At 32.1% G+C, this 72,089-nt stretch overlaps 1 protein-coding gene across 1 annotated transcript; it reads left to right on the top strand.

Annotated features, from left to right (window-relative positions):
- Positions 1 to 24,776: 24,776 nt before the first annotated feature.
- On the top strand, positions 24,777 to 25,529 carry LOC132723865 (uncharacterized; the record flags this gene model as incomplete). The annotated part of the gene is made up of 3 exons (XM_060708670.1): positions 24,777 to 24,881; positions 24,995 to 25,097; positions 25,373 to 25,529. Coding segments are annotated over exons 1-3 (333 nt in total), but the record flags the coding sequence as incomplete, so codon positions are not given.
- Positions 25,530 to 72,089: the final 46,560 nt, after the last annotated feature.

Below are 72,089 nucleotides of genomic sequence, written 5' to 3'. Positions count from 1 at the left end.
CAGAATTTGTTTCCATTCTTTTTAAATCAATTGTAATTTTTGTCCTTAAAGGTGAACGCAACTACAAGATGTGCCACTAGGAAACACTTGCACAGGACGTTAGCTGACATAATGAGGAAAAATTGTGGTTTTGATAATCAGTTTGAAAGAAAGTTTTGGTTTGTGACAGACAACATAATAGTTGAAATCAAGGTGATCAAAGAAAGCAGCAGTACCTACAAAAGTCATGTACAGATACTTGCACAATAAAAAAGCTGTTTGTGACACTTGAAGTTAATGTAGGATGTATTCTGTATGTAGACAAATAGGATAATTATCTTTTATTTGTGAAGAAAAACAAACTGTGATAATTTTCATATCTTAACTTGGATTATTGAAATACAATTAGATGTGATTATGTGATTTAAAGAGAATAATCATACAAATATACATGTATGTTTACTCATAAGCTTATAGAGAAGTTTACTACATGAATATTGAATTAATTATTACATATAAACTATAATTTTAGATGCATATCTTTAATTAAGATAGTCTAAATACAATTGTTTAGTCGGTTATTTAATTATCAATGGTCCAAAGTACATGACAAAATGGTCATCATTAATTAAATTAAATATAATAAAAAAACAACTGTTTATTGAATTTTGCTCTGATTATTCCATGCCAAAATTCCGTGCCAAAATTCCGTGCTAAGATTCCGTGCCCAGATTCCGTGCCAGTTTTCCGCACGGACATTTTTCCTGCTCATTTACATATTTCGTGCCAAATTCCGTGCCATTTCCACCCAGAATCCGTGCCAAGAGTTCCGTGCCTAAAATTCCGTTCAAAATTCCGCACAGAATTTTTTCCTGCTCATTTACATATTTCGTGCCAAATTCCGTGCCATTTCCGCCCAGAATCCGCCCGTAAAATGAACCCTTATCATATACTAAAAATTTTAAAGAAATTTTAACTTTCTGGGCGTAATCCGTGCCGAAATTCCGCCCCAATTCCGGGCGTAACATTTCGTACAGGCAAAGGTTATTTTATGAGCAATTTACATACAAACACATAGAAAATAATAATTTCACATATTGATTAGAATATTCCTCTAGCAGAATACCTATAGTATATGTGATAACTGAACAAACTAGAAAAATCTGGTCTAAGGTATATAAAGCCAGTAAAAAAAATATATATCAATATTCACTCATCATGGCCTCTATGCTTTTGATTAATACCTTACAACTGGTAAATTTTATTAAACAAAAATAGTAAGTAATACCTAACTTCAACCTAAGATAGACAGAAAAGAACAGATAATTTAGTAAACATGAGTTACTTCCCCTTAAAATAGAAAATTCCTGAAACCCAAAAGAACACCCCAAACATCAAAATTAAGAAATGTTGCAGGCTCAGCTTTATTAAGCCATGCAAATTCATGATAAAGTATTCATAAAAAAATAGATGGCCATGTTACAGCAGTTTTTGCAGAAAATCGGATAGCTTTCAACATCCGGATACTGGTACACCTTGTAAAAACAACCATTCTGTGCAACAGATAAACGTAATTTATAAAATTAATAGGATAATCGTTTATAACAGTCCATTTCCTATCCTTATACTAAATGGCAGATGAACTTTCTTCTTGTAGGAAAATTTTGAAAATATATAAATGAATGAACGAATAAATACGGCATCAATGTAGACCACAACGATATTCGAAATCCGGGTTTTAGTATTCAAACTTCTCAAGTGTGTCGAAAGGATTTGCGAAATTGTGTAAATATATCACGCTGATATTTCGCGTGTTGATAAAAATACTGTAATGTATATGATTTGAAAGGAAAATGTTTCTATGTAACTTTTCACGGAAATGGGCTGTACAATGATTACGTAAAAAGCCAATAAAATGTCGGCTGCAGAAATCGAAAGGAATTTTGTCACGTGACTTTTGCCTATGCTACCGAAAACTACCCATCACAATATCACGGCGTTGAGACGCCGTGAAATAAATACGTTGATAGTATTTATTATCAGACATTAAACAAATTACGAAATAATTACTTATTGATTGTTGTTGGCAATTGTTAAATACATGTTCATGATCCGATATTACATTTATTTATATAACAGATAATAAAATGTTCTAGAACAAACTATTATTATTTTTCAAATAAATGTTCATACTAAATCACTTAGAAATCTATATAATAACTTTTTTCTTTCAAAGAATATTTCATATAAATATCCAAATAATACATTTCTATTGTTTTTTATAAATATTTTTAAATGTTGGCGGAAAATGCGCCATTTAAAGACCATTCCACTTTATTTTTTCAATCCAAAATATTAGGACATACAAATGACATCGTGAAAAGTGTAGCTTTATGACTTAACAGAATTATCTTCTTTTTTACAAATAAGTGATTTCTTTGAGCATTTCCCCATGTTTTAAACTTAATCTAAAACCTCCATTGGGACATGTTCTGGAATCTGTTTATAGAGTTATATGTTTTACTCGATTTAAGACATATACCAAATAAAGCTTCACATTATCTATATGGTGATGATAATAAATTATCCACGTGTCTAGAACAGAAAAGAAAGGATTAAAGAATATGTATGTAAGATGATAGTAACCCTTTAACGATCTATATTAATTAAGCTGTCATCATGATGAATGAAAGCTGAATCAAATTCATTATTTACAAATTATTTCTCGAGAGAAATGTATAGAACAAATGTTATTTATCTTATTTTGCAGCTAGCCTAGGCATAAAAATTGGCTATGCCCTTGGGACCACATTTTTACATAGATTTATACAGGAAAACATATTTAAATCATTTGTGTGAATAGCATAGTCCTAATCGTATACAAACGGAATGTAGTATTTCCTAGAGGACGAGTACACATGGCTCTTGATTCAAAAATTGTCCCGCCCCTATGTGACCCAATGACTTGAGACTTATGACCTATTCAAGCAATGGATCTCAGGTGAGTGATCTAAAATCATGGCGACCATCTGATAATCTTGAAAATGGGTACGTGGCAACTTTTTGCTTTAAACAATATTTATTTCTTTTTCAATATTTACAGACAAAATTACAATATCGTATATAAATTGCTTTCAGGATTGAGTAACAAGCATATGACACTCTCTCCTGCAACAACACCTACTGTTTTGAAGCACAACAATCTGTAAAATGAGTGATCCCTCGGAAGCACTAAAAACAACAAAATTATTGGAAAATTGTGGACTTGGTTTGATTTAGCCTGTTCATGAGTACAGCTCGGATTCGCAATTCCTTTCTTTATCTGTTTACATCAATATTGACAAATAGGGGTGTCGATAATTCTTAATAGTATATAAAAGCTTACTATTTAATGCCTAAATAAACAATTACTCACTTTTTAAACAGCGTAGTCGTTGAGTGTTGGCTTGTCAGTGTAGAGACCGTGTATCGGTTCTTTAAAAAGGCATTTTTTTCTTTTCTTTTATTTTTTGATTTAAGATATTTTTCAAAGAACTAGATTTTAGTTCCTCGTGAATTTATTTCACACAATTCTATTTGAGAACATTTAGTTTAACACACATTCGCTATAACAAGTAAAGTTAGATGCAACACAGTCGTGATTATAGTGATAAATGTGGAATGGAAGAAATCAAAATATAACAATATACGAATGAGCCGAAATTGTAAAAAAAAATACAAAAAAGTAGCAAACTGAATTCAGAATTTTAAATAAAATTAAATAGACAATACTTTTCAATCTGTTTGATGACTGTTAAAATCAAATACATTTAATTTTTCTAAATCGTTATAAGTTTAACTTTAAATTGTACAAAATATTAAATTAATCAGAGAATATGAAAACATTTTCTGACAGTAAAAACCATTCAGATATAAAAAAAAATATTGAACAACTCAAGAAGTAAGCATTTTCTTTACATGAACTCTTCATACATGTAATAATCTGAACTCTCTAACCACTACGCTACTCGGATTTACGTATCTATATTCAATTTGATTCTTCTTTATTGCAGCAAAAATGCAGAACCCATTAGACCGATTAATGTAAACGTTATCGTGTTCGACTTATACATGGAGTTTTCCATGTAAATAATAAGAGTTATACTGTGTAGAAATACTGTTGGACACGCGCTATACGTTTGAAGTTTTACCCGCTTGCACATGATGGCTAATGACAAACATACAATACAAATATCCATTTAAATAATCATTTTTCGGCAAAACGACCACCCGGAGATCGCACGGATGTTTTACTCATCAGTGAGGTCTCCGCGTGGCATAGTCGTTTGTTATGACCTGCTGTATATAAAGCGCATAAATTTACGTAAAAACAGAATATTCGAAGGCCAACTGCTACAACACCTTTCGTTTATACTCTTTAGAAGGGGCACAACTTTGAACGGTCACTTTTACAGAAATGTAAAGCTAAAAACAATAGCTCTAGAAGAACATCCTTGCGATGTCCGCGTGGCATGGTCGTTTTTAATGACAAGGGATTTGTTCTGTAAATAAAATGTATACATTTACGTGAAAAACAAAATATATGTAGGCCAACTGCTTCACCTACATTCATCGGATTTCTTGCGGATTCGATTTTGTACAACGTTCAAGGGTCACCTTTAAAAAAGGCTCAAATACCCAGCCCAAGTAAGACAACTGTGTGCTCCGCGTGGCATGGTCTTTTCTTATGACCGGTGATTTGGTCTTTCTGTATATACAGTATATAAATTTACGTAAAAATATATTCGTAAGCCAGCTGCTTCAACACAATTTGCTTGATTTCGTTGCTGATTTGATTTTGTACAATGTCGAAGGGTCACCTCTACTCAAGATTCATATCTTATGTTTAGCTCACGATATTCTGGAGCTACTCTAATGTCTAAACGCGCTTCCGATGATCCGGAGTTACTACTTTGAGACTAAACTGCAGTTGAAATGGTTTTCGATACTCGAATTTTACATGATTACACTGCGATCGTATTTCAGTATTATAATGTTTTGAATTAATGTCAGTCATCGCCATATCTTGCCAAAATATCATTAAACATAAATAAGTGAAGCATCTTTGGCTATTTACAAACACACAAAAATGGCAAAGACTACCGTATGCTTAAATGAAATAGACAAATAATAAATAAAGTACAATTATATCAGATCAGAAGAAGGTAAATCAGAAGGTAAATTTTCATATTTAGGTGTAAAAGCATCTAATACAAGTTAGCATATGATAGCTAATGACCTACATACAATACCAATATCCATTTAAATAATCATTTTCCGTGTAATTCTCTTTTGTAAATCAAATAAGTGTAACAGTTTGGGATTCCCATAGCATTTATGTACATTGGCACTCAGATGTCAACTCAATTACTATCTCAATAGGTGACAGATATTAAATCTCACCAGAAAAAAGTCGTAGTTTTGAAGAATCCTATAGTAGGATTTGACGGACTTGCTGATTTGACACATACAAGTAAAAAGCGTAAATTTACTGTGTTTAAAGCTGCATACATTCAACAGAACGAATACATTAAAATAGCGTTATAATTTATGTTGAACGCCTTTAGATATATGCTAGAAAATAAACCTAAGAAAAATATACCTTTGTAATGGTTGTCATGTGGTGTTTAGCACACTCAGTGCGAAAAACGGATTAATTTACTTAATACAATTAAATCTTTTTACTCTTCTTCAAACGGGAACCAACTACTAACGCTCAACCACTTGCACTCCTCTTCCTATCTTCCTAAAAACTTGTGTTTTTACATTTCGTCATGCTGTATACATTGTTTATGAACGTTTGTTTAATCTCTAATTCCGCGTTGTTTATGCCGATAATTAATGAGAAATTTGCAGGAGATGGCAATGACTAAGGGAACAGAACAATTATTGAAATGCAATGGAAGAAACAAACGTAAGAAAAAAACATGAAAGTAAAATTCTTTATTAAACGCCTTGCATCAGGCAATAAACTGAATCATCAATTTTCTTTGCCACTGCCATTTCCGGGCTGTTCTTTGTAAAATAATTTTACAACAAATAAATTTAAAGCAAAAAGACAACCTTTGATGTGCGATTTATCATTATTTTTATGTGAGAAACAGTTTTGCATGTATATGTGCGTTGCAGAAAAAGTGTCATGACATAAATTACAAAAATGTACGGTGTCCAGTTAAGGCGATCGCGAGACATACATAACAACCAAATATATATAATCAAAGCACAGAAAACGCTGACATTTTTGGGTCTGAGAATATTAGAAAGATGAAGGTTGTGAGATTATGAACCAATTTGTTTTTGTATAGTGCCACCAATGCTGTTTCCAGTGTTATAACTGTAGTAAATTGGCTATAAGGCTAAATGCAACACTGATATTCAATTCAATGTTTATTTGACAGAAATAATTTAAAAACAAAAACAAAACAAAAACACCAGTTGCCGTAAGTGGGATTTGAACTCCTGACAGAAGTTTTAAGATAACTGTCTGAAGAAAACCTTATTGTTCTAAATTAGGGTTTGTAAACCTTATTAATTTCTAGATATTTTGTTCACGGTAAATATGTCGTTAAACACTCATGTTAATAATCATAAAGCTTAATATAAGCATGTATATTTGTAAAAAATTACTCAATATTAGGAATCTTTTACCAATCGGGAACTATTTTTACTTCCCCGAGAAGGCTTGAAAATTAATGCGCCTGTCATTTGAAAATCTTTACACATTGACCTCCCCTTAATTTTTCGGTGTAAGTGTACTTATAAAGGGAAGTAACCCCTTTCGAGGAGTTCAGACTACTTTCGGGTTTTGCAAATAAGCATATCAGTGTCTGAAATTTCGCTACCATTATTTGTATGGTCTGACGACCCAAACAAATAAAAACGAAGTAATTAAGGCGGAAAGCTACGGTGGCACAAAGGTGACATGTGTGTGTGTTTTTATTTATCTCGTGGCTACGACTTAGTATCTCGTGGACACGACATAGTATCTCGTGGCCACGACTTAGCTATCTCGTGGCCACGACTTATAAACTCGTGGCCACGACTTAGTAACTCGTGGCCACGACAAAGTATCTAGTGGCCACAACTAAGCTATCTCGTGGCCACGTCTTAGTAACTCGTGGCCACGACTAAGTAACTCCTGGCCACGTAATAGTATCTCGTGGCCACGACTTAGTAACTCGTGGCCACGACATACTATCTCGTGGCTACGATATGGTATCTTGTGGCCACAAATTAGCTATCTCGTGGCCACGACTTAGAAACTCGTGGCCACGAGTTACTAAGTCGTGGTCATGACATAGTATCTCGTGGCCACGACTTAGCTATCTCGTGGCAACGACTTAGTAACTCGTGGCCACGACGTAGTAACTCGTGGCCACGACGTAGTAACTCGTGGCCACGACAAAGTATCTCGTGGCCACGACTTAGCTATCTCGTGGCCACGACTTAGTAATTCGTGGCCACGACATAGTTTCTCGTGGCCACGACTTAGCTATCTCGTGGCCACGACTTAGCTATCTCGTGGCCACGACTTAGTAACTCGTGGCCACGACTTAGTAAGTCGTGGCCACGACAAAGTATCTCGTGGCCACGACTTAGCTATCTCGTGGCCACGACTTAGTAATTCGTGGCCACGACATAGTATCTCGTGGCCACGACTTAGCTATCTCGTTGCCACGACTTAGTAACTCGTGGCCACGACATAGTATCTTCTGGCCACGACTAAGCTATCTCGTGGCCACGACTTAGTAACTCGTGGCCACGACATAGTATCTCGTGGCGACGAGATAAATAAAAACACAGACATTTCACATTTGTGCCACCGTAGAAAGCTGATATAAAGTAACTACGAAGATGAAAAATAGAAGGAACAGTAATGAAAAGTCAAAAGTAAGATGGTGAAAAGTCGAAATAACGAAACCACGATGGTGAAAAATGGAGAAAAAAACGATGATGAAAAGTCGAAAGTACGATAGAGAGAAGTCGAGATAACCAAATCACGATGGCGAAAACTCGTTATAATTTCGTGTTTTCACGATTGTATTTCCGACATTTCACCACATTTGTGGTTTCTAACGAGTTTTCACCATCGTACTATCCTGGTTTCGTCTTTTCATCATCATATTTTCGAATTCTCACTGTAAATCTGCATAGGTCCTATATTCGTGTATTTTGTTTCATAATAAGGTGTTAATTCTGATTCCATATTAAAAACACATAAAGATATAAAAACCCTATAACAAAACAAACCTGTTTTTGCCGAATCGGATGAGATCTTATATATAGATTGTCTTTCAGTGCGCATGCTAAACAGAAAGGCGAAACTAAGATGGTGAAAAGTCGAATGTACGCTAGTGAAAATTCGAAATAATGAAACAACAAAACCATGATGGTAAAAGGTCAGAAGTACGATATTATATCAAGTTTTTACTTTCGTAATTTCGTTATTTTGACTTAACGCCGTCGTACTTTCGACTTTTCATCGTCGTACCGTCGACTTTTTACCCTCGTGAAATAATTTCGGGTCAAACATCTGTACAGTTTTCAAGAACTACACGGCATGGTGTAACCCTAACTTTTACCTCAAGACTCAAAAATCACTAGTGGTCGTAGCCATCTATGTCCATCGTACCATGCCATTTTATTCAATTATTTATGGAAACATTTTGTTTGTTCGATAAGTAATGTGCACACTTTTGTCATTCGAAATGGCAGATATCAGCCACCATACAAACGCCACAATCTTTGAATGGAAAAGATATACTTTTGTTTACTACTCTTTTTCTTGGAAATGACTGAAAACCGGATGTATGTATTAACACGCTCCGCAATTTTTCCGGTTAGTTTGGTATGTGTTGCTGGCATATTTTGTAAAACAAAAGTTATAGCGAACTTGCAACTCAAAGTTATGAAGTTGTGTAGATACGTCGCTGTTTTAATTATGGTATCAAAATATTTTTTCAATAAACACTGACTCTTAAAATACTTATTAGATCTGAAAGATAAGTCAATATTCTGTGGATTAACACCGAAAAATTACGAAATTGGGTATGAATTAAAATGTTCTAACTGGATTTAAACGCTACCGAGAATACGTTGTCAAGTGTATGACCAAAACAGATTCTCAATTGTGTTAAAATGTTTAAAGCCACTAAGGAGGGGTTTCGGTCTGACCCCCAGTGTCTTTGATAAAATTAATGTTATTACACAATGAGTTATTTTGCTTCAATTTAATATAAATTTGCAACATTATTTTTAGTCTTTACATTCTATAACTGATTTTTTTAAGTAACAATTTTCAATTTACAAGTGAGATATAAATATGACACCCTATAAACTTGCGACGGCCTTTAAAAGTGGATTGGTCAGAAGGCCTCATTACTTTGATAGTATTTAGTATAGACATAAAAACAAACCACATAAGAATTATACATGAATGTTGTTGGCAAGTGTATGATAAATGATCCGATATTGCATAATTATACATAATTATGTATTTATTAAGTAGCTAAATTGTTCTGAAACAAAATATCATTATTCATGATAAAATGCCCGTACTAAATCACTTAAAACTTTATCAACATTTTTCTTTCAGCGCATATCTACTTGATACTGTTTGGTTTTATTAACCTGTCAATTACATACTAATTACACGGTCGATACACATAGTATATTAATCTTCGGTAGATTTTCGGTAAGTTCCGTGAGATGTACGTTGTACGATGGCATTTGATTTAATTTGTATCTCTCAACTAAGTGTACTTAGCGTTATAGCGCAATAGGGTTAAGCACGAGTTTAAAACCTAAGTGTCACACGTGTTTTAAGTTCGAGACTGCGCTGGTCCATGTTTTTTTTAATACTTTTAACATTATTGAAGCTACTATATATGATTATTTTATGTTGTTCGTTTGGTTTTATTATGTTTTACTTAATTTTGTTATGTCTATACTCTTTTCAAATAACATGTTTTAAGAATTCATGTTTAAAATTAAAACGGATTAAAATCAATAAATGTCTTTTCAATGCCGTAAAACACACTACAAATCTGTTCCATTAAAATATACTGCAAAAATAAAGACATAGTACTAAAACAATGGCAACATTAAGGATCGAACCACAGACCTCTCAATTATCAGGCATTCTCTTGAACGATTGTACTATTGTGAATTAACGAAAACCTTCACATTAAGCTAGCGTGACTTTCAATCCATGACTAATATACTCCACATTAATTTTCTTAAACTACACGGATCAAACCGTACAGTAACAATGCCACAACCTATATAAATGAAAATAAAAGTACAGGCAGAATTTCGACTACTGGTAAGACACTTGTTTTTACCTCAGAACAGTCAATTGCTCAGAAAAAAGTTTGACCGCTTTTTCATATACATACATGAAAATGAGATCAAATATTTTATTACACTGCGATCAAATAAAGAAAAAGAAAATAGAATACAAATAAAAAATAAATATAATTATACTATAAAATATATATTATAAGGAGAAAACAAAAAGGAAAACGAAATATAAATAAATAATAATGATAAAAAACAGAGCAAGAAGAAAAAACTGTTGTTATAAAATGGCACTAGGTGGGGTTCGAACCTATGAGTACAAAACACTAAAAGTTACATTAATTTCGATCTACTGGCAGAGCTATAACGGTCATACACCAACGATACTGTAAGAATAATGATATTTAGTATATGTAAGTGTTTACTTTTACGATATCGGATAATAATTCAGATAAACCCGTTTTTGGACTTTCCCATGTACCGTTAAGACCAAATTATCATCCTAGGGCTATAAATTTAAACCTGATAAACAAGTACACACATGTAATCCAGATTGCATCCGCTTACTTTTCTCGGTATGCACGAAAAGTAAAGAACTAAATTGTTACTGTACTTACACGCGACATGGCGGCTGTTTGTATTCTCATCGTTTTTGTCGGAGTATTTTCCATAGTTAATGGTATGTCATTTTAATTACATTTAAGTTCGACTATTCTTTCTAACATGTAAAGCTATTGTACTCAACCAGGCGTCGGCGTCACACTTTCTTTAAGTCTTAACTTTCTCAAAAGCTACTACATTTTTTGTATTTGGAATATGTTGATTTTAGAATTGGATTTACACACTCATTTGAGTGTCACAATCCAAGGCCCATAACACTATTGACATGAATTCTGACAGAATTATGACCATTTTTGAACTAAGAAAAAATGTACATGATCTAGACTTCTGATTGAGAATACTCGAGCGCACTGTCCTTCCGACAGCTCTTGTATAATTTATGGTTAAAACCAAAATTATAAGTCATTAATTGCAAGTTTATATACGAGTAATTCAATGTGTATTATTTATTGCCACCAGAAGTAGCTGTCTCTTCCGAACACTGTATGGTTATTGCAAGCTTATTTCTTCTAATTTGTATCCTCTCTTTCTTACGAGCACAGGAAGTAGGCGCGTTACCCACTGTGAAAAGGTGTAAATCGTGTCTAGGATGTAAATTAGCTAACACCAGATTCGTTTATATAATTTGTATCCCCTTTTTTCAATCCGGAAATTAATGTTTGTAAATTGTGCAAGTTTTACTTATTTTTTTTTAATTATAAAAAAATGACTGTTAAGTTACCAAACATTTTGATGACTAAAATTTTGACTTTTTCTAGACAATCCTTAGATTACTTTCCGTTGATATGTCGAAATCCTTACTTTACCCGGCATAAAACTAACAACATGTTATGCTTTTATTTCTCTATTTCCAGAAAACCCCTAATTTTTTAGCGTACTATTACAGTTTCCAAAATGTTACATATTGACCAATAACCTGAAATTTTTTTTTCTTCTGTTGCGTTTGTAGCTACTGCATTATCACGGTAGGGAATCACGTGACTTTTACGGTTACGCGTACAGACAATATGGCGGCCTAAAAACCTCGCTTCACATGTGTTTTTCAGGAAATTCTTTATTATATCCATTTTTCTTACATACGAGACCTGTTGCAGCCTACGCGGAATAAAGAATTGTTGCCGCCTATACCTTAGTTTCCACCCCTGTGCTCATAGCTTTTACAAACACTCAAAAATTCAACAGAAATTTTCAATGTGAACAATTATATTTCGGGTAACATTCACGCAAAATTTGTATTTTTTATGAATTTGATTAAACTACGTCGAGTTAGCAAAGAGAAAATGTTCATAGAATTTCTTTATTTGAAAATGTAAATATTAGGCATGTTAAATGTTGACAGGTCATTTTCTATTCCATTACACGAGAGAAAAATGATTTGGGTAACTCCCACGCATACTTTTATTGTTGATAACTCCCACGCAATATTTTATGTGCAGGCAATATCTATGCAGGTTATAGCCTAGATATTGATTGGAAAAAAATCATGATTGATGCATTTAGCATCAAACTTTCAAAGAATTTTGAATAATATTAAAACTACCGCCAATAGATGATAGAAGTAGCCCAGCAGGCACATCAACGGTGAACAACGTTGAAGTATGGTCAGATTTCAACGTTGAAATAACGTTGGATTTATGTTCGAATTTGAAAGTTTAAAAAACGTTGAAGTTCAACGTTGGCACAACGTTGAAGTTTCATTGTCATTTCAACATACTTTAATTCTAATATAAAGCAAAGTACTGTAACAGAGTTTAACAAAAAAATCAAGACACTATTAAATACTTCAGCTATTTTATTTCAAAACTACAGTTCAAGTGTAGCTTAAATTCAAACGATTTAAGAAGTCCTTTTAGTTTAACAATTAAGCTACAATCTGTTCCAATCTACCACTAGTACTTCTTCTAGAGCTCTCTGGGTATGTATTAAGTGTTTCATGATGGTGTTTGAATACTTCTACTGCTTCTGCAAATAAAATAAGAAGTTACTAGTTGACTTGGTCAATCTCAAATTATATATAATTAATCAACTTAGTGATTTGTTTTATCTTACAATGCTTATCTTCTAAGATTTACATAACAAAAAAGCATAGAAATTAAGATACAGCTGAAGTTTCATATTGACAGTAAATTATGTACAAAAAACAACAAAAACTTTTTTAAAAGAAGCTATTTAAGTCTGACCTATGATTGGTAAGAAAAACTGCTCCCATCAGTTACGTCAGCATTTTCCAAAGAACAGTCCTTTCCATGTTAAATTTATGAGGAGAAGCTACAGCTGTAATACTCTAAATTTCAGCCAGGACCAGGATCTAGAATATAAAATAGACTTATTATTCCCTATAAATTCACGGCAATTAAACTTAAAATTTAACACTCATCTTAAACAGTTTAATCAATATTTGTTTTGATAATGCAATGGATTTAATGTATTTTTCAAACTAATTCACATTTAATTTTACTATCACTAAGATATAAAATTAATACAGCTAAATTGACGAATCGTCTTGGGACGTAAATTAAATGGGGCGAACAACACTTCATCTGCTTATAGGTTACAATAATATGATAAATAAATTTCAAAACGGCATGGCTTGTAAAATCATAAATTGCCAAGGACATCAATAACTTCGCGTAAGGCCTACCAAACCCAAATCATTCAATTAGGTCGCGTTTTGATACAAAAGTCTAAAATATTAGGAGGTTTTGTATTTCTGTTTTTATTAGTAAAATTACAGTTGTCATTTTTCATATTTTGCAGATATGGAAGGTTCCATCTCGGATATTGTTTGTGATAAATGTGGGAAACATTTCTCAAATATTGACAACATGAACAGTCTACACGGCACAGGACCTTATAAATGTTAAATACAGACACTAATTTAAAAAAAAGTTGGTTACATAAAAGACTAAGTGATAAAATGACTTGAATGTCTTTAAAATCTTAATATAACGAATATTCAAACACGACCCGCATTTTTCCCTATTGAACATAGAAGAACCGAAAGTGTGTATTATTATGCTATAAAATCACTGTTTGACGTTCTATATTTAGATATGTGACGTAATCGTTATACACGTGACGTAACGACTAAAAATGTGACGCGCTGAAAATAAGTACGGAAACAAATCAGGCGCAGTTTATCTAATTATCATGTACGGCAGCATTTATTTGTTGATGTCGTGTTAGAATCGAAATAATATATCCAAATCGTTGATTTTATTGCTTGATAACATCACTGTTTGTCGTTCGGATGCGCATCATTATATCATGAGGGCTACGCCCTCGTGATATAATTCCCCGCATCCGAACTCCAAACAGAGATGTTATTGAGCAATAAAATCACAGTTTGGGATATATTATTTCTTAAACATAAAATGCCATACCTGTCACGTTTCGACTTGCCACAACATTTACAAGGTCCTGTGCCGAGTAGCCAGTTTATGTGGTCATTAAGACAAATGTTGTCCAACATTATCCACAAACAATATCCGAGCTGGAACCGTCATATCTGCAAACTATGAAAAATGACAACTGTAATTGTGCTTAAACTGAAATCGACCTCCTTCTTAAATTTGAGACTTGTATTTTAATTTCTGCGATTAATTCATCTATATCGAAACTTCATTTAATATATTCACTTGAGTATGTATTCTGCTATCCATAGGGGCTTTATTCTATCCAGGACCTTTGGCGGTATTTTTAATATTATTCAAAATTCTTTGAACGTTTAAGGCTAAATGCATCAATCATGATTTTGTCCAATCAATATCTAGGCTATAACCTGCATAGATATTGCTTGCCCATAAAATATTGCGTGGGAGTTATCAACAATAAAAGTATGCGTGGGAGTTACCCAAATCATTTTTCTCTCATGTATTGGAATAGAAAATGACCTGTCAACATTTAACATGCCTAATATTTACATTTTCAAATAAAGAAATTCTATGAACATTTTCTCTTTGCTAACTCGACGTAGTTTAATCAAATTCATAAAAAAATACAAATTTTGCGTGAATGTTACCCGAAATATAATTGTTCACATTGAAAGTTTATGTTGAATTTTTGAGTGTTTGTAAAAGCTATGAGCACAGGGGTGGAAACTAAGGTATAGGCGGCAACAATTCTTTATTCCGCGTAGGCTGCAACAGGTCTCGTATGTAAGTAAAAGGGATATAATAAAGAATTACCTGAAAAACACATGTGAAGCGAGGTTTTTAGGCCGCCATATTGTCTGTTCGCGTAACCGTAAAAGTCACGTGATTCCCTACCGTGATTATAGTTATTTAGTATTGTGTATGGAAGTCAAAATACTACAAGTACTTTGTTGTACATTTTGCTACTTTTATCACAATTTCAAATTAAGCGCTTCTTTATTCAGATATCAATCCCGTAACATCTCCTGAACAATTACATAAACGTTATAGAATTAATATTTCCTTTTTCTGAAGAAGGTACAATTCATTCTTTCCTGAGGCATATTGTGTTTTTGTTATAACAAATACCACTATGGATAAATAAAATCACTGTACCATGTCTTTCAAGCAAGCTTTTAATATTTTTAAAATGACATTTCTACAGATTCATACTGTAAACGTACAGATACACACAACTATTTAGATTTTAGATATTGTTATCCTAAGGATACTAAAGTTAAAATACCATTCAATTTAGCGTAAATAATCATTACTATCGTGAAAAATAAAAACTTACGTTAAAAGAACAGCATTATCCAGATGTACTGATACATAATGGTATAGAGCAAGCTATAACTAAAGGACCCATTAAGACCACTGATCGTCAAGACACTCGTACTTCCGGTCATAATGTTATCCCCTTTGTTTCCACACTCACAGAAATACAAATGTTTCCCAAGTTTAACATTCACGTAAAACAAGTTACAAAATTGTAATAGAATTAAGTATGTATAGCGAAATAAAAGAATGATATAAACAGTAAAATTCTAAGAGACAGCGGAAAAACAGATTTTGTCTTCATCAAGTTTTGATATGAAAGTTGACACTCTGTCGGTAACAAAATGTAATAGAAGCAGATGTAAGACATACCCATCAATTATAGAAGGAAATACAATTCAGTTCACGAATGGTTAAAAAATCACAGTTAAACAAAGTATGAACTGTGTAACTAAAAAGGATATAATTATAAAGTATTATTTGTCCAAATTGTCGGCTATTTTTATCACACAAACAAGAAATAAGTTAAAGTTTAGAATGAATTTGCTTAGACCTCCCTTTATGAGAGTGCACTTTTATAACGTAACGTCATTGTTATATTTGTCGCACGTTTGTAACGTCGTTTTTCATTGGATAATCTTGACGTTTATATTATTAGTTATAAAGATTGTTGACAGGTTATCAAACTCCTCACATTGATTACCTCCCTTGGCAGAATTGTAATCACTGCCTTCAAAGACGTCACATGATGATGAAAGTCACATGACGTAACGTCGAAATTCAAATGTAAATATCGACCGTTACAAAGAAAATCTAACGTTATTTTTCTCTTTCTGTTTTATTTTTAACTTTTAGTGCCTACTAGTTCGGAGCAGCTAGAATGCGACTGTGATTATCACCCAGGCGGCTGTTCCATCAGCCGACCAGCTCCTTCAGGTATGGCTTGTCATTGTGAATACAAAGGAGCCTGGACATGTGGAGGAAGCGTGTCTCATTGTCTGAACCCAAGCTCCTATTACTGCTCTGATCCCGATTATTCTGTACATTCATGTCTTTTAGGGGGCGGTGATTGTGAAGGGTATAAATCAGCCACGTGTGATTGTGATTACCACCCAGGAGGTTGTTCAATAAGTCGAGCTCCGCCTCCAACCACGGCATGCCGTTGTTCTTACAAGGGATTTTGGACATGTGGCGGAAGCATAACAAGGTGTAGAGATTTTAACAGTTATTACTGCTCTAACCCAGACAGGTCCATTTACACGTGCCGCCTTGGAGGTGGAGACTGTGATGGATACTGATTTAGAACGTACATTTTCCAACTTATATAAAGCCTTGTTTTGTTTTGAAGTTATTAGTAATAAAATGTTTTGTCATTGATATCTTCTGGAAATATAACAAAACATCTTATTGTGGATTAAATATTTCTTTGCTTTACTATCTCAATTTTTTAAGAAAAAACAGAGCTATCGTCATGGCCCTTTCTATGGTGTTGTATTTTCTCCGTCATGGCTCATATCCTCAGAAATTATCGAAGCTGTCCTTTTCACACTTGGTGTACTTTTGTATACTTTTTCGCTATTTCAATAAACAGCCGTTAAGAAATGTAAGATAATGCAAAGTTATGCCCCTACATGACTTAGATTTTTTGTTGTCCTAAGCTATATGATAACGTTCATTTCTTCAAAATTATTAAAATGATTCATTTAAATTTTGAGTACTTTTTTCCCTCTCATAATTATTATTTTCAAAAGAACGGATTAACATTTTTGCCGTTATGTCCCTTATTTTAAAAATGTTTGTATGAAATAAAAATGGCAATTAATTGCATTCAAGCGAGTGACGCATGCACAAAGTCATTGCTGAACGAATAAAACCCTACTTAAAATAGCAAAATAATATTTTGTTTCGGAACATTTTATTCTGTAAACGTACATTATTCATGTGTATTTAATAACAGAGACATTCTACGTTACAACTTTTTCGGAACCAACCATATAATAATTGAACCAATATAATTTTACTGTTGATACATTTTATGTAAGATATAGATTAATACCATTTAAACTGACTTAATTATTTAACGAAGAAAATAAGACCGTGTCAAATAGTATTTATCGGCGTATTTATCTCTACATTTATAAAGATAGTCCTTAAAAAAGCACACATTAACGAAAAAACATCATAAAATATCTTATTTGAATTGCAGCTAGTTCACCTTGTTCAGATGTGGATTTATTTTATATTTATAATTAAAACACTCATAGATAATGATATAGTATGTTTCATGTATGTTGACCTTATGATTATTATCATTAAAGTTTACCAATAGGATAGGAGGTCTGAAACTAACAAAGATGATGTTCTGGTCTCTAATGCATTGTATTGATAAATGGGAAATGTGCAGGATAATTAACAGAATAATTATTGAAATGCAATGGACGAACCTTGCATACGTAAAACAACAACATAAAAGTGAAAATGTAAATGCTATGCACCAGGCAATAAACTGCACCACCAATTTTCTCGACAACTTCCAATGCGTATGTTTTTGTTGTTGTTGTTTGTGTGTTTGTTTGTTTGTTTTTTTGTTTTGTTTTGTTTTATTTTTTTTTGTTGTTTTTTTTTGTCAAAAAAGTACAACATCAAAAAATACAACAGATAAATTTAAAGCAGAAACAAAAAAAATTGATGCTACATTTGATGTTTATCAATATTTCCGATTTCGTTTTGTAATTATTTTATTATGAAAAACAATTTATCTTGGAACGCATATACTGTATGTAACATGGCATGTATAAATTCCTTGATTTATAACTGGAAAAGGAGTATAGATAAAGATTACCAACTGTACAAAATACCCGTATAATTACTTTTTCTGCGGGAACTTTTTTTCTGCTATTTCTGCGGTTCATAAAGGCACCGCAGATTTAAAATCCGCAGAAAATTAAGCCTTTTCCCATGTTAATGTCCGAGTATTTCAGCTACCAGTATTGGTTTGTTTGACGGCTGTATTGTATTGGCTGTTGTTGAAGGAAACGTTATTAATAAATGCAATTAAACACTAAAATTGTGTCCGGTTTATACTGCTATTTTTGTTTTAATCATATTTAACTATATCATTATCAAAGACTTGATATAAACAACCCTTGTTTGTTATTGTTATTAGAAGCTGCAATAAACATACTCTTTAATTTGTATTTGTACAATATCCTGTCTATGTGCGATTTTGTCATTGTTTTTTTTTAACACTTCATATTTATTAACATAAAGTAGGAAAATTATTGTCATTGCATTTTTTTTTCTTGTTTATTAACGTGTATATACCAGACATGATGATTATGGCGAAACACATTATCAGTCGTCTGCATCTTTAATGGGAAGTAATGTAGTATCAACAAATCTTGAAATGATGTCTGTTCTTATTGGTTAATTTTGTACAAATATCTTAATTAAAATGTAGAAATAAAACGCATCAATGCAATATTTAATGATGACACCGCAGAAATAAGATATTCAGAAATTTAAACACCCTTATTTGAACAATTTCCTAGAAAGAAAAAAATCTTTGCGGTTGATTTTTCTCTCTAGCAATTTGAATAAGTTCTAATGTTATCTATTATGAAATGTTTTCTTAAGAAGAAAAAATGTCTTCAAATGTCGTCGTTTTCACACTGCCTAAATAGTTTCCAACCTTCAATTTTAAATGTTTTTTCCCGCTATATGGTAATTAAATGACTTATGTGTTATTATTGAAATAACTATCAAATAGGTTTGAATGTTTAACGAACATGGGTAAATTCGTCATCCACAATAATACTAAAAACAACAGGTAAAATATACGTGTCGAATATATTTCAAAATCAAAATCAAAAATCCTTTCCAATAGAAATAAATGAACAATCTGATGTAAGAGGGTTGCTTATATAATAGGACTGAATTGATAAAAGAACTAACTGCTTATTGAATACATTGAATTTTCTTAACATCTTATCAAGACTATTACTGAAAATCTTAAATTAAAGCAGCATGCCTCCTGATGATCGAAAATATTTTAATAAATCAAACTTGTGAAAAATGAACTAAGATTTTAGGCAAAGTAGAAATATTCAAGATTCAAGTAATAACTTACATGTTATGAGCGATTATTGGTGATTTTTACCTTATGTATAATATATTTCTACTGCGTTACTAACGCAGTAAGAGCATTCTTTTGCATATTTTGACCTCTTTTTGTAATAAACGTGGGTTGTAAGTGCCATTGATAATGTGTAAAATGTTTCTTTTTGGTTACTGTACAATATCCATTTAATTTTATTTTCAAAATTTTCATGAAAATGAGCAATAATCTGGAGGTGTGCTGCTTTAAAAACTGCAAAGCGAGCACATATACATGTAAAAGGTACAGGAAACAACTCACAGAGCACTTTCTTGTCTCTTGACGTCTCGTCATTTTTTCTCCAAATTAAAGCCAAGAGCAGCCTTGGAAAATGACATTTACTTTCAAAACGTTTAAATTGCTTGTTTTGGTGTGTGGTAAGTGTTATTGTAGTTGATGTTGTTTTTGGATTGGGGTTTTATTGTCGCTGTTGTATTGAAAATGATGTCTTAAATTTTAAACTTTAAACTTTTTAATTTCATTATAGATCCAAAACTTTTACATCAAGATTACATCATGAGCGTCTAGAAACACCTTAAAAGTGTTATCTCACAAACCATTTGAATAGGATGTTCTTTTTTTGCCACGAGCAAATTCACAGTTATTTATGAAATACATCTCCGCTCCGAAATAAATTGATTTCTTTAAAAAAAATATTACAAACCAAACGCACATTTGTCCAACAATAAGTCTTAAATATTTAAAGAAACTTTTAATGAAGATGATTAAAATACAGATTCATATAAAAACTTTTACAAAAGTTTTTAGATCATTATTAATTGTACATACAAGTTCAAATGCTCACTGAAAAATTACAAGGAATTTCAGTTAGTACATTAGTACATTAATGAGAGTTAAAGACAACAAATTTCTACAAAATGGGATTTGTCTTACCATGTGGAAATGATACCAGAACCATTAGACAAGACTTAAAATTATCTTTGTTTTTCCTCCCGCGACCAATGCCAGTTTGGATAGGGTAGGTAGGTCGATAAAATATCATTTTTTTAAAATATTGATTCTATCAAAATTATACAGAGTTCAAAATAAATTGAGAAAGTTAAGCATCTGTTTAAATTTTAGAAACATATTTTCAGTTTTAATCAACATCTATCCCAGTTTGTATATTTTCAATTAATAAACATGAGATGGATAATGACTTAAAATGTACATGTTTGAACTTAAATATAGCCTTGTTTTGTTTCGTAGTAATTAGTATAAAATTGTTTTTTCATTGATAACTACTGGAAATATAACAAAACATCTAATTGTGGCTTAAATATTTCTTTGCTTTAAGAAAAATCAGAGCTATCGTCATGTCTGTTTTTCCGTCATGGTTCATATCTTCAGAAACTATCGAAGCTGTTCTTTTAACACTTGGTGTACTTTTGTATACTTTTTCGCTATTACAATAAAAAGCCGTAATGAATATGTAATGCATAATGATAATGATAATGCAAAATTATGCCCCTACATGACTTAGATTTTTAGTTGTCCTAAGCTATATGATAACGTTCATTTCTTCAAAATTATTTTAAACTTTGAGTACTTTTTTCTCTCCCATAATCATTATTTTCAAAAGAATGGATTAAAAATTTTGCCGTTATGTCCCTTATTTTAGCTAACCAATGCACGAACAACTACTTGAGTGATGATGTGTTTTTGGCGTCCCTAGCGTTCGACAATTTCTTTTAATAACATCACCTTCTGAACCAATTAGGGATTTTGAACAAACTTCACAGAAATGATCTCTAAATGATCTACAAAAGTTGAGTAAATGTTGCCAGTCTGATGTACATGTATAAGTATATGAAATTAAATCTTTAAACTCATCTGAGAAACTACTTTGTCTTTGGCATGTATCACCAACCACATTTTGGTCCTTCACGAAAGTTGTATGCATTATGACCCTAAGGTCAAAGTTAATCCCGCATTGGTATCATTTTGTTTGCACAGTCTTATCACAAAGGAAATTAAATTTGAATGTTTTCTGGGATTAAATGTTCTAGAGTTTAGTTATTTTTGGCATTTAACAGATAAGCGGAGTAGTTTAGGCTGATTGATTGGACATCAAACACCGATGTGGATAAGAATCCCGTTAGGGACGAATCCCGTTAGGAATTTAGGATTCTTTCTCGTAATGAAGCTATCTAACCAACTAACAGAACGTTGGTGGTTCTACTCGGGTACCCCTTCGTTCCTAAAAAATTATGGGGGGTGTCTGGTATCCTTGACAATGTAAATCATTTTAAACTAAGTGACGCATTCTCTCCCCAAGGTTTTTTTTAGAGTAAAACATTGTTTTGTAAATGATCGAATGTAATGCTAAATGTCAAATATCTAAACTCTGTCTGTGGAGAACCTTCATAAATATTTCATTTTCAAGTCTATTTTAACTCAAATAGCATCAAACTAGAACCATTGATAAATACAGTAAAAACCCTCAATTAAGACCACCATCGGGACTGGTCCAAAGTGGTCTTAATTGCGGGGTGGTCTTAATTGTGAATATTCTTACATACTTTATGACCATGATCTATTTTAGACATGTTCTATGGACAAACAATATGTATATTAACAATATAAAGTATTTTATAATAATAATATATAATCTGATCGAAATATATTTCTGAAGAAATTTAACATTAAATTCTATTTGGTCTGATTTGAATATCAATTATCAAATGATAAATATAATTCACCTGTCAAATCAGAAATTAATTTTTCACAAAATAAATGTGCTGAAAGCAACATTAAACCACTCTAAATTTTACTTTCTCACCTTTTTTCATACAAAAACCCAAATAACAACAGTTTTTTGACACCTTGTGAAATCAAGTGTCAAGCTTAAGAGCATTCAAGCAGATAATAACAACAAATTTAAGATAAGATAGGTGTTGACTTTGATATCAGTGGTCTCAATAGTGGGGTCAAATAAAGAATAAAACAATGAAATGGGACTGAATCTGGTGGTCTTAAAAGTGGATAAGCGGGGTGGTCTTAATTCTGGATCATGTAAACATTGATATAAAGAACAGAAAATTCCGTTCTTTTACAAAATGGTCTTAATAGCGGGTGGTCTTAATTCCGGGGTGGTCTTAGGTAGGGATTCTACTGTATGACTTTTGTAATCGGCCACCTTATGAACTTTCTGGGTAGCTTTGTAAAATCAACCTTGTCATCATGTGGAAATTGTTGTTTAACGTGATTGCGGATGCACTGTCCACATAAACACTGCCATCTCTGAGCAATCTGTGCTAAGGTGAGCTAAAAACAAAAGGTGCATGTAAGAAAAGGTTACTGCAGACACTGCTGACTCTGCGTTCATTGAACGCCGCCTTTTCTTGTCGATCTTGTTTATCATATTTTATATATTTGTGATATCCGTCCATATTTAATTTATATAGCAGGTCTCGAGTCGAAAACAACTTCATGAAAAAACTGACAAAAAAATGTTACAATTTTATAAAAAAAAAAGCAGATATGAATTACAAAAGAATAACTTTAAGTTTCATAAACCTCCCATTTCTTATTCATTATTTTCCTCGTTTTATCTCCTCCTTTGTTAGAAACAGGATGTTATCAATGTATGTGAGCTAGCATTGCATACCTGTTTTACATTTATAAAATCGTGAACTGCGTTTTAAAGGTAGGAACATAAAAGAAACTACATGTTGAACCGCATACATTTTTATTTATTTTATTTTATTTGCTCAAAAGTTTTTTTTATTTTTTTATTTTGTTTTATTTTTATGTGCGTGTCCCATGATACAGGCACTAATTGGTTGCCACTATGTTTTGTATTATACGGCTTTCTTGCTGCGATCACGGGTGACCAAACGCAGCTTTGCATGTCCCTTGTCGAATACTCTCGGATAAAGAAATACCGTAACGGTATTTACCATTTCTTTTCTTTGTTTAACATGCAAATATCTACTACCAAATAAGACATTAATTCTTATAATGACGTTATATTGTTCTGAAAGATGTCTCCAAATACAGATGTATATATCAATTTATGAATGCATAATGATAGTGCTATGACAATAATAAAATGGCACAACTGTCTGTGTAGGCAGATTATTTTAATCCCTAAATAATCATTTTACGCAGTAAGTGTTATAGTGATGAACGAGTTTAATACGTTGAAGATTTTCTGTGTAACTAGAAGAATTAAGGAAATGCAAACAATAATTTGAATTTGCTTACTTTAGTGTGGAAAGCACGACTTACAAAAAACGTACTGGTTGACATGAACTTCTCTGTAGTAATTGATACACGTATCAACAATTTCCTAATAAGAAAAAAATCTTTCCGGTTGATTTTTCTCTCTAGCGATTTGAATAAGTGCTTATGTTATCTATTATGGAAGAAAAAACTGTGTTCAAATGTCGTCGTATTCACAATGCCTTAATAGTTTCCAACCTTCAATGCTATATAGTAATTAAATGACTTATGTGTTATTGTTGAAATAACCATCAAATAGTTTTGTATGTTTAACAAACATGGGTACATACGTCATCCATAATACATGTTATAATACTATAAACAACAGGTAAAATATACGTGCATTAGAACAACAGGCGAATATATTTCAAAATCAGTTTCAGAACTCCTTCTAAATGGAAATAACTGAACAATATGATGTAACAGGGTTGTTAAATAGGGCTGCATTCATAAAGAACGAACTGTTTATTGTATACATTGAAATTTTAAATAGATTACAAGTGTATCTTATGAAGACTATTACTAAAAACTGCAAAACGAACACATATACGAGTACATTTTAAAAAGCGCAGATAAAAAGTCACAGAGCACTAGCAACGTAGTCTCTTGGCGTCACGTCATTTTTTTTCCTCCAAACTATTATGACGAGAGCAGTTGTCACATTGTAAAGTGACCCCTACAGAACAATGATCCTCGGCTAGTATTTTATATAAAATAGTGACCCCTTCTTTAAAATAGTGACCCCCTTATGTATAAAATAATAACTGGGACACATGGACCAAATTCAGTATAAAGCATGCTCCATCATTGTTTACAGAATTACGGATTTGGCGAGAAAGGACTTTATCTTCATGCAGATAATTGCGGAGGTAAATCTTGTTTTTACATTAACTTATGAATAAAAATATTCAGCATATTCATTGATTAATAATACTAAAACAAGTAATATAAAGTTATTTCCGTTCCATTTTCTTGTTAACAGGTCAAAATAAGAATAGATACACACTGGCGTATCTTTGTTGGAGAGTAAACAGAGGGTTACATGAACACATTCAATTGAATATGGCTATTCCCGGGCATACAAAGTAAGTACCTTGATATATTTATACATAGCATCGTTGCGGCATATTCGTAAGCGTTGGTTATGTTACTAAAGTAATAAAAATCCTTATGTTTCGTCACAAAATTTAATAAAATCCTCATATCTTATTCAGATATAAGTGAACACATAATTAAGTAACAGCCTACTCAAAAATATGTGACGAAGTGGATTTTACTACTACATTGTTTTAATGGTTATGTGATAACTAATTTGTTTGTACTGTCATTCTTTAAGTCTTGTATTTTATTTTTATCTAAGGTGTCTTGTCGATGGTGGCTTCGGGCGAATTAAAAAGCTATTCAAGAGGTCTGATTGCGAGAGTCTGAGTCAATTTGCAGACATTGTGGATAAATCGGCAAGGAACAATTTCCCTGTTTTATATCGAAATGAAAACAATGATCAAAACAGGGAAATGGTAATTAATTTCTACAGAGTTTAAACAGATTTTCGATAACTAGTTAATAATATAATGTAAGCTTAAACATTATAACAAGCATGTATAATAATGATGATCACTATCACAGCCACGCCGATCGCTAGCAATACACATACATAGTAGCAACAAACAAAAACGTTTTTATTTTAAATGCAACAGAAGAAAAGAAAGGCAATACCTAAAATCTTTTTTCACAAAGATGGTATATTTTTCAATAAGAATATACGTTATATACATTATTACCTGCATTTAATAAAATAACATTATTTTAACACAGGTATGACTGGAAGTCGTATTTGACGCGATATTTCCTACAAGTGAAAGGCATACAGAAATACACTGCTTCAGATTTTCTGCTGCTAACAAGTCGGCTGTGTTTGTAAAGGAAAGAACAGATAGCGAGGAGATAAGAGTTCCGCTGATAAGACGTAATACTGAAGTTCTAACAACAACCTTTCACGAGGTCATACAGCCCGCAGGATTAGTCGTACACGGCGCAAATATTTATACCGTAACGTAAGAAAATATGTGCGTCCTGCATACCAAGATGGCACGTGCCCGGCATACACTGAAGAGTGATTCACGCTGCATGCGTACAGACTGACTGATGAATTTTGTTATTGTTTTCAAGTTCAGTTGTTACCATTTTTATAATTAAAGTTTTGCTTTTAAGTTTCTTAGGTTATGACAGCAGGGGCCAAGTCTTATAATTATAAAATGTAATTGTTTTACATGTATTATTCAAGAATACGATAATTTTGAAAATAGTGTTATAAAATAGTTTTTAAATTATATTTTAATATCTTACTTTTATAAATTTTAGTATTATTCTAGTAAGTGCAAAATTAAAACTTTTGAAACACTTGACTCATTTGTTATCTGCTAAACTACATTTGACGTCGTCATAATTATTATGACGTTACGTAAATCTGTCGTTGACGTTGCATTAATGTCCTCTTTTAAACCTCTATATCTCAAAAAGTATTTGCAATATCACTGTGAAATAAAGTGCATCGTGCACAATAATGCATGTCCTAAAATATTAGCCATAAAACTAAAAATCGATAAAAAAAAATGCCCGAGTGCCCTTTTCTCGTGGCGGCGGTCATATTTTAAGTCAACGTCATATTACAATTGCGTATACATGTACTTGTTGTTGCTGTTGTTGTGACTGTTGCAGTTGTTGTACTGCCGCAAAAACAACTGACAAAACAAAAGTAAAATTTAGAGGTCCCGCTAAGAATAAGGGAACATCTAATAAAAATGAAATTTCAAGTTTTAAATGCTAAATGCAAATTCTCCTATCTGAAAGAGTGTTCATTTTCAGTTAAAACACAGAGCTTCGGTAAAGAATGAGTTCAAAGCTCAGAGCAAAGCAATCTTTTTCTCTCTTTAAAGCATATCAGCTATATATAGGCCATCATCCTTTAATAGGTAAATAGGTATTTTGACTGAAAGAAATCAGTTCTTTATCACTTATTTATCAAACGTCGCCGGCGCCCTCGCTAATTAACGTATTTTCGCTCTTCGCCCCCGCCAATTTACATCTTGTTGATTCTCGATTTGTTGCTTTTTTGGCGGGATGGCGGGACAAAAACATGCTTATAAGCGGCAGTGCGGGGAGATGTTTCATAGAAAACGCGTTATATAGCGGATGTGCACGGCGAAGTTTTATTTATTAAACTTCTCCCCGCGCTACCGCTAATTAGCATGTTTTCGCCCACGACCCCGGCGTTTAATTTATTAAATTTCGTTCTGCGATCCCGCGAGTCGAAGTTTTTTAACCTACGTTCGAGTCCCGCTAATAAGCGTGCCCCCGCTATTAATTCTCAACTTTTACGCTTGGCGGGGTCGCGGGACGAAAACACGAGTGGCACAAAACAGCACATCTGATTATGTCGTTTGTAGTTTTCCATCGATAAAATCGTCTATGGTTCTTCTCTTGCGAGGTTTTAAAACCATTAAACGTCCAACATAAATAATGACATTTCGCCTTACTTGACAGTCATGTTTTTGCCGGCTCGCCACGGCGAGCCGGTATTACGTTAGGATTTTACTGAGAAACAACCTAAAACTCCGAATCCATCCAAAATTTTAATCGAAGCTTGGCTTCCAGCTTTCTACAAAATTTATCTATCAGGGCTAGGATCCAAAATACTCTAGCCAATCAAATTTGATCTTACATAGCGTCAAAAAACCTTCAATTTTCACGCCATTTTTAAAAAACAGCAAGTATTGTTTTGAGCGCAAAGATATAATGATGATTAAAATGTTTGTTTTCATGGATTCTTTTCAATAAATCATATTTACACTGACTTTTGATTTAGCGATTTCACCAGTCCTGTTTTCTCTGTAGTAAGTTTTAGTTTGGTTAATTAAAATAAACGACATCTGGTTCTGTGCATTTTTTTTCTTTTTCCTTTTTTCCGGTCATTTCATCCTTTCCGGTATTTAGTGTATGTATTTACTGGCCGGGATCCGGGATCGTATAAGATATAGAGGAAAAAACTAATAAACTATATTTGTGTTGATTATTGTCGTGATGAAAGGCCATTAAACGTTAAGTTTTTTTTTTATTGTATGTAATGAACGTTAAATTAATTTAACTTAGGATATAGATATATTTAGAGCTATTTATTAACAAAATCACAATACTTATACATTTTTGTAATTATATGCCTAATTAATTGGAAAAATCAAAGACTATATTCTTGAATTGGTCAAATCCCAGGATCTCTATATGTTTTAATAAGATCCCAGCTTTTCTGAAAACAATATTTTTGAACTGGCCAATTCCTGGGATCTCTTTATATTTTAATACGACCCCGGCTTTTCTGAAAACTATATTCTTGAACTGGTCAATTTCCGGGATCCTATTTTTTTAATAGGATCCCGGCTTTTCTGGCTGAATTGATTGACAACTTGTGTTTACTTTAGGACTTGTGTCTGTCACTCATTCCAATACTAAATAACATATTACAACTTAACTTCGTATAAAGAGACATCTTTATGAATTCTACTTATCTATTATTTTTTCTGGTCAAGGTCAACAGGCCATATAGTAAATGTGCTTGTATCATAGTTTGGGGACTTTTCTGTTGAAAATGTGTCAGAGTTAAATCGTATACATATACATGTACAGTGCGTTAACTGGAGTGCGGGTATTAGTTACCCGCACTCCAGAGCGTGCCCATTGATTGGTTCATTTTTGCTGGGGTTTACATATTGTGACGGAAGAGAAAGGGAAAGCGATAGAAATATCATATTTAGATGCTCGTTCATTGGTTCATTTTTGCCGGGGTTTCATATTGTGACAGCAGGGAACGTGTTTTTATGTTTGACTATGATACAAAAGAGAAAGAACACCAAAACACTCGGCAATCTGATTTATACTCGGGAGCTACGCCCCCTCGTACAAATCAGATAGCCTCGTGTTTTGGTGCTCTTTCTATTACATAGACATAGGGACTTCATTCTATCTGTTTACATGCATCTTCATATATACTCATATTCCTCTTTGATAAACTGAGAGAACTGGCTTCCATAACTTTATATGTCACTTTTTTTTGATGTTCGCTGAAGTCTCTTCAGCTAACAGAACTGTCATTTTTACATTTAAACACACCCCTGGAAAAAATTACGAAGCGAGTCGCTACTAGCTTTTTTAAAAGCTAACCTTGTTTAATATCTACGTTAAGCGCTCTCGAATGTTGTTTTCACAATTAATGCCCCAAGAAGGTAAACCCTTTTACTTATATACTTCAATGTGTCATTCATTATTGCGAATAAAAGAAAAATAAAATATTTGAGTCGCACAAAATGAAGGAAAGTTCTATATTTTTGCACAACATAACATGCATATGACATTGTCAATAAATGTTAAACAGAAATTTCTATGCTTTAATGGAAAATATTGCAATTTGAAATTTTAAAAAACAAAAATAATAAGAGCAAACAAATTTGAAGTTTGTAGGTTAAAATTGAAAAAATATGCTAGCGTTAGAAACATTGTCATGCATGATGTGAGTAATGACAAAGAACAATTAATTATCTTAAGTTCAAAAATGAAACGCAGATAATTCTGGGAATACAGGAGCTTGATTTTTATAACTCTTATCCATATGTAAAAAGTAACATTTGTTGATATAAATTCCAAGTTCAGGGGGGAATTATTCTGGAAATAGTCATGCTAGCGTTATGAACCTTGTCACACAACATGTTGGTAATGATCAGAAATATATTTCTGCCTAGGACAAATTCACATTTATTTATGAAAAGCATCTCCGAAATAAATTAATTTCATTTAAAAACATTACAAACCACTCTCTTTCTAATGGAAAAAAGCACGTTTGTCAAACAATATGTCTTAAATATTTAAAGAAAATTGTCATGAAGATGATTAAAGTACTCATTCATAAGAAAAACCTTTGCAAAAGTTTTTAGATCATCATTAATTATACATACAAGTTTAAATTCTCACTGAAAAATTACAAGGAACTTCCATTACTACATTAACAACATAGTACATTATGAAGAGCGAACGACGAACAAATTTCTCCAAAATGAAATTTGTCTTACAGAGATACCAGTACCATTAAACAAGCTTAAAATCATCTTTGTTTTCTCCCTCCGACTCATACTAGTTTGATCGATAAAAAGAATATTTTTAATCCAACATATTGTTTTCTATCAAAATTATAAGGAGATCAAAACAAATTGTGAAAGTTTAGCACCTGTTTTAAGTTTAGAACCATATTTTCAAGTTTTATTCAACATCTACCCCAGTTTGTATATTAACAATTAAAAAACATGAGACAGATATAAATATTATCTCTGCTTCAATGTTTAACCAATTTTTTCTGGGTAATAAAATGTTTAGGGTAGCTGTGATTTTGTGTGTAGGTAGCGGGAGGGGAAACTAACAATATTTTATTCCAGGCCTTACACAGCTTCAATAATATGTTATCGCAAATCTTAACACATAATCGCGAAAGTTGACTTTTAATCATGTTATAATTGCATGCGCATGCGTGCGCGTATCTGTATTTTTAATTTTCAATATTTATATCTCATTTTTACATGAAACTTACTTTGTATCTTGGGTGGTTTCAAATTTTCTGTTAAAATTTAAAGGCTGTGAGTACCATAGCTTTGTAACTGTATGTAATGTCCCCGTCACACCAACGTGGCGTTCTTACGGTGGCCCAAACCAGTATTCTATGGAAAACGCCGAATTCGTTTTAGGAATCTTAATTATACGGGATATGTGCCGGTATATATATTCCAAACTTCAGCCAACCATCACACTTACGGTCTGCTTTGTGCGCTTACATGGCGTTCATAATGCGTTCCTATGGCGTTCTTACGGCGTTAATGAATATGCGACCTACTGGATCTTCAGTGTCTTGCGTTTTTTGGGGTGAGTACTATGACTGTACGGCGACAATGGCGTTCATGCCTCGTTCTCACGACAACAGCAAGATTGCCTGGAAACGTCATGGTCTTATTAAAGACTACAACGTCGCACTGCAGGCCAATTATATGCCCAACAATGTCGCAACTCGATCTTAAGGCGTTCATTGCGTTTCATTGTTAACAATCATGTTACTAATATTTCCAGTCTTAAAGTCCGAATCGATGAAAAAGAACTAAAACTTCCTATTATGTATTGGATTCCTAAATTACATAAAAAAACCTTACAAAGCCAGATTCATTGCTAATTCTACATCTAGCACAACAACTAAACTTTCTATTTTATTGACGTCTTGTTTGACTGCCATTAAAACACATGTAATTAGATACTGTGATAAAGTATACGAAAATACAGGCAAACATCTATTTTGGTCCATTAAGAATTCCGGTGAAATTCTGGATAAATTAAAAATTAAGAACTATCGGGCTTCAACTGTCAGTACATACGATTTTTCTACCCTTTATACTACACTGCCACATAATTTAATTAATGATAAACTAATTTCCCTTATTCAGAAAACCTTTGCACGAGAAAAAGTTACATTTCTTGCATGTAACTCTCAAAAAGCCTTCTTTACAAACTGTATTTGTTAAACAATATTACTATGTGGACCTGTGACGAAGTTTGTAGAGCACTCTCTTTTCTTTTAGACAATATTTATGTCAGGTTTGGTAATACCCTATTCAAACAAATTATAGGAATTCCTATGGGTACTAATTGTGCACCCCTGGTCGCCGATTTGTTTTTGTATTGCTATGAAAGAGATTTTATGTTAAGTCTCTCTGAAAATACACAACAAGATGTTATATCAGCATTTAATAACACTTCCAGATATCTTGATGACATTTTTAATTTAGATAATTCGTTTTTTGATCAAATGGTGTCTAATATTTATCCTACGGAGCTACAACTTAATAAAACGAATTCTTGAAATTTAACTACATCATTTTTGGATCTTCATATCACTATCAAAAACAATTCGATTCACACGAAAATTTATGATAAAAGAGATGACTTTGATTTTAGTATAGTAAATTATCCTCATTTGGATGGAGACGTACCGCACGCAACATCTTACGGAGTTTATATATCTCAGTTAATTAGATTTGCTAGAGCTTGTAGCAACGTAAAGGATTTTAACGAGCGAAATATTTTCATTACCGGTAAGCTATTAAAACAGGGCTACCGCTATTATAAATTATGTAAATATTTTACAAAATTTTACAATCGTAACTTTAATTTAATTTCAAAATTCAATAGTGATCTAAAAACACTTCTGCGACAAGGGATTAGCCAGCCTGATTTTTACGGTGATGTTGTTTACAAACTTCGTAAGATCTTGGGTCATTGTAATTTTTCTGTTGTGTTTACTAAAATTATAAAACGTTTTATTAAAAGGGGTTATGACCCTACTATCTTAAGACATACCGCATGCTTAGTGTTCAACCCATTTACAGTTGGACACTACGCTTTCCTCTTTTGATTACATCTGACGGGCCAAGTGGGAGACTATATGATGGACAGTTCTTAAAGCCCTTTGGGACTGAATTGCCTTAATGTTTGTCTTCTGTCTTGCTTCGTCGGGCCCTTGTAGGTGATATTCTTGTTGCTCTGTCTTCCTTTAAGACATCGAGTACTTTTGTTATGGTCATTGGGTTTACTTTTATATGTTTCTACATGATCATTTTGGTGTTTTACTTATTTAACCTTTTGTAACCATAACAACTGTTAGAATTTCACTTGGCGGGGATTCATTTTATTTACACTGTCTCGTTTTATAGGAACATGGTGGGGCTAAGAGCGAGGTTTGGTGCACCATTAACCGGTTTAAACTCCCCAGTAGTCATTATTATGCTGCTGACCGTTCCAAGGCGGCGCCCCTCTGTGTTCCTCAGATGTATGTCTATGTTGTTTTATACTGATTTGGTGACACTTTTGCTCGTGTCTCTTGTTGTTTCTCGTCTACGGTAAGTATCTTCCCTTGTCCCTAGTTTTTATTTATTTTATTTCCCCCCCCCCTTCCCCGTGTCTCATGTCCCCTTCCCCTGTGCCTTTTGACATAATGGGCCTTATATTAAATCATTTATTTGTTTTGTTTTAGTTCCTTATAAGTTACTAATTATGTATTCTGATGTAGTGGTTTGCCTGCCCGTACTCTGCCTTGTGCCCTGTCCTGTTTTTCTTTGGAGTCCTCCTGGGCTCCTTGCCGCTGACGCTTGTTGCTGGGTCGGATGGGGGCTGCGTTCATAGAATGCCGCCTTTCCTTGTCGGTCTTGTTTATCATATTTCAGTGCGTCCTAGGTCGCCCTTACACAGTAAAAACGCAAGCTCGAAGTGACGGGGATATAAGATAGAAAGTTTCTATATCTATTTTAAATCTAGTTGTAGTTGTTTTTTCCTTCTAATTTTCAAAACGTCACTTATTCATGGATACATACATGTATTTTATATCATTATGGAATGTGCATGTTCCAGTGTAAATGTATTTTCATTTCTTTCTTCCTAAGTAAAGATATTTTTACGATCAGACACCTTATACAAACTAAGGGAGACAACGCTTACAGAGATTCATATTTTTTGTAAATTGAGTTATTCATCTTAGACACGTGCTTTATTGTGACAAAGTGACATAAATGATCAATTACAGTTTGTCTTGAAATATAGTTAAAATATATCTGGAATGATTACCCTACTGTAGCGACCTTAAATGGTTTAAAAATAGAACATTAGAAAGGAATGCAGACTTGAGCAGTAACTATAACAAGATAGAAGATTGTTAAATGCCTTCTGATCAAGTTTAATCACTACTGACGTATATATCTCCAGCAGTAGGTTTCCTAATAAAGCCAGAACATTACTTTGATTGATATTATGTAAGAACTTTGTCTTAATTTAACCCAGTTAACAGTTAACCTAGATCTATATAATACTGTTCACCTATTTAAGTACATTTCCACTCAAGTTAAGTACAATTGTTACACTTACAGACATACTTTATTTTAGAGACAGTGTATTTTAAATTAAGTCCAAGTAATGCGTTTGAGAAATGCTTGCAAAGTAATTTAGAGTTAGCATCAATGGTTTTCTTACTTTTCCAAACCAAAGACTATACACATGTAAAGTTGACCGCGTCGCTCTTCCAATTAGAGCATTTCACTACATGTATTTAGTTACTACAGTCGAATACAATATGCATGTTCAAAGTCAAATAGTTCAGTTTATACATGTACGAATTTGTTTAATTTCGAATTTGTTGGAAGCTATAAGCTTATTTACAATATTCTCATATCTGTTCCTGCAATCAAACAGTACTAAGCTATGAGTGTGATTTTTTGCTCTCGGAAACAACTATATCTGACGGGGCTTGAACCTACGCGGCTGGCAATCCTTAGATTACTTGTTCGACGCGTTAATCACTCGGTCATTAACTATCGTTAACATAACAATCAGCATAGCTTTGTTTAAATTGATGTGCAGGACAAATTCTCGAGGATCTAGCGCCATGATCCCAAAACATTTTAATTTTGTAGGATTGTAGGAGATGCGTTCTGACGTATAAATAGTGAAAACAGAATCCCTAAAGAAAGCCCAACACGGCAAAATTGTAAATGTTGCAGGCTCGGTTTGATTGAGCCTGTTCATGGACGGTAATGGAGATTGCAAATTACCGTCCACGCCCCCTAGCACCGGCTTAAGCAGAATTCAACATTTAAACACTAAAATGGTGAAATTTTGAATTTAGAAACATCCGCAGATGTGTTCATACGGCGGTCATCATGGAACCTTCAATGTGACACTGTAGTGTCATTCCATGAAAAGCGTCGTATGGTCCCAAAGAAAAAGAAAGCGTGTGCCCTAAACGAGAAAACAATGGGCGGAACTAAATAAAATGGAATTTTGAAAGGGGATCTGAGGTTACGAAGCCTGCATTTCACAGATAAGACGTCAAAAGACAAATTTTAAAAGCAGGCAACATATCGTAAGGGTGATTATACAGTATTCAAGTAGGAATACTGGAACCACCCAAATTGAAAAGGCCAAATACAACAAACTAAAAATACCATATAAAATGTATACACAACAATAATGTCGTGCTGAACGATCTTCAAGGATCGAAAATATAACATCATTGATTAAATGTACGGGGAGACTTTTTACAGCCGCCACACGGCACAAATAACACGGATGTGACAATGAAATAGTGAAAACAGAATCCCTAATGAAAGCCCATCACGGCAAAATTGTAAAATGATGCAGGTTCATGGACGGTAATGGAGATTGCAAGTAACTTACAAACCACAGACAGTTTTACTAACAATGACTACCTAAGCAGGTTACATATCGGTAATGTTGTTTGCAAAAAAGGTACGAAATAATATTTTGTGATCTATACACATACGATATCAATGTTTGTAAAAGTTTCATAAATATATTATCTTGTAAAAGAAATGAGTCATAAATTGCCCCATCTGACACCATGTCCAGTTTAAAAGATGTGTTGTCAGTCCTGAAAAGAAAACATAATAAAGAGAAAAATTACATTTTTTTACAATTGACTTTCAGTGCAGCATATATTTTGTTTAAAATGCGAGGTCCGATAAAAATAAAACACCTCCGTTATTTTTGATAACCTAGTTATTTTGAAAGCTTCAAGAAAATGAAAGGAAATCATATTTTCTATAGAAAAATGAAGTTTTTCATGTTCATTTCTCTATTTATAGTGAAATTTTGTGGTACTAAATCATCACTTTTTGTATTGTAACTGCATGTTGCTAATAAGCTTTTTTTCGATGCACATACCGCATTAATGGAAAAAAATCAAAAAATCTACAAAACAGCAATTTTTCTTCAAAATTATATGTGAGGCCATGTTTTAACATGGAAAAACGCGTTTTTGGGTAATTTCAGGTATTTTCATCATTTTCTGTTAACCCATTACCAGATATATACGCCTTTCTACGCCTTTTTCACCCCCCTCCTTTTTTTCTTTCTCAAATGGTGAAAAAATCCCTTATTTAGGCCCCCAAACACTTGTTTTTGTTTGATAAATGTTGTTTTAAAAAAATTGACCACTTTTTCGGCGCGCCCCCCCCCCCCCCCATGCAAAAGAAACATCAGGGGGTTGCCAGAAGGGGGATGTGCCCCCTTCTATTTGAGGGGTTTGAAGGGGGCTGAGTCCCCCTCATCGCCAAGAAAACTTTGGACTTGTGGGAGGCTAAAAATGGCCCCAGGTCGATTATAAGGTAACGTGTAACCAATGCTGAAAAGCCTTTGACTCTATCTCAATCCATTGAGAAGTGGCAGCACTTTGAAATCAATTTTGATGGAAAAAATCAACGCAAAATAGTGATTTTTGGCAATTTTGAGATGTCCCCTAGTTGCTATGGTAACAGGAAATTTCAGACTGAACATGTTGTTACAAAGGCAATGGTCCAGTCAACATTTGTGCCAAGTTTGATTAGTATTGAAGCAGTTTTTATAGTTTTATAGCAACTTGAACTTGTAACGGGAGACCTTTCAATGAAAACAGCCATTTTTCACAAGATGCTCATGGGGTAATGGGTTAATAACTTTTCTATCTTGAGAAAATATTAGAAATGATAGTTTAACGTCTCAATTCTGACTAAAAGGACGCTAAGAAAAGAGGAATTGATAAAAGATTGAACTTGATTTTCTGTCAGAATGTTAGCCACTTTCATGGTATTTCTGCCATCGACGGCAGCATTTATAATATGTATCTGCCTACAACGGCAGCATTTTTTCTTCGACCGGACAAGATTGAGCGTCTGTAAAACTTTCAAGAAAAGACTCACGGGGTAGATATTTGGCTTGCGTGACCCCAATGGATGAACGTCTATATTGATAACAGGAAATCCTGCCATTTACTTAAAACTTGAGATATTTTGAACAGAAAACAGACATTTTCACGGATTTTTCCAAGGCTTTCACTTTTAACCTGCTCAAAATAGTCTTAAAACAGGAAAAAACGAGTCCAAAATTACCTTACAGTATCTCCATTCAATGGACAATAGTTTTATAGCAATGAAATGGGCCGTATTTGTTTAATATAATTAAACCAACCAAATTTATAACCTACCTGTATCGATCGGTAATTTTCAGATATCTGCCATCACTGCAGTGATCTGCCATCACTGCCGCCGGTAATACGGTGTGACAACGTGATGCTCCAATAGAAATCATTTTTGGATCCAGTCTTATTTGATCAATTTAGCCTCGTTTTCATTCCAGAGTCCAAAAGGTTCATAATGAATCCATATGGTTTATTTGCTACCTTTCTTCATAGGGATTGACAAACCAGTTCTTTTTTACAATTTTGAATTTCCTTATTACAGTTTTATAAAAGTCTTAAATTACATCGTCTTGATTTTGTTCATATTCAAAGATTTGGCACAGTTAATATGAGATTTAAAAATATACTTTGCTCAAATTTGATGTTTGAAAATATTATAACTACTACACATCCTCTTTGTAGATACAAAGTAAACATGATTCGGCTTCATTCAACATAGATATGTTATGTTATAAACTCTATATGCTATTGGTGGTCACAATATGAATATATAGTGTCATTAAAAAACTGACAGTTTTTTATTAAAGAAAAGACCAACTTCACCTGACCTTTAATAGGGAATGCAGCTTTCATACAAAATTAGAACCCTTTTTTAACTAAAATTTTAAATATTCAGTAAGGATTTCGTGGATTTCAGTTTTCTGTGATAAGGATATTGTACTCAAATATGAGAATAGTATATCTTTAACTATGTTAAACAAAAGATAAATGAGAAATATATAATTTCTATCATATTACTAATAAACAAAACCAAATTGATAGGTTGACACTATGCATTGCTTCTTTGTTTGTTCATTACTACAGACGACACATCTTTCAGCATATTTCTATGTGTCCCTCACATGTAGAGCTGTAGCTTTTAAGATATATCGACACTGTAAAAGTTAAATGGCGACTTTCCCACCCTGATGATCTAAACGTTCGTTTAAGGTACTACTATTTCTAACAGGAAAAAGGGTGAAAAATGTGTATATAAAAACATAGAAAAAGGGAAATCAGTGAGAATGGAAAAAATTGTTTTATTTTGTACTATATTTACCACTGTGACAATCTGTTTCATCGCTGCCGTCGAGACAATGAACTTCGCCGTCACAAGCGTGATGTATTGGTATACACTCTCCACTTGTACATGTAAATTGCAGCAAAATGGATTTGCATACGTGGAATTCTACAAAGAAAAGTAATTTATACCCAACAATTTGATGAAGACTATTTGTATACTTTGGTAAGTTTTTGAGAATTTTAAAATTTAAAGGTGGTGACACCTGATGTAAAAAATATTTTCCTTCATCGGGTCATAAATAAACACTTAATTACCAGACAGTAATAATAAGAACATCGAGACACGATGCTATTTAAAGTCTTCGAGTCCTACAGATTGCCAAGTAATTTTATGTTCCCCTCTTTTGTATCGTAGGCAAACTAAAAGTATTTTTCCAGTCGTCACAATAGGAAACCCTAGACAAATGTCAGCAATGTACGAGCCTCTAAATATAACTTTTCTATCTTCATCCCTTTCCCTGTAATCAGAATAAAGAAACCTCTGAAAAAACTGTAGCAAATCAACGAGTATGCTTTAATTTTATAGTTACCCTAAAGACAGTGCGGTAACTGGAGTGCGGGTAATTTGACCTGCACTCAAGTTAAAACTCTGTGCATGTATGGGTATGCGGACACGTTTTCAATAGAAATGTATCAAAACTTGTGATACCACATTATATAGAGCTATTGAACATTTGAGAAATGCAGACGACACAAATAAATAAGAACACTATAAATAGAAAAAAATACCACAATATTCATCCTCAGTATTGTAACAGTCATTCTTGAAATCGCAGACCCTACTTTTGTGGATGCATCGACCGTCATTACATTCGAACTCGTTTTACAGACAGCTATAGCGTTCTAAATACCAAATGAAAAGTAATTACTGTTTACATCTTTTTAATCATTAAATGTTCCCACTCACTATTAATTTGCTTTATGTATTATATGTACATACATGTAAATGACTTCATACAATCATTTTGATTAAGCTCCTAGAGTTGTTGCGCTTTTATTTGCCACTAACAAGCACGCTTTTCATTGCTTTTCAGATTTTTATTTTGCAATGCAAAAATATATCCATTTGTCTTACCTAATCTTATTTGTGAATAAATATACAGAACATGTATAATGTACTAAATAATCTTAAATTCTAACGCATACACAAGTTATTTTCGATTACCCTTAAAAAGCCTAGGTAACCAGTACGCGTCCAGTACAGTCCAAACAAACCACGTCTTCAACATTGTCTATTATACCATTATGGTCGAAATAAAAGGGTCAGACAGACATATAACAAATGTTGTCTCCTAACAGAATCTGTAGTATCATTTAGGGTTTATTTGTTGCTCTTTAAAATTCTAATGTTAATCTCTGTCATTTCATTCAACTGGCTAACATATAAACATAAATAAATGCGTCGCGTTATTAATCTTGTAGCTTCGTTTAATAAAAGTTGTTGCTTATATTAGCTTATATTAATACAACCTGATTTCTGTGAAACAAACAATACAGATTTTTCTGAATCTCAAGCTTTTTTTTGAGCAGGTACAGCTATTGAGCTTGAACTTCACATATTATACATTACCAATTATCTTCTGAAAAAAATATTCTGAAATGAAAATTCAAGTACGAGTGAAACATCAGGATTAAGAAGTGGGTATGACTTACCTGTGTATGGTTTATCTAACGGATCCTTTTATTATATACATACCCCGCGCTTGTCTGTATATTATGCAGCTTCGTCTGCGTCATTATTACATTAACTTTGCATTCAAGCATGGAATTTTTTGAAAATTCTTTACATGGTCAAGAAGTAATCGTTTTGTCGTCTACATGGCCATTTGTGACGGAGGATTTAATATAGTTCACAACATGGACCATATTCACTATGTCGTCACGAAGGAGCATATGCGACCGAAAGAGCTTTGCGACTTGTATGGGTTTTTGCTGGTACAGTTGCAATTAACGCATTTATGATTATGGTTTTCAAGAAACAACTAATATTTGGCAAATATGATTGGAAACTTCTGACATGGACTTTTGGAATACCGTTTGTTTGTGCCTCGGTCGCAGGTGCTTTCAAACAGTGTGGACCTGCCGGGTCATAGTAAGTCAATAAATAACTTTTAAGATACTGCAAATATGATTGTTATATTTACTTTTATGGTAGATACTTTAACATTCGATCGTAACTTTCTAATAATCACATAGAAAAGCTACCGTATGTAGCAAAAATAACATACTGATATCTGTGAAGCACTTATTATATATTGACTATAAATGTTCAAATTTATTAATTACTACTTTTTCAGTTGTCTTTTTGATGGAGTAAATGGTGGTACAGCTAACATCGTCTTAACGTTCATTGAACGCCGCCTTTCCTTGTTGATCTTGTTTATCATATTTTAACAATGGTTCCTCTTCTTATTTTCCTCACCTTAAACAGTGGCCTGTATATTATCACATGGAGGAAGATCAGAAAAGACACAAGCGGTCTTCATCAAGATATACAAACAGAGATTACTGCTAACAAGTCTAAAAAAAGCTGCAAATAACAGGTCAATGTTTGTTATAGCTTTCATAATTCAATGGTGGCCGTTAAGTCCGACAGGTATCTGGGCACTTATAGATGTCAACGTACCACAGGCATTGATTCATTCTGCGACAATTTATCCAACATTGGCGGCTGTTTGAACCTTTGCATTTATCTCATCATAAGATTGCGGCGATAGAGACCACTAGTGTAGCAAGATAAGAATAGCATCGTGAGTATTTTGGCCATACGTTATTTGTTACATTAAATGAAGAGCGAGTAAACGGATATAATTTGAGTATAAATGTACTTGTACTGAGGTATGTGTTGTGGTAGAAATCAGTGATATGGCGTTAACACGTATCTGAAGAGAATGAAAATTTATGTCCTTAAATTCGATACTTACTTATTTTGTCCATATCAATATGTTATTGTTCTGACTTAAGTTAAAAGAAAATGCGTTTGTTCACAAACTTTGACCTTTTTGTGATGTCAAAATTAATGAATTTAAACAAGCAGACATTTTGAGGAATTTTAACACGTTATCATCTTTAAGATAATTTTGTTATTCATTGGCAGCCACAGGTCACGTAAGGTATGTTTTTGTGTATGTTTTTTTTCTATCTATTATTTGTGTATTTATTTCACTCGACGTATACATTATAATATTGCACCATTTATGAAATAAATGTGAATTAAATGTGTAAATAATTTTCAATGCTTTCATTTCTCGTCTTCCTATTGTCATCCTATTTTATAAACAAGAATGTATTTGAGTTAAAATATACATAACAACAAAATGGACTATGGCATCCAGATCTAATACTTGAACTAATAGAAAAAATAAGTCACTGTTTTTAATTAAATTGAATCGATAAATATCTTTTCCCTGCAGCTACAAAATCTAAATAGTTTAATATTCTAAATTTTCCCAGTTTTGTTACAAAAGCACAAGTTATTCATCAGATAAAAAAAAAAATCTATTGGGGATTATCCGTTGTGCCAATTAACGATCCAACGAAAAGGACTGTCGATTATATTAATTGAATTACGAATATATAAATTTTTATATCACCATGCTTTAAAGCAGTCAAATAATGAAATCATTAAATTTTGATTTCGTCTTTAAACGCTTCAAAATATTCGATGGACTTTGATTTAAGGGTAAAACAATTAAAACGATATTTTCTCCTCGCGTGAACTGTTTGAATTTCAAATAACACAAGTATCCAAGATAAGAAATACTCACCAATGCCATATACCGTGATGTGATACCAATGAAAATTAGTATCCCTAAAATCTTTGCAAAGTTCAAAAAATCTGGTAAAATGTGATCCCTCGTAAGCATTAATCACAACAAAATTACATGTAAATTGCAAACTCGTTTTGATTTAATCTGTACATGAGGAATAATGAAAAAGTTCATCATCTGCCCCTAGCACCGCTTGAGCGGCACTCAATTTTCAACTCTTAAATGCGCTGAAATTAATGATCCCGAAGGATAAGAAAAGTATAACTACAGAGAAGTGACGTCTTATTCCTGAACATTATATTTTTTGGAGCAAAGATCCATAAAGTTTGAATAAGATATTTGTAAATAAAAGATTTTTGGCAAAAAGCAAGAACTTTCAAATGGTTCTTTCATCTTTACTGAGAACTCACAAAATAACTCGTGTCATTTCGCAATAAATCACGCGTCTTATTCCAAATCGTACAATACTTGGCTGCTTAAAATTTCTGATTCCACATAATATCTGAAAAAGGGCGCGAGACAAATACCAATTAGACTCAATGTCGGAGATGAACTTTCACGGAAATACCTTGTTCAAGAATCGAACCGATGATCTCCGTATTTGGCTAAACTGGCGGAGGATCGATGCATCGACCCCTCAATTGCAAAACCGAGGATGTCCGTATTGAGCTAAGTGGGAGGAGGATCGATTCAGCAACCCCTCAATTACATTTACGATGCATTCCGTTTAGAACTAAACGGGCTGAATCGATTCACCGACCCGTCAATTACAAATACGATGCAGCCCGTATAGAACTAAACGGGACGAATCGATTCACCGACCCGTCAATAACAAATCAGATGCTCTCCCTCTTACGCTCAGCGGGTGGACACATAACAATAGTTTCATTAAATTTGACGTATATTCATATAATTGGAAATGGGTAAGAGTAGTCACTTTGATCTCTTGAAAGTTATCATAAAACATGACATATAAAAGCTCCTTGATAATTGTATATGACTGGACACATAAATCATAATAAAAGATATATATCATTTATTTCATAAACAACAAAATTAACCTACACAAGAAATACAGTCCATTTTGAGAAAAAAAATCTTTCACGAGGTTGCCTTTTTTTTAGTCACTGATGAAGGATTGTTACTGCACACAGATGGAGGTCGCTTTTGTTTTCAATATTTTTTCATTCTTTTTTAATAAAAAGGCTGTGTTCATGTTTACTCTCCTTTTAGCATTTTTTTCGGAGAAGAAGGACAGCAATAATGTTCATAGTATATCAGATGTTCACATTACGAAATCTCGTGACATCAAAAATTTCTGATTTAAAAAGCAATTAAGATAGATGATATAGGATTTTTCATAATAACTTTGCTTCCGTCTATTAGTGATATTTATTGTAGGTAAATAAGTAGTGACTACTGATTACTTAGAAGTACACTCAGAGGCACTTATAACCCGACACTTACATTTTTCGGTATAACTTAGTTATTTGTGAACGGACTTTGTTCAGTTTTTGAACATACAAAATTCAACATATCATTCTTATTTCCTAGAATTCTATTTCCAATTCATTGACAAGAAAATACAGAAAATAACAAAACAAATATGTTACTGCAAAATGAAAAATCACAAAATGACTGTTAATGTCGTAACACAATGAAAAGTCTCTAAATCCAACTGATTCTGTATAATAACCAGTTCTAATACTTTCTGTGTCAGTGTCATCCCATGGCTATAACACCTGCCTCATGGTTATAACGTAGTGAAGACTTGGGGAATATTTCTCCATTCCTGAATATGGGCTTCCTCGAATTCCAGCAACTCCTGCATTCCAAGTCACCAGATCTAAACATCACACTTGTCGGCTGAATAGAACAGGCGTGTGAGAAAGCGGCCAAAAGCTTTTCGCAATTGCTGGAACACGAGCAAGCCCATATTTAGGAATAGAGAACTGTGAGTTGTTATAGCCAATTGGGAGGACATACAAAGTGCGGAACTGGTAAACATACAGATTTAATGGGATTCAGAGACTGTTCATTGTGTTACGATTTTTTCAGTCATTCTGTGATTTTTCATTTTACAGTAGCCTATTTGTTGAATGCTATTTTTTCTATTTCTTATCGATGAATTGTATTAAAATATAATTCCAAGCAGTAAGAAGGATATATTGAATTTTGTACAGTCCAAATTTGAACAAAATCCGTTCACAAATAACATATTTATACAGAAAATTATCAGTGTCGGGTTATAAGTACTTCTGAGTTTAGAGTTAATAACAACTTTAAATGAAAATGTTCATAAAATGGATCAAATTCAAATTAAAAATAAAACTAATAATGATTCAACACTTTAATTGCTGTTTGTTGAGTAATGAAACGTTTTAAGATGCCTCAACCATATGAGTTATTTCTTACATGTCCGTATGGTAACTTGGAAACAATAAATGCACTAGACAAAGCATGAATAATGAATATTTTTTTTACTTTGTTGTTCAAGCGAAGAATATTGATAAAATTTTATGAAATCAGGAAAAGCGTAATTTGAGAGGCAACGCTGAAAACCCAGTGCAGTGCACCTTTATAGAGACAAAGTGTTTAAAGCAATATTTTTATGCTATAACATCGGTAACGGCAGGGTCAACGTCAACGACAATATGACTGTAGCAATATCTGAGAGAGCTCAAGAGCTAAACTAAATCAGGTTTCTTTACTGTTTTAAACAAAAACATAACGATACTTATCTTACGTAAAACAAGAAGGGGAACTCTCCTTTGTACATAGACGGCAGCACTTCAATATTTAAATTAATTAACTATTCATCCCCTTTGTAAAAGACCGATATTTCAGACCAAAAGTTAACGGAACTCCATTGAGGTCAAAAGCCTAAAACCATAAATGTAATATTCTTACATAAATCAAGTGAAGCACTTTAAATGATAAAATATGCAAAAATCTGCAAAAATCTGCAAAAAAATCTGCAAAAATATGCAAAATATGCAAAAATTTGCAAAGGATGATAAAGATAATAAAGAGATGATAAAGAAACGTGTAATTGAATTTAAAATTGATTTGTTTGCATTTCTCAGCACGGTTTGAGTGAAAAGCGTTGCAACTCTTTTTTATTTGTTGGGTTATATTGCATAATAAAAATGATAATTCTGAAAAAACGGGGAGAGTAAACGTTCTGAAAACTTGCATAAAAGCTACAGGTCTAGACCTGTATCAAATTTTACATAAACATTTGACAGATATCTCCAACCCAGTCAAGTAAAAATAGAAAAGAAAAAAACAACACATTATTGGAGTCCTTATATGAACAAATGGATTTAGCATTTTTATCAAGAATGTTCAATTACAAGTTGTTGAAAAATGTGAACGCTAGCTCTGACAAAGGATTTATAATGTAAAATGATGATACTGTTTGGAGGAATTGTTTGAAAATATCATAACAGCGGGCTTGTAATGGTTCAAAGATATTCCCCCAGTTTATTTTTTAATATTTGTACATTTCTTTATATGTGAAAACAGTTTCATCAGCAAAAAGTTTTGAAAATACATGTAAGTTTTGTATACGTTTACCATTACTGCTTTAATAAAGATTTGGCTTTCATGAATTGTAAAATGCTATGTGCGATTGATCATTTCATATGTTTCAATTCTATTTGATTATGGAAGACGTGCAAAATATTTTGAGAATATTAATATTGCTAATTTTCTATTTCAAAAAAAACATAAAACCAATTGAAAGTTCACCCAATAAATTATAGTTAAAACATAAAGCAAAGTATCTTATCGTATTTGTTTGAAATGTAAATGTAAAATTTGATAAACCATTGATAAAATATTGGAATATGTTTTTATTGTTATATAATATATCTGTACGAATGGCAAAGTAATTTATTGTTGGAAACTATTTGAAAATGGTTAAGGTTGCTTCAAGTGTACATAATTATAATTCTTATAACATATCACTACAAAAATTCCCTTCATCTTTCTCACATGAAATATGGAAACTTTAATAAATCTGTAATATTATTCTTGTCATTTACATCCAGTAAAATACTTCAGGAATTAAATGATATATATATCTATATAAATAAATATTATTTAACATTTTATTGTCATACATATTTGATTTCCCCCTTACAGAGAACACATATACATCATTTCAGTAAAATGAAATTTCCTTTGGAGAAAATTTTAAAGCATATATTATTTATAAAAACGTGATTTAATGCATGCCTTTGATGTCAAATGAAAATAGATAAATAAATATATGTATTCTTTAATGTAATGTTTACAAATTGACTTTATATTATAAACTGTAAGGCAATATTTTAGTTTTATTGCATAAGATTCAAAAGGCAATTTTGCATGTTTATAATCATCATAAAGAATTCAATTTATACTTCTGAATTATGAATTGTATGATATTCATTAACTACTATAGAATTGAGTTATAGCAATTATAATCGGCATAAAATACATTACTGAAAGTATTGTTTATGTTATCTTATTTCCGTCTCATTGTACGTATAGCATCATCATGATCTCAGCACATTTTATGTGCTACATTGCCATTTCATATTGTATTATAAGAGATTAAAGTAAGTAAGCAAAATATCTAAAATATATGTAGTAGTATATATTCAAAACTTCAAAGAAGTAAACAGGATTTTAAAGTGATATATTCTGCTGTATTTTTTGAACATCTGAAATATCTGAGAGAATTGTAAACTTTTAGAATTATTGACACACATGATGTAATTGAGAATATACTGTTAATGAAATTAAATTGCAATGTATCAACTACCTTCAAACAATAACTAATAAAACCACAACAACTTATTAACTATTATGTTGCTAATATAGTTATCTAAATAATTATCTTAATTAAAAAAATAAAAATAATAAATAAATTATAAATAAATAAATTATAAATAAATTAATTATAAATAAATGAGAAAAATAAATAAATAAAAAATAAATAGATAAATTATAAATAAATGAATAAATAAATAAATAAATAAAAACATATATAATAAAAAGATAGATAAATAAATTAATAAATAAAATAAATATATTAGATAAATAAATAAATTAACCAAAATTGACGTTCACTATGACACGTAAATCCGTCAACAATACTCACTTTCACAGAACCACAAACCTTCGACGACAAATTTTTGAATGTGACGCAGAAGTAACATTTAATTTTTATCATTACTAATTAAAATCCCAAACTATTGATACAAGAAACCCTTACCTACAAATAATGTTCATTTGTTATAGCGAGTATTTGCTGTGATATTTGCCATTTCCCTGTTAAAGATTAAAAAGCAAGGGAGCAAACAAACAACCTTGTCGTCATCCACGATGAAGGTACTTAAGCCAATTAGTCTTACATTAGATGATCTTGATTGATGGTAAGAACATATTGACATCAACCCTACGATCATTTAACTTTAAATTTTACATTTAAAGTAAATTTCTATCGATGAAATGTTAAGTTTTCTTGTTAACAGGCTATAAATAAGTTTTACACGCTTTCCACGTGCTTCACTTTATCTCCTATAGAAATTAGACAGTTAAATATTGCTGTCCCCATTCTTAATTTTATGTTAAGTTTTAAGGTTAAAAAGATGTTTCTAGTTGTACTATTTTTCGCTTGATTATCTATCATACTTGACGTAAAACATGTAACTGTTTTCTATTTGATACCCACATATGTATTTATTTACTTTATTAATGTAACGTCTGTTGTTACAAATGTAACCTTGACGAAATAAAAGAATATTTTATTGTATTGTTACAGTATTGTATTGTATTGTTTTGTATTGTATTGTATTGTATTGTATTGTATTGTGTTGTGTTGTGTTGTGTTGTGTTGTATTGTATTGATAAGTTTACTTGTTAACGAAAAGCACAGAAAGTAGTGTTAAACCGTTTCCTTGCTTCAGTAACGTTGGTAAGTGAAAGAACGTGACCAATTGTACTTTTGCGTTTCTTTAAAAATTTTGGTAATTTTCTGCTGCATATCATTTATTTCAATATATTTTAATCATTTAAGTTTTAAGGCATTAGTGATTTCCTATTCATGAAATGTTCTTGTCTTATTATATAATTTTAAACGAGAGTTTGTGGTAGTAACTCACAAATGCTTCTTGTTAAAAGTAATGATTTGCAAAATATTAAGATTTACAATTAAATGTAAAATTACATGTATATTAAATAATTTTTGTATCATTAAAGTACTGCTTTTTGTTTATAAAAAAGTAAGTGATGTTATAACATTAATTTGCTTTGTAAATTATACATTATAATAATAAACCTTAATGTAGTTCAAATCAAACTACTTATGCTTATTTAATAAAAGAAAAAGAAATATGACTCAACATATAGTAGATAAGCACTAATGGATCAAATACACCGTTTCATCTAGTTTGTTTAAAAGCTTTTCAAAAGCTTGTCAAAACGTATAAAAGCGCTTTCATCTAATACGTATTAATAAATATAATTAATGTAATGTCATTTCAGACAACAAATACTCTGGTGTATTTTTTTCTACCTGAAGCATATAAAACAGTAGAATATTTTGGTCTGTATGATAGAAATATAGTTGTTACGATGATATGTTGAAGTAACTAGTATGGCAAAGCTTTTTAAATCGTTTAGTTTTATATTGTTCCTTGAATACATGGTTATCTCTACAAAAGGTAAAATCTAAAATAAAATACACTAAAATAGATTATATTATCCGATATATTTGTTGTTAACTTATTTCAGTACATAAATGGTCAATATGTTGTTTGCAATAAAATGTGTATGTATTTAACATATCATATTGACATAAAGGTAGTTTATACTATAATAAAATATTCTAAAAGTCTGGTTTTTTTAAGGAAATTGTTTCTTTTTTGTTTTAATTAAAATATATGATAAGAATTATTTTTTATATGACTTTTATGATAATAGCCTGTAACATAATGTCATCGAACAGCATAATTGTTAATAGGCCTATAATTATTTTGTCAAATATAAACCTTTAAGTGAATTGGTCTATAACGGAAGGTTTGTAATATGATAAATAATTACATTGGTGGTATTTAATATCAAACATTACAACAAATCACGAAATAATATATTGGGATGTTGTTGGCAAGTGTGAGATATATAATTCAATATTACACATCTTTATATGCTATATAATAAATTGATCTAGTACAAAATATTATTATGTTCATACTTAATCGTTAAGAATTTGATCGATATTTTTTTTCAAGCAATATTTGATAATAATATCCAAATGATACATTTCTATTGTTTTTATCAATATTTTAAATTTATATGGAAATTGTGCCCATTGTGGACCAATCAACTTTAAGAATACATAGCCTATTGCATATGTTATAGAAAGCGCATCGAAACACGAGGCTATCTGATTTGTACGAGGGGGCGTTGCCCCCGATTATAAATCAGATTTCCGAGTGCTTTCATGTTCTTTCTCTTTTGTATCATAGTCAAACATAAAAACACATTCCCTGTTGTCGCAACATGAAACTCCGGAAAAAGTATCCAATGAACGAGCATCTAACTGAATATAAAATTTCTGTCGCTTTCCCTTTCTCTGCCGTCACAATAAGTAAACCCAAGCAAAAATGGACCAATCAATTGGCATGCTCTGGAGTGCGGGTAACTAATACCTGCACTCCAGTTAACGCACTGTTCATGTATATGTATACAATTCAACTCTAACACATTTTAACAGAAAGGTCACAAAAATATGATACAATTGATAGATGATGCATCGGATAACAACACAGTCGAAATGTTATTTTGACTTTATCATTGTATATAGAACATTTTTTATACAATGTAATGATACATTAGCGATTTTATTTTTTAACAATTACATACAAGTTTATGAATTGTTCATAGTTTAAAACTGAAAGATTTTTCTGCATCGTTATTATCTGTAAAATAAAAAGTGTAAAGTTCATGATAAACAGATGACTAGATATATAAATATTATCAACAGATTTAATGTAAAAAAAACTTTTTCATACGTAAAGCTAAAAATGCCATAATTATTTTTAAGAATTTTAAGAAAATGAATTAATAACTTCATTCAAAATATATGTACTAAAATGTACTATTTCTTTTAATTATTTCAAATTTTATCCGCCTGTGAATTACATGAATAAAACTAAGGTTGGAATGAGATTGTCTAATTTTTCAAAATTTCTCGGACTTAAAATGCGTTTCGGAAAAAAAAAGGTTTCAATCTATTTAAGCCTGGGGTCCACTTTTTAAATAACCAACATTGTCGCCAAAATCCAAGATGGCCGCCAAAATGTATATTTTACATCAGACATGACAAAATGGAGTTATTTATGGCATAAAAATTATATAAATTGACATTGTAGGTCTAAATAGCAATTACTTGGAAAGTGCTTTAGTACATGTAGCATCTTAGTAGCATCGGTAGAAAATTCAATATGGCTTCAAAATCCAAGATGGCCGCCATTAAATGACGATTTTTGGACAAATTTCCATGATAAAAATAATACATATGATCAACACTCTTCATGCATACAACACAATAATAAACTGGCATTTTTTGCATAAATCTGCACACACAGGTGTACATTCACACAGAAAAAACTTGCATTTATGGATAAAACCATGGGGGCACATTATTTAGCTGATGTTTCGAAGAATATGGACGCTATTGTACACAAATGGCGTCAGTTTTACAGGTTGGCTAAGGGTTTGCTCTGCATGCAAGTTTGTTTTGTAAAAGTTGTATAATAAGTTAAAACATAATACACTTATTTGTGAGAGCATAATAGGTCACTGTCAAAGGTCAACAACTCTATCACGGATTTTGATGGAATTATGGCCCTTTTAGATAAAGAGAATGCTTTTTATCTAGATTCTTGTTTAGCTATGAAGCGCTGAGAAAAGTCGAGCACTCTTTGATGTCCTACCAATAGCTCTGATGTGCGTGATTCTGACACCATGCAAACTGCTGATTGCAAAGACGCCCCCCCCCAGCCTCAAAATCAATAGGAAACCGTTTCGTTTAGCGAAAACAACATGTTGTAGAATCACCAAATTAGTCAAATACTTCTATCTAAGAATGACTGTATCACAGGTTTTTGTGCATCAACATCTGCAGAAGTTAAATCCCGACCCTGTAGGACGAGGGCTTTAAATGCGTCCTCTTGCTTATAAAGAGGTTAATGCACAAAATTAAATTGAATTATTCATCTATTGTATTGTATATTTTAGTATACACATTCACACAATTTCTTAGCTTATCCGAACCAAATGTTCAGTATGAAATGTTCGGGGAGGTAAGGGGTTCTTTGAAATCCTGTCTCTCATTTTAAATGAATTTAGTTTGCAGCATCCTCGTCTTACTGCAGATGCAAGTTCTTTTTCTATTAGTAATTTTAGCAGCATATTTATTGTCAAAGATAACGGAATAAGGCTCTAATTATGTTATTATTTTGGCAAGGTATTGTGAATAAATTAGAAAATTTCAGACAAATATTGAACGGAAAGAATATCTTGGCCATTTTGGTAATCAAACTAAGTGTTTGGCATTATTAACACTAGTCATTTGTGACTTAATATTAGTTCAAATTTAGACTTTACAGCTCTTTATATTTGTTAATTTTGATATGAGAACCCGTCTGTTAGATTGAACTACTCACTTTCTGACTACTGTGAATTTCGGGGCTGCGTTCAAGTAGCAACACTCTTATATTACAAAGTCTTGTAAATTTCTTCCTTTTATATTTTATTGTAGTTGAAATGCATGAAAAAGCCTTTCATAAGCATATGATTTTCCTGATATTACAAATGGTTGCTTTTTAATCTCATTTCTTTTATTTCAAAAACATAAAAATCTTTAGCAAATTATAAATCTAAAAACTGTTGTTGTTAACTTAGATTAAATGATTTTTGTTTGTTTACTTCTTTCCACAACTGTCATAAAAGTACAATACATAAGAACTAGTGAAATCATACCTACTTTAGCTTAATTTATGAGAGTTTTTTTATTGTTTGTTGAAAATCAATGTAGCTTTTTTTTCATTTTTCATAGTTTCTGTAAATACCTTCTAGAACCATTCAACCTTATATGGACCATCATTCTATACTAGATCAATAGATGTTAATTATGGCTAATGCCATAATTTTATTTGTTTTCACTGATCAGTTTCAGTTGATAATACTTAAAAACAGTACCTTGCTTAATTTAGTATGATAACGACCTAATGTATTCAAGTGTTACATTTATATAAACATTTAAAGCACCATTTTGAATATTCGGAGTACTTTAGTATTTTATGTAGAAAAAAATATAGATCTGTTATTACCAAGTTTAGAATATCCGCACATTGCCGGGCGATATGGTCAGAATTCCATATGATATGTGTGTGTCCCTGCTACCAACCTTCTTTGTTATATGTAGAACAGCTACTGTTATTGTCAATATTGTATGATTTCATTATATCATTTGTCTTTGACACAATAATGAACAATCATGTTATGGATGAGGGGCGAAATGCTTAAATCTAAAAAATAAAATTCATGCTCTGGTCTGTTCTGTAAATATTGAAATATCAATATTTCTTATATTTTCTGCAATTTACTCGCTTAGTACCCAAAAACAATTTTCTATGAACTAGCCTCTTTTGGCTCAGAACATAAACTAGTTCAAGTAATTTTGAGTAAAGTTATACTTTTCATTCTAATCAAAATACAAATTCATAGCCTTGAGTCTCTGAAATTATTATAAAGTGTTTTCTTTTTTATGAAAAATTGCTCATCTGTTGGAAAGAATATGCAAAAGGTCCTATACCATTCCTTTAAATATTGCAATATGACCCAATAGGAGGTCAGCTACATATTAAACAATTAGAATAGCTACCTATTAAATCATTGGAATAAGGCACCGCTTAGTTTGATTACAAGTTATTTGCTCTTGTAGCAAAGAGAGTCTTATTCAAGGCCATGTTGATATTTCTAAAGGATTATCCTCGTGCTGATATATTTGACAGGTATGTAATATAATGTATTTATGTTATTTTATACTAATCTGAAAATGATTATAGCTGAAAAACTAAAATAATCTGAAAATTTTAATATGGCGGTCATGTTGGATTTTGGCGGCCATGTTGGATTTTTAAAACCTAGCTCAGCAGCTTGAATACAAACAAATGTGTGACACTAATTATAATAATTATAAATCTGTTTTATTTCATACTGTTTTGTAATGACAACAACAGCTGAAAAACTATAACATTCTAACAATTTTAATATGGCGGCCATCTTGGATTTTGTCAGCCATCTTGGATTTGTTCAACCTAGATCAACCTGAATTCAAATAAATGTGCAATACAATAAAGTGGTGTTATTTCATACTGATCTGTAATGACTACAGCTGAAAAACTTTAATATTCCAAAAAAAATTAATATAATGGCGGTCATCTTGGATATTTGGTAGACATCTTGGATTTGCACTACATGAATCCGAGGCATGAATATTATTTAATGAAAAGTATAATGAATTGGTGCTATTTCATACTGTTTTAGTTATGACTACAGCTGAAATACTAAAATATTCTGAAAGTTTTAATATATGGCGGCCATCTTGGATGATGGCGGCCATTTTGGATTCGCACAATCCGGATCCCAGGCTTAAATAAAAAGGATTGCGTCAACCAACAACTGTGTCAAGTTTCATGCTTTTCACAAGAGTTGCACAATTCACCCTATTTTATGCACAGATTTCAAGTCCTTACTTTTAAATAGTTGTGAAAATTTCATAGAATATTTAAACATAGCGTGATACAGTAACAAGAATGTTATGCAAACTCTCTGCCGATGACGTTATATAAAATTTTCATTTGAACAAGTATGTTAAAAACTTAGTAATGAAATATCATTGGATATATGATATATCTATATTTTCATAGGTGTTCACACATACGAATCTCCATATGTATCAAGCGTTTTACCAATGTCAAAGGATGGCTGTCTATATGGTGCTTCAAAAGGTTGGAAGACTGGTTATATCAATATATTAATTCTTCTTCCATTAGATGAACCTTTATCATATACAGAGGGATGTCAACAAAGAGTAATGATTTTTTCTTTTCAAACCTTAAAATCAGTGCTTGGATCATTTAATAAACATAGATTGCAGCTTCTGCTTTGAATCTTAAGAACAATGGACAGAGTCAGACAGTATACGCTAGATTAATGGCTCATATGGGATTTTCGGAACAGACAAAGGATGTCCCTTAGGTACAATTTCTAATTATTTTAGTGTTATGACTGAACTGCTCCTTTTAACATAATTGCTTTTTGAAAGAGCGCGTATTATGGTTTAATTTATCAACAATATTTCACTGAATATGGTGTTATTCATACACAAATAACACTTTCTTCTATAATACTTAAGTTTCAAATTACATACTTGATCTACATGTACGTTATATCGAGTACATTGGAACTTATTATTTTCCTGAGTATTGTTATTTTGAAGATGCAATATATAATTAACAAAATGAAAAATATAAATAGTCAACCTATTAAAACAACAAACAAGGAATGGCCATGGACTGATATAAAAAAGTAACTTCAAGAATGGTACAGATTACAATAATGGTCTAATTTTTGTAAAATATTTTCATTTATTTAATTCAAAACTGTAGGGCTATATGAACTACCTTGCCCTCAATGTAACGAGAGGACAACGAATTGAGTGTACTTTCCAAACTTACTTAGCGTACAAAAATGTAGATTCGAATTTCACTTTTATATATTTCGTACAGCAAAAGTTTTTCTCTCTCTGCATTTCCTTATTTGACCAAGCTCTTGAAAGAACAATGAATGATTTAAAGGATTTTCTTACCATTTATTGATGAGATGGTCAATCTAATTTTTAGGTTTTAGCGCGCATATTATGTCAATATGTCTACCATTACTTCAATATTACAATATTGACGGCCACATTCCATACCATAAGGTGATAGAAACTAAAGAATATACAGGTGAGCACTCTAATTATAATGTCACTGTTTAACTAATTTTATACGCCAATGGTCAGATTATAGGTGAAACTGGTACAGTAGGGTGAACGTTTCGGTTGTCAAAAATAGCGTTTTTCGTGCGTCCGTTTTTCGTGTAACGTGCGTGCGTATATCGTGCAACGTGCGTTTGATGAAACTCTTTCTCAAGCGTGCATCGTTTACAAGCGTTTAACGTTTATCGTTTTTCGTTTATCGTGCGTTTGGAAGCGTGCGTTTGATATCCCCAGAAACGTTTACCGTGTTTTGTGTCTGTCACTATTCAGAACTTAAAAAATATCTTAAACAGGTCTGTTTTGTAAATTTCGGGTTTCTTATTCGAAAAATAAAAATATTATATAGAGAAATATTATTAATTGTGATTTTTTAATTTTCAAAAGTTTGTGACCTCATGGTGAATACCGGATTTCGACGTGCTTTACGCCGAAGTTTAGTTTATATCTTTTTTTTACATACGCTTAATTAGGATTTAATCACTATTTATAATTGCAATTAAATCACTATTTATTTAATATTCAATTCAGCAAACATGACTGTGTCTATATGCGTATCAATATATCCGATATCAGGTTCATCAGACATGGTAATCAGACTAGTCCGCCCCCCTCCCCCTTTACCAGTTCATCTTCTGACGTTTTTACACAGACTGTCCAAATCCTATTTAGGGCGATATTAAATTTAGACAATTCCTTACCATTTTCATATTTCTTTTTTTCTTATTTGCAGATTTTTATTGATATGTAATAGCCTGGCAGGGACTCGAAGCCCTGACACTCGGAATACATGTACATTTGCCATTTCACCATCCACCATCGCGTTTTCACCATCGTAACATCGCGTTTTCATCATCGTACCACCGCGTTTTTCAGATTTTATTATTTATAACTCAAATTAATTATTAAGTAACTTGTATTACTATCTGCCGTATCAGAATCTGACATCTTTCTGTATGTGTACTGATCATGCTTGCCGAAAGGCAATGGTACGATGGTTCGATGGTGAAAACGTGATGGTACGATGGTGATTACGCAATGGAACGATGGTGAAAGCGCAATGGTACGATGGTGAAAACGCAATGGCACGATGATAAATACACGACGGTACGATGATGAAAGCGCGTTGCCACGATGGTGAAAGCGTGATGGTACGATGGTGTAAACATGATGGCACGATAGTGAAAACGCGACGAACGATAGTGAAAACACGATGGTACGATGGTAAAAACGCGATGGTACGATGGTGAAAACACGATGGCGCGATGGTACGATGGTAATAACACGATGGCACGATGGTGAAAACGCAATATAATATCGCGTTTTCACCATCGTACCATCGCGACATCGCGATTTCACCATCGTGCATGTACCATCGTGTTTTAACCATCTTACTATCGTGGTATCGTACAATCGCGTTTTCACCATTGTACAATCGTGCATCGCGGGTAAGGGCGAAATTAAAAAATCACAATTGTCCAAACGGAACACCGTTATACACGCAGTAAAAGTGCTGAGTTTCTTTTGGTTTCTATATATAATAGATGTGATACTTGATAGATGGTTCCCAGTACTACGCTTCTGACGAAATTCATTTTGCTTATCTACTAGCTTGGAATATCCTCTAACCACGAACTAATCTTTCGTTAATAACATTAACATTGCAGGTGCTAGAGTTATACCCCTGTACTTTAACGGATTCAAAGGATCTGTTGTATTAGTTTTTGGGATGGGATTAGTAATGGCTTTACCCCATTCTTTAAGTATTTGAAAAGTTTCGAAACATACATTGCAAAATTCATGCAAAAAGTAACTGAAGTATCATTTTTAAAAGCTTCTCATGGTAAGTTATCAACGCCACAAGCTTTTGGGAAGTCAGCTTTATCTATGGCCTTTTTACTTTATTGATGATAGACGTGATGTTGGCTCCTATAATAAATATGATGGTGGTTATGATGTTTTAGGTGGTGACGAAGATAAAGGCGATGATAATTATAATTTGACATTAATGCTGATTGTTATCATGATTTTGATAATAATGATTATAATTATGTATTTGATGGTGATGATGAGTAAAACGATGATTGTGTCGATTACAATTGAAGTGATGATTGTAATAATTTGCTGCTGCTGCTGTTGATTATGATGATGATGATTATGTTGATGATGAAGAAGAAGAAGATGATGATGATGATAAATTCGGGGATTCCAATAAAGATCCCAAACCTATTTGTGTGGAATGGGCATAAAAAGAATAGGTAATAGATATAGAGGACAACATTAAGTGGATTTCTGTTCTGTAAGAAGTGATTATTGGCCGACATTTTCTCATAACATGTACTTTAAATTATCACAGAGACGAGATAAGTGTACAATTTTCTTATTATTTAAGTCATTGTCGCCTTAATATAATTTATTTTAAGTGTACAAACATTTGATATAAACCGACGTATCGATGCCTTCCGTGTGTATGATTTTCTTTATGTTGTCATTGTTGAAAGTCCTTCATCAGACTTGATAAAAGGTTATAATATCGGTTGAAAAACATTATTACGAATAAAAAATGTACATGTTCATAAGCACGCGAACACTTGAGATAATGATTTTAATGTAAAACATTATTTTTCCTAGCGTTAAATAGTCTTACTGAATCATGTTCAATATAATTTAATAATAACAATATCAGCATGTCTACACAATCACCAGTGATCTAAAATCCTGCAAGGTAAAATATTGTTGTTTTGTTTTTTGTTGTTTTTTTTTGTTTTTTGAGGCCCCAACTGGGTAACCCCGTTTATTTTCCTCGTAATAGGTCTGAAGGGGTCGAGGGCATCCCCATCATACCTTACATGTATTGCAAATACAATTCAATTATAAGTCATATATACAAACATCCCAACATATATTTCAAACAAATCATATACAATATGTCATTATGCAAATTAAAATGTAATTATCTGGTTAAAAGACGGACAATGCATATTATATTATATTGTAAATTGTAGGGAGTAAGGTCTTTAACATAACTGATAAATCTTATAACACTGTTTAGTACTTTTCTTTTTGATGAAAATCGAAACTTGTAAAATTGTGTATTCAAACATAAATAAAATCAACCAATTAATCGTTCATTTAATGATATTAAAGCTTGTTCATCAAAATCTCATTTCATACATACATTTTATACGTGTCTATAGTAATCTGTAAAAAGGGGGTTCTTTAAGAACCAAGCAAATAGTTCACTTGAGGCACTTAAATAACTGTTATCAGCATTTTGATAAAATTATGAGGCAATTTGATATTCATACTCTTATATTGAAAACAGCTGGCATTATTAAACGACATCAAACAAAATTAACGTTACCTTATTGACAGTATGTTTTTAAGATTGTATGTGTACATATAGTAACATAACAACATTTACATTATACAGTACAGGTTTTTACACACAAATATGTTGCACACAAATATAAACAAATATAATGGACTCATCTTCAGCACTTTATTGATTTATTTATTTTCTGACATTTTACGCTTTAATTAAAAGTAAACATTGTCATTTTTTTTTCAAAAATTTTAGCGTTGATATGTTGGTTATCTGCTGTTAAAACTATGAAAACACATACTGGTGATGATAGGAAAAAATAGAATTATAAAACAGATAAATAACTTTAATATTCAAGAATGATACGATAAATATTTTTTATTATATGATCAAACTATGGTTTCTATCTCATTGGTTAACATACTTATTTATAAAATCATATTCACCAGGTAAAGCATCACATTCACTGACTAAATTGAATTTTCCAAATTTAAAAATAGATTGAGACTCATATACAATGACCATAAATCGTAGACTGTTAATTGCGTGGGCGAATAAAGAAATAAGTGTTGCGATTCGTTCTTTATGTCATATTCCTCAATTAAATTTCATAACTTTACCAAAATAGTTAAAAGCTACACATCAATGATGTGTATAAACTTGAAGTTCTTATGTTTGCGCAGCGTTCGCGTAATCGTTGAACACCTTGGGTCATTTTTTACGGTGCGTCTTTTTTACCCGCGCTTCAATGAAAACGGACATACGTTGTGTTTGTATTATAAGGCTTTACCTTTGGTGTGTGTTTATTTTTTTTAAATATTTGCCTATTCATACAATTAAACATTATTGACTAGTGAGCCATTAAATATGTGATATTCACCGGCAGAAAATAATACTGACCTCGCATTCTGCTTCTCTGAGGGTGAATATCACATCATATTCATTTGTTTACTAGTCAATAATTGTGAAATTATCAAATACTCACTTCTTAAAAGTAAATTTCAGACGAAAAAGAATATTGACATTTAACTGACCTTTAGTGTCAAATAAATGCATGTATCATTAAAAGTTGTAGATTATTAACAGAAAAAAAAAATAAATAAATAAATAAAACCATGCCAAACATAATGTGCATGTCATGTTCATGAACTATGATGTGTAATGGAAATCTACCCTCTAGCAAATTCTTTCTAACACTGTCGTATTTCGCTTAAATGTATCAATTTTTATGTGTTTTTGTATTAAAACTACTTTTTTTAGAAACGTATCATTAACTATCACCATTATATGTAATAGATATGAAAAACTTGCGTCCAAGTTCTACAAAAATATATTTCATATTTTTTCTGAACGTTGACTTCCCTCATGAGCCGGCTCTGCTTTGTTTGTGTAAGAGTGTTTTCATAGCTTGTAGATTCACTGTTTTCCAGATTTTTTATTAAACATTTGAGCTCTACTTAGTTTCTGATTTTGGCACGAACACTGGTTTATAGTCCTATGTATAGTTGTTAAAGAAACTGGGTGACAATTTACCAATTTTTATATTGTAAGTGTATTATGGAAGCTCCGTTTTGAATGGCCCAATATTTCACAAATTTAAAATTTGCCTGCATTCGCGTTTATCAGTTTTTATTCTTAGGTTACAAAATAAACAGGTGTCATGTACTGTGTGGCAGTTTTAAATAGTTGCCTCGTAGTATATATAAGTGCTTTTATATCATTGATCACAGACGAAAACCGAATCTACATTTGTAAAACCTTTTGAGTTTCGTTTACTTTGGCTTAGACAAGTGCTAGAGATTTGGTGAGAGACTATTTATTTCACATTATCGTTTGTGAACGGATTCGATCTGACCGAGTCTGCAATTACCAATTTCAAATCTTTATTTCAATTTGTAATGCTATTAGAGCAGGGACTATAAGACTTGTATGCGGACAAGTTTCGGGCTGATCCTGTTTGTTTACTGGTTACATTAACTTGACCCCATAGCTATTGTATAACATTTATGGGAATTCCTTCTACAAAATATATAAGAGCAGACCGTCATTATATTTTTAGTAATTACGCTATTTTTTATGATTTCATGTTTAATATATTTCAAGCATTATCTCCATATAATTATGAAGTAACTTTATAATATTGACAGTACAGTGCAAAGAGTTACTAAAAAGGGCAGAATTGGTTTAGCGTTTTACTCTTGAAAGCCTGATATCAAATGATATATTGATATGTTTTTTGTTTCTTCATCCGAGATTGATAGTTACGGCCATAACAAGAATTTATAGTTAAATCCTTAACCTATAAAGATTACTAGTATATTTAAAGTGAACGCAGATAGCTAACTTTTTCTGATAATTTCATACAGAGACGTTATCGGACTGAAATGACAAAAATATCAATCTGAAAACACAGTTAATCTATGTGAAATTTACCCATTTTCGCGAATTTTGCCAAACTATAAGGTGACTGACGTCATTCGTGACGTCATCGACGTTGCCGCGATACAAAAGAACGTACTTTTTAATTGCATATAAGTTGCTTTGTAAATTGACATTAAATAATTTATTTATATTCAATATTTAATTTTCTCAAAATTTTGGGCCAAAATCGACCCAAAACGTACCAAGTGTTTTTTAAGAAATGTGCCGTAAGTATCTTTATGTGATTTTGAAATGCTATGGCCTAAATATTAAACTACCTTTTGGTTTCGAATTATTCAAGATAGTATCCAAGATGGCCGACAATACAGTCATAATTTAAATGTTACATAATTATCAATATACTTAAAATTTGACTGCATTCATATTGACAAACATACGTCAAAAATGTTTTTTTTTAATCTTAAATAACAATAAGAAATTATTTTGTTTGTATTTTATGTTGCCATAATCAACACGTTACCGTTGAAGATATTATCTAGTATGGAAAAATAGAGAATATTTGTTTGTTTGTGTGTGTGTAAGATGAAATTTTATTTCATCGAGTGGGCTTTAAAAACAGTATTCTCACGAAAGATTTTTAAGTTTACGAGATGAAATTAAATTAAAATTAATTTAATTAATCTAAGACATTCTATGGGTCGTAGAACCCCAAACGTTAGTGTATGGTTTTGAAAAATAAGGATAAAAATTAATTTAACAACAAAAAAAACAATATTTTGCAGATGTCAAAATATAACGAAAAAAAAAAAGTTTCTCACGTTTCAATATTCAGTTATTAAATCAATTGAATATAAATTATATTTGTTACTTTGCCCTCGGTAATCGGATTATTGCTATTCGTTAAACAACAGCATATAGTGCAAAATTCTTTGTTTTAATGTATAATATCATCCATCTGAAATGTTTTCATTATGATCATTGAGAAAAAGACTATAAATAGTGTTAAAAGAGAAAAAGAAGGGAAAAAAAGACCATTCTTGGGTTTGAAACAACGTTCCTCAGTTTCAACGTACTAGTTGACAGTAATTTCAGCATTCGTTGCGGTGGTTTTGCATAAATGGGGCGGGGGTCTTGCCTTAAAAACATAGGAATCTATTGGTTGAAATTAAAAACGTAATAGACAGTGATGTGTTATCTTGTTTATGGGTTCAACGACCCGGAGAGACCGAAGATAAATAATCTCGCATAAATATGTACCTACAAGCATTTATGAATTGATCTAGATCACGAGGTTGTCGTGAAATGTATTTTTGTGGCGGCACTTTAAAACTCCTTACAAATCTACATTTTTATTCTAAGCATCTGTCGTGTAAACATTATTCTGAAAATAGAAATAGTTGAGCAATTTTCAATTATAATGGATCTATGAATTTTTAAAAAGTAGAAACAGACCCGCTACTCTCGGATAATCACAATTTGTTTGAATCCTGCTTGAATATTAATTATAGAAATACAGTGAATGGTAAAAACAGCTTTCAACGAGAATTTAGATCAAAACCCAAATGGAAAGAAAATAAACAAGAGGGCCATGATTGCCCTGAGTCGCTAACCAGGAAAAAACTGCTTTTCGTTGTTGGAAATTGTCCATTGTCAATATTTTCTTATATCAAATTTAAGCACATGATATATTTAAACAGTAATGTTAAGAAATGCCATGGCCTGGGACTTTTAAGCTTTAGCGGCCCCTAAAAGGTGCCAATCAAATAAGTATGAGCAAACTTGATAAAACACTACCAAAGAATGCTACGAAAATTTGTGATCATTTATCAATTATTTCAGAAGGAAATGATGTTTCAAGACTTTTCCATTTTAAGCTTTAGTGGCCCCTACAATGGGCCAACCAAATTAGTATGTGCAAACTTGATAAAAGACTACCTATGAATGCTACAGACACAGTTTGGCGATCATTCATCAATTAGTAGAAGATGTTTAAAGGTGTTCCTATTTTAGCTTAAGCGGCACCTTAAAGGGGCCACACTTAACATGAGCAAACTTGATATAAAAACTATCCAAGAATGCTACAGACAAAGTTTAAAGATCATCTGTCAATAAGTTCTGTAGAAATATCTTTAAACTTTTTGTTCGACATTAAGAGGGCTCTAAAAGGGGCCAATTAAATTATTATGAGCAAACTTCATTAAATACTAACCAAGAATGCTACAGACAAAATTTGGTGATCATCCATCAATTAGTTCTGTAGAAATAGACGTTTAAAGGTATTCCTTTTTTAGCTTTATTAGCCCCTTAATGGGGCCATTTAAATTGATATGAGCAAACTTGATAATAGACTACCCAAGAATGCTGCAGACAAAGTTTGGTGATCATTTATCAATTTTTTCTATAGAAATAGATGTTTAAAAAGGTATTGATAGTTTTAGCTTAAGCGGCCCCTTTAAGGTGCCAATCGAATTTATATGGGCAAACTTGATTAAACACTACTTAAGAATGCCAGAGACAAAATTTGGTGATCATCCATCGATTAGTTCTGTAGAAATACACGTTTAAAGGTATTCCTTTTTAGCTTTAGCGGCCCCTTAAAAGGGCCAATCAAATTAATATGAGCAAACTTGATAAAAGACTTCTCAAAAATGTTACGGACAAACTTTGGTGATCATCCATCAATAAGTTCTTTGGAAAAAGAAGTTTAAAGGTTTTACTATTTTTAGCCCAAAAACCCCTTAAAGATGCCAATCAAATTAATATCAGCCAACTTGATAACAGACTTCCTTAGAATGATACAGACAAATTTTGGTGATCATCCACCATTAGTTCTGTAGAAATAAACGTTTTACGGTATTTCTATTTCTAGCTTGAAAGGCCCCTTAAATGGGCCAATCAAATTCATTTGAGCAAACTTGATAAAATACTACCAACGAATGTTACAGACAAAGATTGGTGATCATTTATCTATTAGTTCTGTAGAAGAAGATGTCTAAAGGTTTTTCTATTTTTAGCTTTAGGGATCCTTAAAAGGGGCCGATCAAATTAATATGAGCAAACTTGATAAAAGACTACCAAAGAATGCTACAAATTTTGGTGATTATCAATCAATTAGTTCTGTAGAAATGGACGTTTAAAGGTATTTCTACTTTTAGCTTTAGCGACTCCTTAAAAGGGCCAATCAAATTAATTGATGAAACACTACCCAAGAATGCTACAAACAAAATTTGGTGACCATCCTTCAATAAGTGCTGTAGAAATAGACGTTTAAAGGTTTTACTTTTAAGCTTTAGCGACGCATAAAAGGGGCCAATCAAATTGATATGAGCAAACTTAATAATAGTCTACCCAAAAATGCTACAGACAAAGTTTGGTGAACAAATATGGCGCAATTGACATGTTAAATTTTAATTTGATTTAACCTTGCTTTTTTATTGACCTTGACCGTAAATGCGAAATTATTTAAGTTTGTGTACATTGTCGTAACTTAACACATATAAAAAAACTGCTGATGTGTTTTCAAAAACCATTTTATGTTTGCCAGGTGTAACGGACGGACAGACGGACAGAGGGTTAACTTATAGTCTCCCCCGCTTAAACAAGTAGGGAACTAATAAGAAAGTTAAGACAATGTGAGCAAAGTTCCTTGATTAAATGTCAAATAAAGATAAAGGATAACCTTCCGTCAGTCTGTCCGTCCGTTACACCTGGCAAACATCAAATGATTTTTGAGCTTCATTCCGTCTATAATTTTAGTTTAAAAAAGGAAGGAAATCCCATGCACTGACTGCCCAATGCGGTAATTTAAATCGTTAATGTTTAAATTAAGACCAAATAATAATCACATCAACACCAAATGGGATCCTCTGGCGTCTGTAGTCCGTAGTCAATCGTCCGTCTTCATGCGTCAACATTCATATTCTTCTCTTAAACTGCCGGTCAGATTTACTTCAAATTTGGTCTTGTGATAGACTTTGATTTTTTTATGTCATTTCAATCAGTCCCTTAAAGGGATCAAACGATCTTAAATAGTGAAATATTTAAGCATCTTCTTCTACTGAACTAATAGATGGATGATCACCAAACTTTGTCTGCAGCATTCTTAGCTAGTTTTTTTTATCGAATTTGCTCATAAAAAATGATTGGCTCCTTTTAGGGGCTGCTAAAGCTTAAAAAAGAAAAATCCTTTAAACATCTTCTTCCACTGAACTAGTTCACTAATGATCACCAAACTTTGTCTGTAATATTGTTAGGTCGTCTTTTATCACATTTGCTTATAAACATTTGATTGGCTAATTAAAGGTGTCGCTAACGCTAAAAATAGAGAAATCTTAAAACATCTTCTACTGAACTTATTGTGTATGATCAATAAACTTTGTATTTAGCATTTTTATGAAGTTTTTTATCAAATTTGCTCATAAAAATTTGGTTTGCCCATTACACGGGTTGCTTAAGCTAAAATAAAAAAAAAACTTAAAACATCTACTTCTACTGAACTAATTGATGCATGGTCACCAAACTTTGTCTGTAACATTCTAAGGTAATCTTCTTTTAAATTTGCTCATATACATTTGACTGACCATTTTTAGGAGATGCTAAAGCTTAAAATAAAAAAACCTTTAAACATCTCTTTTCTAATGAACTAATTCATGGATGATCACCAAACATTTATGAAAAATTTTGTTTGATATATTATCAATTTAAAAATGTATTCAAATTAATTTTTGTTTGACCCCTTGTAGGGGCCTCTAGAACTAAATTTAGAAAAAAAAACTTAAAACACTTTCTTCTACTGAACTAACTGATGCATGATCACCACACTTTGTCTGTATCATTCTTATGTAGTCTTTTATCAAAGTTACTTTTTTAAAACTAATAACCCCATTAAGGGGTCGCTTAAGATGAAAAATGAACAAAATTAATGAATGGATGGACGATCAATAAATTTTTTCTATAGCATTAGAGGGTTGTTTCGAATGAATTTGATTGGCCCCTTTTAGTTGCTTGAGAAGACATGCTTTACCTTCCAGTTGAACAGAAACAATTTACTTAGGCTATTTATAATAGGTTCCATTTTACTATAGAGAAAAAAGGCAATCTGTTTTATGAAAAAAGCAATCGGTGTCAGAAAACTTATATCTAAAGGGCAAGTTTAACCCAAGTTGAATTTTATCTTGACTTGTTCAATATAATTATTATTTCTAATACTGAAAATCAAGTGTTTTTGGTGAGCGATTCAAGGCCATCATGGCCCTCCTGTTTTATAACGTCTCTATTTATTAATGCATCTACTTCAAAGTCCAAATATATGATTCTTCTTATCACCCAAATCATGTGTGCGAAGAATCAATACTCTAGCTTTACCATTTTTACAATAAATTATGTTCCCATTGAACTTAGATTTTGTCTAAAATTTATATTTTTCACTCAAACCTATTCAATTTTTATAGGATACTCCCACATCAAAATAATGTGACAAAGGCCTATATTTCCAAAATTGTCACCTCCTTAAACTTCGAAGTTTTCTTTTTTAACTTTTTAATTTCATCACGGATTTACTTAAGATTTAAAATGTTCATTATCAACATCAACACCATATGTGATTGTGATTGTCTAGCGCCTGGGTTTCCATGATATTTCTCATTTCGAACTTGAAATTTATTCATCTTTTAAATTTTCTACTTTGTTATATTTGAAAACTGTTGTTTGTTTTTTTTTCAGTTTTTATGGTCAAAACCTTGACATTTGCGTAAATAGTCACCGCTTTGTATTTTATTTTCAGATTTGAATACATTCTGACAAAATGTCATAAATGACAAAACCGACATGGTGAACTATTATTGCCTAACCGTAAAGGTTAATTAGTGAAAATTTCTCAAATTGTCATAACTGTTATTTCATTTAAATATGATTAATTTTTGCAAAACATCAAACATATGACAAAACCGTTGAAAAATATTAAATTATTTTGATATGAGCTGAGACTAGAAAAAATTGCTAAAATTGTCATAACTTTATTATTTATTCAAAGATGTTATTGATACTTAGACATTTGATTTTTAGTATGACCTTGAACATCTATATACATAATTTGGTTATTTTCTTATGGATTTGATTTATTCTTTGACAAAACTACAACATATGACAAAATAGATTCATTCAAATGTGTTCTTCATTGAATGACCTTGAATGTCAAGGTCAATTTGAATTTTAGGTTTTTCAAGAAAATTATGTTTTCTAGGACTAATCCTAACTTTAGATTTTATCTTTATGCTATCACAAGAAGTACTCACATTTTACAAAAGTTATTTATGCAGTGCTTACAAAATAATTCACGAAGACAATCTATCATAGGTAGTAATTAGTAATAGTAATTAGGTAATTTTCAAGAGTTTACCATCTTCATTTTTAAATTATTTATTTTGCTAAAAAGTGGTTTAAACACTCTGTTACGGTTATGACGAATTCCCAACAATTTGGCATCATCCAAATATCCGCCATCTTACATTGTCCAAATATCCACCGTCTCAAATCTCCTAAAAGTCTACTAACAAATATCATCAGATTATCAACCATCTTTCATCAGAATATCAACCATTTAATATTACTGATCATCACCTTTTAAAACTAACTAATATCCATCATCTTACATCGTTCAAGTATCTACCATCTTACATCATCAAAATATTTACCATCTTAAATCATAGAAGTTTTTTACCATCTTACAATCTAAGAAATATCTACCATCTAACATCATTTAAATATCTACAATATCACATCATTGAAATATGTACCATTTAACACAAACGAAATATGTACCATTTATCAACATCATTAAAATATCTACCAATTAACATCATCGGAATATCTACAATCTAACATAATTTAAATATCTACCATCTGAAATTCACGAAATATCTACCATCTAACATCATCGAAATAACTACATTCTTACATAATCAAAATATCTTTCATCTAACATTATCGAAATATCTACCATCTAGCATCATATCATAATTATAATTTACATTATTCAAATTTTAAGAATCTAATATCGTCTTTTGATTCACAATCTAAAACCATTCAAGTATTCACCAGTTTACACATTTCCAATTACAAAAATGTTACATCATCCAAACATCTACCCAGCCAACATTCTATATCGGCCCGACATCAAACCGACATGGTTTTCTATGACGGCCCGATGTCGGCTTTAACCTCGGCTGCAAATAGGAATGATGTTGGCCCGACATCGGCAGCACAATATCGGGCCAACATCTTAACGATATAGGCCCGATATTTCTTGCCGACATCGGGCCTACATCAAAACAATAGCAGTGCGATGTCAGCCAACAGTAGAAAGATATCGGTCCTATATCGACCAGGTATCATCCTTATGCTAGCATATTGATGACATCTAGCAAGCATTTGGCATAACCTGCAAAAACACAAAATATAAGATAATTATTTTACAAAATAAGACGTATATTTTAACTTAAATGTGCAAATGACATGCATATCGCGAAATCATGTGACAAATATTTTCAAACAGAATTTTACATCTTAAAAAGAGACAAACAGATAAATTGTGTTTTTCCAATAGTTTTAAGCGTAAAAAGCGTTTACAGATTTGTTGAATCATCATTACATTAATAAAAAAAACATGCTTTTCATCACCTTCCTTTGTTAGCTTTTCTTTTTGGCGCTTAATCTGTTAATTGCAGGACTGCAGTGAATATTTTCAAGCTTTTCATTTAAAATATAATAAAAGAGTGATTTTATGTAGTCAAAACATAAATATTGAATTTAATAACACACCACATATCATTTCCAAACTCAACTATGATTAATTTAGAAATTCATATCAAAATGTACAATTATTTGCTGCATGATTCTCAATTCAACAAAAAACGCAATATCGTACCGATGTCAATCCGATATACAAAATAGTTGCATTGATAGGTCATGTAGGCCCGACGCAGACCCGATGTAGATCTATCTTTTTTGATGTAACACGAAATGTGGTTAATGTGGTTCTAGGAATTGAAATCATACACAGGACAATTTATTCGCATTATTGAGTAAACAATGCTATTGCAATTAGAATTTTTCAAAATACTCAATATGTCGGCACTGCAGCGGCCCGACGTCGGCCAATAGTCGGCATATTTTGCCGACATGCCGACATTAATCCTATATCGGCCCTTTATGGTCATGCTGGCTGGGTATCATGTTACATCATCCAAACATCCATAATGTAACATCATCCAAATATTCATCATGTTCCATCATCCAATATCGAGTATGATACACCATCCTCATATCTACTATGATACATCATCGGAATATCCACCATCAAACATTATCTAAATAACCATGATTTTACTTCAAACAAAAGTCCACCATCCTACATACTCCAAAACATTTCATATAAAATTCTCCAAATTCAACCTTTTTACATTATCATAATATACACCATTTTACATCATACAAATATCTACCAGCAAACATCAGACAAACATCGACCATTTAACATCATAAAACCACCACCATGTTACATCATCCAAAAGCTGACTATTTGACAACATCCAACTATCCACAATCTAACATCATCCTAATATCCACCATGTTACATCATCCAAATATCCACCCTTATACATCATCCAAATATCCACAATCTTATATCTTCCAAATATCCGTCGTCTTACATTTAGTCATACATTATCCAAATATCCACCATCTTTCATCATAAAAATATCCATAATATTTCTGTATTCAAATTTGTACCATGTAACTTGATCGAAATATTCACAATCTTACATCATCAAAATATATACCATTTTACATAATCAATTTATATCCCCAATCTTACATATTTAAAATATACTTAATATTTTACCATTCTAATATCCTCATTCATCATATAACCACAATATAACATCATCCAAATTTCCACGACCTACGTGCATCATCTTATAATCGACTATCTGGCACATGTAACATCATTCAAATATCCACCATGACACATTACAAAATATCGCAATCTTATATCATCAAACTCACCCAGTTACATCGTTAAATTATATCGTCTATCTTACTTTATAATGATATTAATCAAAATTATTTTCCATCTTATACGATTCAAATCACAACAATATTTCATCATCTAAATGTCCGCTATCTAACATCATTCACTTATCCACGATCTAAAATCGTTAAAAATGTAAAAATCAACAAATATCCACTATCTTACTTCATCCAAATATCCAACATCTAACATTATATAAATAACACATGGGTTTGTGGGTAACAGTAAAAATATCATCCCGAGGAAAATACTGTTACCCGAGGCGTAGCCGAGGGTAACAGTATTTACACGAGGGATGATATTTTAACTGTTACCCAAAAAACCCATGTGTTATTTATTTTATTACTCCGAACAAAAACTTGAAGTTCTAAATTTGTCAACTTAATCTAACTGTAACAAAAATAAGCCAAGAGAAGCAGTAACTAAACTGTCCTTACCTTGCAAGTTTTAAGTGCACTGTAGGCCTACTTGAGAAGCTGTTTTTCTTTTATTCTTTAGGCAAGTGATGATATCTACCAGTCATAAACAAAAAATAAGCTGTGTTTCATTCAGAAAACAAAACACTAACCCATTTATAAGGTTATGATCTGTGAAATCTGATCCTTCTGCATCCAGAATATTCTTCGCATGGTTTTTGACAAAGTGCATTTAGAAAATAACGATGACATCCTACAGATGTCTGTCCACCAACTCTATCTGTAACGTTTCACTGGTTAAAATTGTTAAATTATCCTTTGTTGCATGCTTTAATTGTCTGCATGTTCCAGTTTGACACAAAATTATTTACATTACAATTACTTCCGTTGAAAACGGATGTTTCCTGTTGACTATTCAACAAAAAGATATTTAATACGCGAAAGGGACTATAGGGTGCAAAGAACTAAATTTTATCTGTGTAATAGTTACTTCGGCGATGCCCTATCATCGAAAATAAGAATAAATCGAGAAAAAAAATGGCGGCCATTTTATTTCATTTTATTTAGAAAATAAACTACGTGACCAGATTTTATACTGTTAAAAAATACTGTTACCTACGTAACAGTACAAAATTCGTTGTCACGTGGTACACTTGCATTAACAGTAAGAATAACTCCCAGAGGCCTATGGGAAATTAACATTACGAAAAAAGTGAGGGGTAATAACATCAAATAACTGCCATGTAACATCACCCAACTATCCTCCATGTATAATAACATGATCGCAATATCTACAATCTTACATCATTTTGATATATAACAATTTACATCATCAAATGATATCGTTCATGTACATAATCAAATAGCCACCATCTTACATCATTCAAATATCACCAGTCCTATATCATCCAAATATCACCAGTCCTATATCATTCAAATATCACCAGTCCTATATCATCCAAATATCACCAGTCCTATATCATTCAAATATCACCAGTCCTATATCATTCAAATATCACCAGTCCTATATCATTCAAATATCACCAGTCCTATATCATTCAAATATCACCAGTCCTATATCATCCAAATAACAACAATGTAATATTATACCACTATCCCTCATGTTACGTGATGGACTTATCCACAGTCTATTATTTAACAACGTCATAATATTTACACTTTTTAAATGATCAAATTATATCGTGCATCTTACACCATCAACAGATTCACATTCTAACAGCAATCAAAAATCTTATATCATCAAATAACCACAATCTTACATCGATCATCTAAATATCAACCATTTTTCATCATCAAAATACACACCAGGTTTAATCATCCAAACATCCACCATAAACGAAATTATTCACAATCATACCTCGTTCAAATATCCAGCATCTTAATCCAGAAGTCGCCCATCTAACATCATCCAAAATTCCACTAATTTACAGTACCCAACTATCCACCATATTACATCATCCACATTCCGACATCTTTTATTATATACATATAAAAGTAATTGATTTTATAGTCTAAGATTCATGCTTACGCACGTTCAAGGACTTTACATCTATTACCGCTGGTCATCGGGCTACTGGTATCTATTTATCAATTTTAAATCCGCTTAGTGCAGCCGACACTTTGGCGCAACGGAATTATACCACCCTCGCAGGTACCCATTAACACCTGGGTGAAGTGAAGCAATCACTGGTAAATTTCTTGCTCAAGGAAATTAGCAGTACCCCTGGTAGGGCTCGAACCCAGGACCTCTCGATCCCTAACATATCCAAAATTTAACATCATCCAATGATTTCCGTCTAACATCAACCAAAT

This window comes from Ruditapes philippinarum, unplaced genomic scaffold (assembly GCF_026571515.1).
Source record: "Ruditapes philippinarum isolate M1 unplaced genomic scaffold, ASM2657151v2 ctg2547_1_1_1_1, whole genome shotgun sequence".
NCBI classification, from domain to species: domain Eukaryota; kingdom Metazoa; phylum Mollusca; class Bivalvia; order Venerida; family Veneridae; genus Ruditapes; species Ruditapes philippinarum.
This window is presented reverse-complemented; position numbering and strand designations above follow the sequence as displayed.